At 50.7% G+C, this 66857-nt stretch overlaps 6 protein-coding genes across 12 annotated transcripts; 5 read left to right on the forward strand and 1 right to left on the reverse strand.

Moving 5' to 3' along the window:
* Positions 1 to 362: 362 nt before the first annotated feature.
* Positions 363 to 12437, forward strand: ATOSB (atos homolog B). Of its 3 annotated transcripts, none has more exons than XM_082656833.1 (10): positions 363 to 466; positions 892 to 917; positions 8248 to 8391; positions 8643 to 9612; positions 9772 to 9830; positions 10022 to 10127; positions 10253 to 10411; positions 10738 to 10806; positions 10890 to 11065; positions 11183 to 12437. In XM_082656833.1, exons 4-10 carry the CDS (start codon positions 8719 to 8721, stop codon positions 11334 to 11336), a joined length of 1617 nt encoding a protein of 538 aa, XP_082512959.1. In that variant the 5' UTR covers positions 363 to 466; positions 892 to 917; positions 8248 to 8391; positions 8643 to 8718; the 3' UTR covers positions 11337 to 12437. The 3 variants fall into 3 exon arrangements, 2 of the variants coding, with proteins under 2 accessions (XP_082512959.1, XP_082512958.1); XR_014296887.1 differs by lacking the exons at positions 363 to 466; positions 892 to 917 and adding an exon at positions 4983 to 5276 and having other exon boundaries at positions 11183 to 11414; positions 11769 to 12437; XM_082656832.1 differs by lacking the exons at positions 363 to 466; positions 892 to 917 and adding an exon at positions 4983 to 5276.
* A 956-nt stretch (positions 12438 to 13393) lies between these two features.
* STOML2 (stomatin like 2) lies at positions 13394 to 16659 on the forward strand. 2 transcript variants are annotated; one of them, XM_082657190.1, is made up of 10 exons: positions 13394 to 13505; positions 13745 to 13882; positions 14352 to 14451; positions 14569 to 14627; positions 14719 to 14820; positions 14966 to 15100; positions 15260 to 15404; positions 15525 to 15604; positions 15844 to 15972; positions 16394 to 16659. In XM_082657190.1, exons 1-10 carry the CDS (start codon positions 13461 to 13463, stop codon positions 16529 to 16531), a joined length of 1071 nt encoding a protein of 356 aa, XP_082513316.1. In that variant the 5' UTR covers positions 13394 to 13460; the 3' UTR covers positions 16532 to 16659. The 2 variants fall into 2 exon arrangements, with proteins under 2 accessions (XP_082513316.1, XP_082513317.1); XM_082657191.1 differs by lacking the exons at positions 13394 to 13505; positions 14352 to 14451 and having other exon boundaries at positions 13844 to 13882.
* Positions 16660 to 20610: 3951 nt separating this feature from the next.
* On the forward strand, positions 20611 to 28601 carry PIGO (phosphatidylinositol glycan anchor biosynthesis class O; the record flags this gene model as incomplete). 3 transcript variants are annotated; one of them, XM_082656144.1, is made up of 11 exons in its annotated part: positions 20611 to 20660; positions 21436 to 21947; positions 22553 to 22696; positions 22882 to 23005; positions 23666 to 23825; positions 24038 to 24217; positions 24444 to 25968; positions 26533 to 26736; positions 26954 to 27168; positions 27777 to 27847; positions 28001 to 28601. In XM_082656144.1, the coding sequence occupies 11 exons, from the start codon at positions 20611 to 20613 to the stop codon at positions 28260 to 28262; spliced, it is 3447 nt and encodes a 1148-aa protein (XP_082512270.1). In that variant the 3' UTR covers positions 28263 to 28601. The 3 variants fall into 3 exon arrangements, with proteins under 3 accessions (XP_082512270.1, XP_082512271.1, XP_082512272.1); XM_082656145.1 differs by having other exon boundaries at positions 20622 to 20660; positions 21407 to 21947; XM_082656146.1 differs by lacking the exon at positions 26954 to 27168 and having other exon boundaries at positions 20622 to 20660; positions 21407 to 21947; positions 28001 to 28158.
* A 1351-nt stretch (positions 28602 to 29952) lies between these two features.
* FANCG (FA complementation group G) lies at positions 29953 to 35541 on the forward strand. 2 transcript variants are annotated; one of them, XM_082656148.1, is made up of 14 exons: positions 29953 to 30232; positions 30418 to 30508; positions 30905 to 31036; positions 31268 to 31470; positions 31977 to 32112; positions 32290 to 32420; positions 32521 to 32667; positions 32802 to 32953; positions 33326 to 33392; positions 33652 to 33941; positions 34094 to 34140; positions 34315 to 34470; positions 34930 to 35053; positions 35183 to 35541. In XM_082656148.1, the coding sequence occupies exons 1-14, from the start codon at positions 30137 to 30139 to the stop codon at positions 35289 to 35291; spliced, it is 1881 nt and encodes a 626-aa protein (XP_082512274.1). In that variant the 5' UTR covers positions 29953 to 30136; the 3' UTR covers positions 35292 to 35541. The 2 variants fall into 2 exon arrangements, with proteins under 2 accessions (XP_082512274.1, XP_082512273.1); XM_082656147.1 differs by lacking the exons at positions 29953 to 30232; positions 30418 to 30508; positions 30905 to 31036; ... (2 more) ...; positions 32290 to 32420; positions 32521 to 32667 and having other exon boundaries at positions 32810 to 33184.
* Positions 35542 to 36780: 1239 nt separating this feature from the next.
* Positions 36781 to 50736, forward strand: VCP (valosin containing protein). Its single transcript, XM_082656646.1, has 17 exons — positions 36781 to 37068; positions 40263 to 40374; positions 40560 to 40732; positions 41831 to 41973; positions 42543 to 42673; positions 43387 to 43518; positions 44465 to 44567; positions 45220 to 45353; positions 45432 to 45567; positions 45926 to 46038; positions 46447 to 46611; positions 46701 to 46823; positions 47084 to 47296; positions 47495 to 47803; positions 48084 to 48239; positions 49769 to 49923; positions 50074 to 50736. The coding sequence occupies exons 1-17, from the start codon at positions 37052 to 37054 to the stop codon at positions 50177 to 50179; spliced, it is 2421 nt and encodes an 806-aa protein (XP_082512772.1). The 5' UTR covers positions 36781 to 37051; the 3' UTR covers positions 50180 to 50736.
* A 4959-nt stretch (positions 50737 to 55695) lies between these two features.
* Positions 55696 to 59611, reverse strand: SPATA31G1 (SPATA31 subfamily G member 1; the record flags this gene model as incomplete). Its single annotated transcript, XM_082656855.1, has 2 exons — positions 55696 to 58974; positions 59381 to 59611. The coding sequence occupies 2 exons, from the start codon at positions 59609 to 59611 to the stop codon at positions 55696 to 55698; spliced, it is 3510 nt and encodes a 1169-aa protein (XP_082512981.1).
* Positions 59612 to 66857: the final 7246 nt, after the last annotated feature.

Genomic DNA, 66857 nt, shown 5'->3' on the forward strand with positions numbered 1-66857 from the left:
CTGCGGAAACTGCTCATCCTCACAGTCTTGAGACCCCGCCAATCAGATTCCCGCATTTTCACAGAATCCTGAGACTCATGGCACTACTTTGCAAACCCCACAGACCTCCCCCATTAGGGCAAATAAGCGCGCTAACGCAGACGGCTTCACTAAGAGGTTCAAGTTTCGCAGGCAGCTCACACCAGCTCGAAAGCCTAGGAGGGCCCCACTCAGGCTTGGCGCCCGCAGGCTGACGCTTTGGCGCTGGTTCTGGCTCCCCACCTCTGGCTGGATCCGGTCAGCCTAGGCCGCCGACTGCGGGCCGAGGTCCCGCCCCTCTAGACCTGTCATCACAGCAGCCGCACGTGGCCGGGGTGGGACCTCAGGCGACCTGCAACCATCATTTTGTCTCCTCCGCCATCCATTGGGGCCGCCGCAGCCAATCAGAGCCAGCGGTTCCGGGCTGGAGCGCCAGCTCCAGCGTGAGGCAAGCGGGAGAAGGGGAGAGGGGGAGGAGAGGCTCCGAGATGGGAGGGGGCTAGCAGGGGAAGGGAGCCTGGCATGGGTTCTGCCAGCCTGGAATCCGAGGGGGCGGGTCCTAGTGAAAGGCGGAGAGACCAAAAGGGGGCGGGGATCAGGGGTGGGAAGAGGGACAAGCAGAAATTCAATGGGGAGACGCCGAAAGGAGAAGGGGCGGAGCCAGGGAGGGGCGGGACCTGGATTACAGGGGAGGAGCCCCAGGATTAAAGAAACTGGGAGAGGGGAGGAGCCAGGGGAAGGTGGGAGGTGGGACAAGGGGGAGGGTGGGTCCCGTCGTTGCGGGGGCGGGGCTCGGACCAAAGGGGTGAGGTTTGCAGGCCGAGGCTGCAGCTAGGGCTGCTGTGTAACTGCCCCAATCCATTACCTCCCCAGGTGCAACGGGACTCGCGGAACTACAGGTGTGTGGCGGGGTGTATGTGGAAGAAGGGACAGGGACGGGGGTGCGCTTGGGCAGACATGAGGAGGTGGGGATCACGTTAGAGAAGGAGAGGATCTAGAGAAATGCTGGGTGGGGGTGGAGTGAAACAGTTGGGGGAGGAGTTGGGGGCTCAGTGTAGGGGCTAGGAGGTGCATTCTCCAGTAGCCCTTGCGGGGGCGGGGCGGGAGTGCTTTGTGAGGTGGGAAGTACAATGTGAGGGGGTCAGGTCGCTATCAGAAGAGGAGGGTTCAGACGACACTTGAGGGGGAGGGGATCTGAAGCGCTTTAAGGGAAAGGGGAGGTGTCGTGTGATGGAGACGGGCTGGTGGTCCGGAGTGTGGGAGGGGCTGTGTGGAGGAAGAAGGGATGGGGCTGTGGGCACTGTGTGAGGGGAAGGGGTTGCAGGTCCCATCTGGGGAGGGAAGAACCCGTAGTGCTTTGAGAAAGTCTGGGGGCATTGTAGAGACTCCGAGAAGATGTTTGTGTACTGTGTTTCAGGAATGAGGGTGTTGGAATTAGGGGGGTGAAGAAGCCAGTCTGTGGTGTTCCTGGCTCGTCAGCTCCTAACTCCACCTTCAGGCCTGAGCACTCTCAGAGAGGATCCAGGCCCTACTTGCCACTAGGGCTTGTGTGACTCTCTCAGTCGGCTTTGGATCTGTCTGGCTGAGACAGGTTTTTTCCCCTTAGCTGGTGTCCCTGGGGACACTTCCCCTGCTTCGGTTCCTGTTATCCCCCCACTCTAGTTCCTGTTCCTCCTAGAAGCTTGCCTTGGTCCCTGTCTTCCCCCTCCTCCCCCACTTTGCCCTGCCCTTATGCTCTGGGTGTGCTCATTTCCCACTTCCTTCCTCACCCTGGGGCCTGGCCTGGTCCTTGCCTGTCTAGGAGCTGTGCCCTGCCCCAGACTTCGTACTCCGTGGCCAGAGACCTAAGTAACCAGCAGCAAGGCCCAGACCTCGCCCTCACTACTGCAGAGGTCTCTCCCAACAGCCCCTCAAGTGAATGGTAGACACCTTTTTACCACTTGCCACAAACTGATTTCCCCACACTTTTCCTTCTCCTGGGTAGGGAACCCTAGGCCCCTCGAAAATTCTGGGCTTCTGTGGGAAGGGGAAATGGTGAGAAGTGCTGAAGTTCTATGAGGCATGTTTTGAGAGGTGGGCCACTATTGTCGGCTGAACTTGGGAAGGGATGTGAGGTTCCAGTCTCTGCTGGGGGAGGGAGAGGGAATGGCTCCCCACCCTCCTGGCTTGGAAGCTATCAGAACTGAGACTAGGGCCTAGTCCTTGTGGCGGCTCCTCTGGTTCCCTGAGGGGACTTGATGTAGTGCCAGAGCTCTTTTTGCCCCTGGGCAGGCTGGGAGAGGGTGAGAAAGCCCTGTTTTCCACACAGTGGCTGAATGAGTATGACAGTGTTGCTGAAAGGGGCCCCAAGCCAGTCTCCTCTGGCTGAGAGACGGGCTGGGGAGGGAGGGGGTGCTGAAGCCAGACAAAGCCGTGGGGTAGGGTGGGGTAAAGGAGGGCAGGCTGAAACCTTTGAGGAGGAGCTGATTGCTATGGCAACACAGCTTCCCAGACTGTCTCTCTGAGAGGCGGGCTTAGGGCGGACTCACTCCAGCTTCCTCAAGACTGAGGCATTTGTGTGAGTGGGTGGAGCGTGAAGAGAAAGGGCATCAGTTTGCTGTGCAGAGACTGGAGTATATAGACTTTCTGCTTTGGTACAGGCAGCAGTGCATTCAGATGCTTGGATCCATCCTCTGAAAATGGATATGAGTGAACAGCAGCCATTAGAATTATAGCAGTATAAGGTCCGAATTGTAGAGGCCCTCAATGTCTATACAAACGCTCATTTTTACAGATTTGGAAATTAACAAAGAGACTGAGATTTTCTCCAGGTCTCACAGTGAAAGAGCAGGTGTTAGGATCCAGGTCTCCTGATTGCTCTTTACTCAGCCCAGGGCTCATTGTTTCTTTCAGCCAGTGTTTATTGAGCACCTATTATGTGCCAGGCACTGATGCTGATTCTGGGAATACCAGCATGAACAAAATGGACAAAGTTGCTGTTCTCATGGAGCTTCCATTCTAATAGGGGGAGAAATAAATGTGTGTGTGGCTGGGAAGGGAGAGAAAGGGGGGAGAGGAAGGGAGAAGGGGAAAGAGGGAGAAGTGTCAGCTGGTGATAACTGTTATGAAAAAAATAAAGCAGGGTAAGAATTTAAGGCAGCTAGGTAAAGCCTCTTGATTGTACCATGCTGCTTGCTTTCCCAGTACACACTGAGGCCTAGAACATCTTTGATCCTTCCCCCTGAACTTCTGCCCCCTGACTTTTGCAAATAACTAAGGCCTGGGCCTATGGTAGTGGCAGTTAGATAGAACAAGGTGGGGTCACCAAGGAATTACTCCTTTCCTACAGTGTTCTTTGTCTACCTGTCTTCCCAGTAAGCTTTTGCTAAGGCAAGTGGGCTTTTACGTTGGTACTCTGCAATTTTGTTCAGGGTGTTGAAAATTTCCTAAATCCCGTTCCTTAGCATTAGGGAACCAGCAAGGAAGTCAGTCCACGGCAACTGGGTTCTTTTTCAGCGTTTTTCCCCTGGTCTGAGGTAAGGAGAAAGGAGGCTAGAGGAACTGTTACTTGGTTGTCCTTCCTAAGTCTAGGGCACAGGGAGGAAGTAGGGGAGGAGAGCCTCATTTTACTGTCCAGTGACAACCTCAGGGCCCTTAGGGCCCACCACTACAAGCAAGGTAGAAACAAGGACCTTGGGGCTTCTGTGGCTTCTGAACTATAAAAGAATGCACTCCCGCTCTTCTGGAGGCACAGCCAGGGAGCCTGCCCTGGCTGATGCTAATTCTCTAGGGTCTCAGTTTGAGTCTTTCCTCTTTTGGCTCTGGTGTTTGCCTCTTGTTTTGTGGAAGACCTGAGTCTTAGAAACCTCTTAAGCTCCAAACTGTCTGAGGGAAAGGTAGGCAGGACTGTTTATTTTCTTAGCTTGCCCGTAGATCAGCCCCTCTAAAAAGTGTCTTTTAATGTCTAATCCTTGCAAAGGTTTCCATCCTGGTCATTTAAAGGATACGAGAATAAGAATTAGGAATGCTGGTTCTGCTGCCACTTAATTTGGTTGGGTCTGGGCTGGGCTTGGGGCCCAGTGACTCAGGGGGAGGGTGGGGAGTTTCGAGGGAGCTGTGAGTCATGGGAGTGAGCTCTGTCAGAAGAGTTGGGCATATTTCCCCCTACTCTGGGCAGGAGCCTTCCTATCCCACTTCTTCCCCTGGGTGCTCTGCCTCCTTGAACAGGGGCTGATGAATAGAAAGAGTGCAGAAGGGCTGAAGCAGCCTGATCTCAGAATGGAAGTTTAGAGGCACAAAGGATGATGTCTAGTTCCTGAATTAAAAGGTATCCCTATCTCGGGAGCCCTTGGGGCCCCTCTAATGAAGGCAAAAGAACATCAATATAGAGTAAGAGAGGAACAATACTATTTCTCAGTGGAAAGAGATGAGATCCCACTTCAAGACCTTTTCATCTACCCTGGCACGAAGGAAGCTTCCTGGGATTCAACAGCCCTCTGGTCTCTGGACCTCTGGTTTGCAAGGCACGGAGAGATGAACGGGAGTGGGGATATTTGGGATCTGGTGTTGAAAGAGCAAGCTGACTTTGGGGATTGTCGAACTTTGTCTGTGAACGCCCTAGGTCGTCCGACTGACCCGCCTCTGAAGAGGAAGGGAGGGGTGAAAAGTGGGAGGCCTACGTCTTTCAAAGTGTTAAAAGGCGAGGCTGAGAGCTGCTTTGGACTCCTGCAGCTGAGGGGTTAAGGAGATGGGCGGGGCGACCCTATGTAGGCCGGCCCCCCTTGTGGACCAATGGGCTCGCGTCTCTTGGAGGGGGCGTGCCTCACGCTTGAGGTCGTGGGGAGGCTGGCCTCCTTTAGGCCAATTAGCATGGTCGCTGCCCATGGGGGCGGAGTTTGAGGGGGGCGTGGCGGCCGCGGCTGCAGCGGTGGGGGAGTGGGGGCGCTGGGCGGGGCGGGCTGCCCCATCAGCTGGTAGGAAATGGCCTGTGAGTCAGAGGGGCAGCGGAGTCGGCAGTGCGGAGCCCGGGCGCCCGCGGGGAGGGACAGTCGCAGGGAGGGGCGAGGCAGCGGCTTGGGGGCTGCGGGCGCCAGGGCCCGCTAGTGTTGCACACGAAGCTGAACAGAGAAGATCCTAGCAGAGCAGGGCTCAGGCTGAGCCACCCTTTGTCTGGGTTGGGGGCCCGTGGTGGGGAGGATCGGGCATTCGAGGGGAGGGACCGGGACGGGACGGAAGGACCTGGAGCAGCGGCGCCGCGGCGGAGCCAGTCTGGGAACGGGGTGAGTTTGTGCTAGGGGGAAATAGCAAATCTCCGCAGCTCCAGTAGGGAATGGGGCCTGTCCCAGGCTGTGGGGAGGAGGGGGGAGAGAAAGGACCTGGGAGGCTAAGGAGGGGGTGGGGGGGATCGGTCAGAACAAGGAGTCCTGGAGCCGGGGTGCTGGGGTGAGTCTACTGGGCTCATTTTGGAGGAGGTGCTAAGATTTGCTTCCTCTCCACGGAGGGTGGAGGGCTCTAGGCCAGAGCGAGGCAAGGGGTTGGTGAGAGGGCAGAGGTTAACCTTTCTACCCACAGTAGTGGTCCATGGGAACAGCCCCCGTAGCTAGTGTAGACGTGTGCAGGTACAAAATGTAGAGCAGCTGGCAGCAGTTCCTTCTGAATGGCGTGAAGGTGAAAAGCACATGGAGAGGAATTCTCCTTCCGGCCACCTTCCTTGATCAGAGTAGAAATGGATATCTTTAATACTGAAGGGGAGAGTGAGCCTGGCAGCTCAACATCCACCTACCCCACCTCCCAGGCCTAGCAGGTGTCTGAGGGTACAGACCCCGTGGTATTCTGGGACTTGTTGTTTTTGCTGGCCTTGCTCCCTTGGTATGTTGGGAGCTGTAGTCCTTGCCAGCCACAGCCTGGCACAGCTGTTTGACGCCAACTGCTGCCCACCCCCTGCACAGAGTGAGATTTGGCCTACCCTGCCCCTCCCCTGCCAAGTCCTGCCCCATGAGTCAGCTTGAAGCCATGGTCTAGAGCCAGACTGGCTGGGTGGCAGGAAAGTGAGTCTTAGAGATTTTCATTGACAGGGCAGGAACTGAGAGGGCTCTGGGGTAATGAGCAGGTGCCAGCCATGCTGGGGTCAAGTAGGGCATCATGTCATCACCTGGCTTCCCCAGGGCAAGGGCTCAAGAGGTCAACTGGGATGATGGGATGACTTAGGGGTGGGAGTGCTAAGGAAAAGGCCCTTCCTGAATCTGTATAGCATGGGTAGAGGAAAGGAGGAAAGAGATTAGTACAGGTCGTACCCTCTGACAATGCTGCCATTGGCGTTCTGCCCTTTCCAGACACCCCACCCACCACAGGGAACCAGAATTTTCTTAGGGCTTCCAGTTCTAATGAGAACGTGGTGAAATAGGATAGTGTAGGATAGTGCAGTGATGGGAACTTGGTGTAGGAGAGTTTTCCAGTCCCTGGATGCAAAGCTCCCCTTTCTCCCTGTGTCCCACCCCCATCTTTAATTTATTTTATTTATTTATTTTTGGCGGCGCTGGGTCTTCGTTGCTGCACGTGGGCTTTCTCTAGTTGCGTCGAGCGGAGGCTCGGGCTTCTCATTGCAGTGGCTTCTCTTGTTGCGGAGCACAGGCTCTAGGCACGTGGGCTTTGGTAGTTGTGGCACACGGGCTCAGTAGTTGTGGCTCGCGGGCTCTAGAGCGCAGGCTCAGTAGTTGTGGCGCACGGGCTTAGTTGCTCCGCGGCATGTGGGATCTTCCCGGACCAGGGCATGAACCTGTGTCCCTCGCATTGGTGGGCAGATTCTTAACCACTGTGCCACCAGGGAAGCCCCCCACCCCCATCTTTGTTGTTGCTGATTTTCCCTATACAGTTAATCTCCCTGCTTCTCTCATATTCTGGGAGTTTTTCTCTGCACTGTCAGGACTGCTGCCCAGATCTCTGGGACTTGCATTTTACTTTTTTGAGCCCTGCTATGTGCTTACCCCTGTGCTTGGAGTTGGGCAGAGGAGTGAAGTACAAACCTATCCTCAAGAACCCTATGGTCAGTCTACGAGATGTCTTACCCACAGGAGCAAACAAAGCTGTCACTGGGCTACAGGAGATAGTGGTACTGCTATAGGTGAGGTCTCAGAAGAGACAGACATTTATGGTCCAGGGTGGCCGTAGTAGGCTTTATGGAGAGGATGGCATTTGGCCTAGCCAAGGAAGGTTAAGACTCCAGTAGGCATAAGGGGACATTCCTTGAATGAGAAAGGGTTTTGTGGATAGCAGGCAGCACAGGCTACTGACCAAAGGATAAGCTTGATCCTGGGGGAAATGTTTTCTCCCATGAAGGAAGATGGCCTTCAACTGGACATCCCCTCACCCAATATGGACTCCTGAGGGTGGACTAGTCAGTGAAGACCATCTTGTACCCTGACAGAAAAGCAGTGGTTTTGGTTTTTGGGTGTTGGATGTGTTGGGGAGGAGTGGCGAGGTACTCCTGCTCTCTGACTGTCACTGTCTTATCACTAGTTTGCAGGGCCTAGGTAGGGGGAGGGGGAGGCCCTGGAAAGTGCCTTCTAGCAGTGCTTCCTCCCCCACCCCGCCCCCTCTAGACTTGTTTTTGGTTAGATTTGTTGCTTCCTGTTAAAGGGACAGACTGCTGGGGCCAATTGGGAGTTTAATGCTGAAGGGCCCACTTTGAGCTGACCTGAAGTTTGTACTTCTAAGGAGCGCTGTTGGGGATGTAAGTTTGAGCTGACCTGAAGTTTGTACTTCTAAGGAGCGCTGTTGGGGATGTAAGTTTCTGTAAGGCTTCTGCCCTTAGGGTTATGGGATGGCACTTGTCCCTTTAGAGATAGGTATGTGGGAAGGAGTTGTGCAACTCAGTGGTCTTGACTAGGAGAGTTGAATTCTTGCTTTGGCCACCTCTCAGTTGGCATGGTCTCTTGGATCTTGGGGTATCTCATCCCCCCTCTCATTCAGGGCAGGAGTCCCCTAGCTGGTGGCCCTGATAAGTAGTTATCCTGCCTCAACTTACTTGTCACATCCTTATTACAATGAGCTAAGACCTGCCTCTCTGTGACTCCTTGTGTAGCCCAGTTCTGCCCTCTGGGCCCTGGATCCCAAGACTGCCCCTTCTGTTTCTGAAGGGCTCCTCATACTGGAGGAGGATGTCCTGGCGTATACTCTGTTAGCTGACAGTTGGAGAGCAGCCTTACTGCTGGCTCCAGAGATCCTGGCTTATGTCTGTTTTTCTCTCCTCAGGGTCTAGCTGAGCCTAGGAGCTGCACGGAATGGTGGCAGTCACCTCACCAGTGCAGCAGGCATGGACCAGACTGCAAGCTAGGAGAGCAAGGCATCAGTCAGGAAGAGGGAACACACAGCTAGGCTTAAGGCCTCTTTATCGGGGTGAGTGCCAAGGAGAGGGAGGGGGAGCAGGTACAGTTAGAAACCTGAGCTAAATGTGTCACCTTCTCAGAAGTTCTGCGAGTGGCCTTTATATTCCATTAGTCCATCTGAAGGTATTAGATTGGGACACCTTCGCCCCCAGGAACCTCACAAGCTCACCTCTTCAGTCCAGGGGAGGATCTGAAATTCACCTGGGAGGGAGATGATTCACTGATTGCCCTGACCATCTTTTCTTCTCTTCTCTTGCACAGATGTCCCCAGGCCCCCCAGCCCAGGCCCAGCATAAAGGCTCTGGGGGGGGTCCCCCCTGACCCAAGGGGGGGCTTCATGCGCCACGTGCAGGCGGAGCCGTCTCCATCCTCAGAGCCAGAGGCTGGCCCTTCACAGCCTGCAGTCAGGCAGGGGGCCCTCCAGGGTGGCCTGCTCATGGGCTACAGCCCGGCGGGGGGGGCAACATCCCCCGGGGTCTACCAGGTATCCATCTTTTCCCCTCCAGCTGGTGCCTCCGAGCCTCATAGGGCCCTGAAACGGCCAGCCCCACCCACTGAGGGTCCCCGGGAGCTGAAGAGAGGCCCTGGGCTGGGGGCCAGAGAGGGACTACCCCCTGAAGAACCACCTACTCTGGGGCTGTTGGGCCCAGAGGGACTGGGGCTGGGACTAGGCGTGGCCAGCCAACATTTCTGCCATCATGGCCTCTGTGTTGTGGAACAGGGAGGTAGTTCCACCTCACCTTGGACTTCAGGGGCCCCGAGTCCCCCCTGGCCCCCATCAAATGCTTCCTGCAGTACTTTGCACACCAGAGACTGGGTTTCCCCACATCCTGGGGGACAGGGGTCCCTGGGGGAGTCCCCAGGGCCAGCCCCTCCGGGCCAGCTGCACACACTTGACACTGATTTGCACAGTCTTGCACAAATAGGGGGTAAGAGCCTAGTGGCTGGGGTGGGCAATGGGGGCAGCCCCTGGCCTAGGGAGTCCCCTGGCACTGCCAATGGGCACAGCCCCGAGCACACACCCCCTGGCCCTGGACCTCCAGGCCCCTGTCCCACCAAGCGAAGGCTGCTTCCAGCTGGAGAAGCCCCGGATGTCAGCTCTGAGGATGAGGGGCCAGCCCCTCGGAGGCGCCGGGGAACCCTGGGCCACCCTCCTGCTGCCAACAGTTCTGATGCCAAAGCCACACCCTTCTGGAGCCACCTGCTGCCTGGGCCCAAGGAGCCTGTGCTGGTAAGCCAGGAGAGGAAGTGGTCTGCTCTTAAGTGGACATCTGTGTGAGGAAAGGTGATGGGCTTGGGAGGATGTTCCTATGAGAGCTTGTGATGAGCCCCTGCTCCAAACATACCTGGCCTCCACCCAATCTCTGTCCCTAATCTTTCCTCTCCATAGGACCCAACAGACTGCAGTCCCATGGGGCGGAGGCTGAAAGGTGCCTGTCGCCTGAAGCTGTAAGTGACCAGCTTCTCCCTCTACCCCTCCCTGAAAATGGGGCAGGTGTCTGTAATTCTTTTTCCAACCCCAGGGTGGGGGACCTCAGGGAAGGAGCCCTAGGTAGTAGCAAATTGTGGGGCCCAAGGACAGTAGCAAGCGTAGCAGAATACCTCAAGCCAACCCACTTGTGTGTCCCCTCCCCTACCAGGAGCTCCCTTCGAAGCCTCCGGAAGAGGCCAGGCCTGCTGAGCACCCCCAGTGCCTCCCCTGTTCCTACCCCCGCCATCAGCCGTACCCTGTTGGGCAACTTTGAGGTAGTTCCCCTTGGGTTCCTTGATTGGTGGATCTTGCGGGAAGGGATGGTGGTGTGTGTGGCTTGGATGGGTAAGGAAAACAGCTAGCATCTGTCTCACAATATGTTTTCCCACCCCATCCCCAGGAATCATTGCTGCGAGGACGCTTTGCACCATCTGGCCACATTGAGGGCTTCACAGCAGAGATTGGAGCTAGTGGATCCTACTGCCCTCAGCATGTCACGCTGCCTGTCACTGTCACCTTCTTTGATGTTTCTGAGCAAAATGCCCCGGCTCCCTTCCTGGTATGACCTGACCTAAACCCAAAGTTAGCTCATGAGGGGCATGAGGGGTTGGGGGCAGGGGGTATTCTTTTTTTTTTTGTTTAACTGACAAAGCAAAAGACTTTATTGGGAAGGGCACCCTGGGCAGAGAGCAGCAGAGTTAGGGAACCCAGGAGAACGGCTCTGGAAGTATTCTTTAGATGTTCTCGCCTAAGAGTCAGAGCCAGGTGGGGAGAACTCTAGTGTAGGGCAGGGGCCAGGTCCCAGAATGAGAGATTGTGGAGATGGATGAGTGTTCAGGAATCTCCCAGACCCTACTTTGTCTGATGGCTCCATGGCCTTCCCAGGGCGTCGTGGACCTGAACCCCCTGGGGAGGAAGGGTTACAGCGTGCCCAAGGTGGGCACCATCCAAGTGGTGAGTTTTCCCTGAGGGGGAGTGGGAGTGGGGACAGGAAAACATCCCCTAGACCCTACCAACCTTGCCCTTCCTGTCCCCAGACCTTATTTAACCCCAACCAGACTGTGGTGAAGATGTTCCTCGTGACCTTTGACTTCTCGGACATGCCTGCTGCCCATATGACCTTCCTGCGTCATCGCCTCTTTTTGGTGCCTGTGGGTGAGGAGGGGAATGCTAGCCCCACCCGCTGCCTCCTCTGCTACTTGTTGCACCTCAGGTGAGGACAGGGCCCTGGATATCCTTTCCACAACCCAGGCATGTCCTCCCTGAATAGCATCTCTCCTTGCTTGTCTACAGTCTGGGGTCTTACTTTGATCACCCTGTCCTCCCCCAGGTTCCGGAGCTCCCGCTCAGGCCGCTTAAGCCTGCATGGAGACATCCGCCTGCTTTTTTCCCGCCGGAGCCTGGAACTGGACACAGGGCTCCCCTACGAACTGCAGGCTGTGACTGAGGCCCCTCACAATCCACGTTATTCACCTTTGCCCTGATTGTCAGTGCCCTGAACCCATGTGGGCCAAGGACCTGCCCATCCTGCTCCATCCTGGACAGAGCAAACACGTGGAGAGGTGCGAGAGACCCTTCAGGCTTGAATTAAAGCCCTCACCACGCTCATGCCCAAACTGATTATTTGGGTGTTTAAAGCTTCTGATCTTACCACACTCTGCCCTACTCTGGGTACTCCACGTGCCTGCCCCCTCCCTTGGATTTCCCAGGCCAGCTGCGGTAGTGGGGAGGAACTGGAGCTACCCTGAGGTTGTCCTAAGTTCCCAGGCAAGTCATGCCAGCGTTGCCTCCCTGTCCTGGGCAGGGGCCACTTATTATTTTATTTATTTTAATTTATAATTTATTCAAATTGGATTGCCTTGGTAACGTCCCAAACCTGATAATTGGCATTGCCCCTCCTCCTTTCCCACTCTCAGATATTGCTCCAACCTCAGGAGTTGAAGAGGCTGATATGGGGGCTGTAGGAGAACTGCTCTCCCTCAGCTGAGAGCAGAGAAGTATTCCGGAAGGACTGAGTCACCAGCCAAAGACTCAGCTTCCCCTGTCCTTCCTTATTCCTTTCACTTCCCCGACCCTCTCACCTCTCTCTGAAGGCCAACTTGTGTGTGTGTGTGTGTGTGTGTGTGTGTGTGTGTGTGTGTGTACGTGTATGTGTGTGAGAGAGAGAGCATGCGTGCAGGCACACACACACAGGTGTCAACCACACCTCATCTAGGACTTCAGACTCTGGTTGTCCCTCTCCTTCTGCCTGTGTCTCCTTGCTTTGGGGTCCTGACTGAGGAAGGTGTTCAGGGGACAGAGTCAGGGCCAAGGACTGGGGCGCCTCCTCTCACCTGGCCAGACTCTGACCCACCTACCTCAGTTGGGGTGAGGGGCACCCCTCAAACTCAGTCATGTAGTTATCAACTACCCCATTCCCCACTCTAGACTCTGACCTAGCCTTAGCCCTGATACCCGGGGCTGGGCTGAGGGGAACAAGCATTTGCTAAAACTTGAAAAAAAAAAAACAGGAAAAAATTGTACCTGGTACTTTTTTTTAAAAAAAAAGAAAGAAAGAAAGAATAAATTCTTGTTTGAAACTTGAACTAAGCCTTACTTTTTCTGTTCGGGAGAGCATGGGGATGGGGATGGAGAGCCTAACTAGAGCCGGGACTCTGCCCTTTCCCCAGGAAAAAGGCCTGAGGCAGGGAAGTCTTAGGGGAAGCCCCATGATTCTTAGGGTCTGGTCTTGCCCCTTTCACATAATGGGGTGGTGTGGTGGGGAAGGTTCTGCTGTAAAAGCTGAACTCTGAAGGCGGATCTGGATTCTTACACTGGTTCTGTTGATGATTTTAGCTCCTCTGAGCTTCAGTGCTCTGATATGTAAAATGAGGGTGACTGTGCAAGTCTCCTAATGCATGTGACAGAGCATCGGAGATGTGTGCAGGGTGACATGCTCCAGAGAAGGCTGAATGTTGGGGCTGTGTGCCGGACTCTGTATGAGAGGGAACCTGGCCTGATAGACCCTGACGGGGTAGAGGAAGAAAAAGCTATGATGCCTTGGGAAAAGAGGGGAGGGGGAAACCTCAGTCCAATCACCGGGCAATGTTAGGCCCAGTCACCATGGTAACGGGAATGGGGTCGGTCCCCAGTGGGAGGTCTGGGTACAGCACAGCAGGACTACCAGAGAATGTCACTATGGCAACCACGGCAATGAGTCAGCTCCAATCGCTCGTCGCTATGGTGAAAGATGGCGATTATACGCTCAGAAGGGTAAACTGAGTCTCCAGTGGGGATAAAGAATTCTGTGGGAAGCTTTTCTGGGACACCTGCACGCGAAAAGTAGCCTCCATTTGGTCACCGTGTTCGGGATCTTGGGCTTGAACAGCGAGAACAAGAAAAAGCTCCAGCCTTGAGCCCTCTCTAGAAAGTCTGCGTCTCCCAGCAAGCAACTTGATGCACGCTTCTGCCGAGTAACGCTGATTGGCTGAATGTGGAAGAGGGAAGGGAAGGCCGGAAGTACATCCGGGGGAGTGGAAATACGGAAGGAAAGGCTCAGGTCCGGGCATCTAGAGCGACTGCTCTGCTCCGCGTCTCGTTGGTTCCGGAGGTCGCTGTGGCAGTGGGAAATGCTGGCGCGCTCGGTGCGGGCGTCTGGGGCCCTTTTGCTGAGGGTGAGTGCAAGGCATCCTTTTCTAAGGGTCGGGCCAGAGATCACTTGGGTTTTCAACTGGGAAGGGGCCAGATTCTAAGTGTGGGGAGAGAACTGGGATCGGAGGTTATGGTACTCGCCTGAGTTCCTTTCCGAGAACCCTTTAGGGTCGCGGTTTAGGGACATGCCTCCGGGACAGGCACCGAGAGGGGCGGGGTGCCCGACCGACTGGGTCTCTGCTGATCCTCGTCTTCCCTTTAGGGCTCCGTGCAGGCTTCTGGCCGCGCTGCGCGCCGCGCCTCCTCTGGATTGCCCCGAAACACCGTGGTGCTGTTTGTGCCGCAGCAGGAGGCTTGGGTGGTGGAGCGAATGGGCCGATTCCACCGCATCTTGGAGCCTGTGAGAACCTCTTCTGCCCACCCCGGGCCAGCCTGAATCCCAGTTCCCTCACGACATGGGGGAATGGAGTGAGACCTCGTTGGGGCCTGCCTTCACCTTTGGCTTCTGACACCCTAGGCCAGACCTGGCAGGGCCCAGACTGCTGACGGTCATACCCATCTTACCACCTTTTCCCATTGCGCTAGCATCCCACAGGCCCCACATTAGGAATCTCTTCTATTAATCCTCTCAGCTCCACCTGTCTGCATGGAAAAGTCTACTCTGCTGGCTCCTATCTCCTTGACTGTCCCTTCCATTCAGAGATCCAGCCTGACATCCCTATCCTTACATTCTTACGTACCGGTGACACCCCAAGCCTTCTGTTTTTCTGGGCAGAATCTATGTTGATTCCCTACCCACTCCAGGCCTAGCTTCGATCTCAACCCTACAGCCCCCCATCCTTCTGAAGACCTGTAACTCCTCTTCCCAGGGCTTGAATATCCTCATCCCTGTGTTAGACCGGATCCGATATGTGCAGAGTCTCAAGGAAATTGTCATCAACGTGCCTGAGCAGTCTGCTGTGACTCTTGGTGAGGGGTGCGGGGTGACATGGGTGCTCTGAGGCCATTAGGATGTGGTTGCAGGAGAAAGAGCTGATTGGGACCTGGAGGCCTGACCTCCTTTCTCTCCTGCTCCTGCACCTACAGACAATGTAACTCTGCAAATCGATGGAGTCCTTTACCTGCGCATCATGGACCCTTACAAGGTATCTGTCCTCTGCTTTATTCAGCTCCTGAGTTGCTCTCCTCACTAAAATCCTGCATGCAAGCTACTGACACTATCCATGCCCCTTTCAGGCAAGCTATGGTGTGGAGGACCCTGAGTATGCTGTCACCCAGCTAGCTCAGACAACCATGAGATCAGAGCTCGGCAAACTCTCTCTGGACAAAGTCTTCCGGGTAAGGGGATCTGAGCCAGAGTTAGGGTTTGAAGACACATACCTGGCACTCTCAGTCCTTTCTGGGGATCAGTTCCGGGACCTTCTCGGTTTCGCCCCCTGAAGGTTGGGTTGAGGCCATAGAGCTTACACCTCTCTTCCTCCAGGAGCGGGAGTCCCTGAATGCTAACATCGTGGATGCTATCAACCAGGCTGCTGACTGCTGGGGCATCCGCTGCCTCCGTTATGAGATCAAGGATATCCATGTGCCACCCCGGGTGAAAGAGTCCATGCAGATGCAGGTGGGGGCCAGAGAGGGATGAGGTGGAGTACTTCAGGATGCTCCAGTTTCATAGGGACCTGGACTCCCTTCCCTGTTGTGATGGGTACAATTGCAGGTCTGTGTAAGAGTTTACTTTTACTCTGGTTTCTTGTTGATGGGGCTTGCTGGGGGCTTCTAGGTGGAGGCAGAGCGGCGGAAACGGGCCACAGTTCTAGAGTCTGAGGGGACTCGAGAGTCGGCCATCAACGTGGCAGAGGGGAAGAAGCAGGCACAGATCCTGGCCTCTGAGGCAGAAAAGGCTGAACAAATAAATCAGGCAGCAGGTCAGCAGAGGGTAGAGGCTGAGTGATGAACAGGGTATGGGTCTTTGAGGCTTGCTACTGGGACAGGAGCTTTTGGGGTACCCTGACCTCATAGGTTAAGCTCTGTCTCTTTTCTTCCAGGAGAGGCCAGTGCAGTTCTGGCCAAGGCCAAGGCTAAAGCTGAAGCTATTCGCATCCTGGCTGCAGCTCTGACACAACATGTGAGAGACCCCCTAGGTGGGATTGGGGATCAGGAATTGGCAGTAGAAGAGGTTCTCTTATCTACCCTTGGGAGAAATTCCTGCCTTTTTGGTTCCACTGAGTCACATTACATGATCTCTTGTATTGTGATCTGCATATCCTCTTTCTAGGAACCTGATTTCTCTCCACTTCCTTTCCTCCCCCCCCACCCCCCATGCAAGTCTGTGATCTCTGATTTTTATCTTCCCTGTGGCCACAGAATGGAGATGCAGCAGCCTCCCTGACTGTGGCTGAGCAGTATGTCAGCGCATTCTCTAAACTGGCCAAGGACTCCAACACTATCCTGCTGCCCTCCAACCCCGGCGACGTCACCAGTATGGTGGCTCAGGTTAGAGCGCCCTGAAGACCCAGCATAGAGCACCAATGCCAGAGACTGAGACGCTACCACCACCACCATCACTTTCCCCATCGAGTCCTCTAGAGTGCCCTGAGACCTACACCTCTCTTCATCCCCTGAACGAGACACCCCCAGTCATCCCTAGCAATAGGGAACCTCTTGAGACATCTTTCTTTTTTTTTTTCTTTTTTTTTGCAGATGCCTGTATTAGTATTTTGAGGGTGACCCTGCTCTGGTAGTTTGTAACATTCCTAGAACCAACTCCAAAGCTTTTAAGACTGAGGCTTGAGAGAGAGAAAGGAAAAACAAGCTTACTGACCCCGGCTCTACCTTCTTCCTTTGAGCCGTTGGTGGGTTGGGCTATACCTTCTGCCATGTGTCATCATGGCTCTCTCTCTGTCCCTCTCCTCAGGCCATGGGTGTGTATGGGGCCCTCACCAAAGCCCCGGTGCCAGGAGCCCAGGACTCAGTCTCCAGCAGGAGCAGCAGAGATGTCCAGAGCACAGATGCAAGTCTTGATGAGGAACTTGATCGAGTCAAGCTGAGTTAATGGAGCTGGGCTTGGTCAGGGAGGCTGGGGACAGGGAAGCAGCGCTCCCAGATTCTGGCTCTAGCCTCCCTGCCAAGATTTTGGTTATTATTTTTTTATTTGAACTTTAATCATGTAATAAACTCACCAGTGGCAAACCAAAACTGTCCTCTTTGATTGGGGAATGAAGTTGGGAGAGTCACCGGTGTTCTCCTTGGATGACCACTGCCACCTCCAGTCCTGTCAGGTCTTGGGAACTGATTCCTCCATGAGCAAGATTAAATGTCATGTAAAGTGAAATCATCCTGCATGTCTTCAGGAGAAGCTGTGGGATACAGTGGAAGGATTAAACCACATGTCTACTGAACTGCCAGCTGGGGAGTGTAGTCCCCCCTCTTGCTAAGTGTAGGGCTGTGAATTTGAGCAGGTGTTGGTGTTTTTTTTAATGGGAAAGAGGGCCGTCCTGGTAGAGTAGTGCTCAAAGGGTCCTCAGGGACTGAGGACACTCATTCGTTCATTCAAAAACATTCAGTGCTCAGCCATAAGAAGGAATGAAATTGGGTCATTTGTAGAGACGTGGATGGGCCTAGAGACTGTCATACAGAGTGAAGTAAGTCAGAAAGAGAAAAACAAATACAGTATATTAACGCATATATGCGGAACTTAGAAAAATGGTACAGATGAACCAGTTTGCAGGGCAGAAATAGAGACAGACGTAGAGAACAAACATATGGACACCAAGGGGGGAAAGTGGCAGGGGGCAGGTGGTGGTGTGATGAACTGGAAGATTGGGATTGACATGTATACACTAATATGTAAAAAATGGATAACTAATAAGAACCTGCTGTGTAAAAAAAAAATTTAAAAAAACCCAAAACATTCAATGATGTCTACCATGTGCCAAGCTCAGTGCTACAGAAGAACCCAAATCCTATGGTCCCTGTTTTCACAGGAAACAGAGCTACAAAGTGATAAGTGCTGAGGTGGAGGAAAGTTCTGGCTGAGTGATCCTTGGGGGAGGATCATGTCACTTTGTGGGCAGCAAGGTTACTAACTCGGACATTGGGCTCAGGCTGGAAAAATCAATGCTTTCATCAGGCTACAGTTGGGGACTGGAATATGCAAAGGCCCACAGTTCCAGAGAAGTTGGAGTATTCACAGTTGTTCTTTGTGGCTGATGGGTGGGGTGTTAGGGGGTGTGACAATGCGGCAGGGGCCAAATCTCAGGGAGATAGGGTCTTGAAAGAGTTTGGCCTTTATCTGGGGAGCAGGGAGCATGAAGGGTTTTTTCCCTTCCCATGAAGAATTTTAAGAAGATTAAGGTAATCACATCAGAGTTTCAGATGGAGCTGTCCTGCTGCGATGTGGTCAGGGGATTTGAAGGAGAGATGGGAGGCTGGAAGGACAGTAAGAAGGCTACTTCAGTGGTCCTGGAGAGGGTGGTGAGGCCTGAACATAGGTAAGGGGCTTTGGGGATGAAGGTGGAGGGATATTTCAACATATTTCTGAATTAGAATTTATTCATTTATCCATTTAATGATTTTATTGAATCCCAACTATATGCCAAGCACCGAGGATATAGTAATAAAGAAAACAAAATTCCCTACTCTCAATGAGCTTACATTCTATTTGGAAGGGACAAATCATTAATAAGATGTATAGTATTTCAGATGCTGATGAGTTGTACTAGAGAGGGAAGTAAAGAAAGGAAGGGAGGGCTTCCCTGGTGGCGCAGTGGTTGAGAGTCCGCCTGCCGGTGCAGGGGACACGGGTTCGTGCCCCGGTCTGGGAAGATCCCACATGCCGCTGAGCGGCTAGGCCCGTGAGCCATGGCCGCTGAGCCTGCGCATCCGGAGCCTGTGCTCCGCAACGGGAGAGGCCACAACAGTGAGAGGCCCGCGTACTGCAAAAAAAAAAAAAAAAAGGAAGGGAGATGGGGAACTTGAGAGGACGGGCTGTAACATTAAGTAAAGGGTTACAGGAAGCCTCACTGATAGTACATTTAAGCTTAGATATGGAGATGAGGAGGGGACGGCCCATTTGGGCATCTGGGAGTAAAGCTGACAGGAGTTGGAAATGCAAAGGTCCTGAGGCAGAGGGTGGCTTCCTTGTAATGTGAAGAGCAAAGCAACTACAGTGGATAGAACTGAGTTAAGGAAACAAGTGGCAGCTAGATGAATCAAAGAAGGAAGTGGGGAGTCAGTGTGTAAATTTGTAGGGCCATGTAGAACCACTACAAGAATTTAGGCTTTACTCTGAGATGAGGAAACCATTGGAGACGTTTTTTTGTTTTAAATGGTAGCTTTTCTGAGATATAATTCACATACAATGTGATTCACCTGCTTAAAGTGTAAATTCAATAATTTCTAGTATATTCACAGAATTGGGCAACCATCACAATTTAGAACATTTTCATCACTGCTCCCCAACCCCACCCTGCCACAAAACCCCTGTACCCATTAGTAGTCACTCCTCTCTCCCCTCAACCCTAGACAACCACTAATTTACTTTCTGTATCTTTAGATTTACATATTCATGTAAATGGAATAATACGTGCTATTTTGTGATTGGCTTCTTTCCCTTAGCATGTTTTTTTTAAAATATTTATTTATTTGGCTGTACCAGGTCTCAGTTGTGGCACCCGGGCTCCTTGTTGCCGCGTGCGGGATCTTCATTGCAGCATGCAGGATCTTTAGTTGCGGCATGTGGGATCTAGTTCTCTGACCAGGGATCGAACCTGGGCCCCACGCATCAGGAGCGTGGAATCTCAGCCACTGAACCACTACGGAAGTCCCCTAGTGAGCATGTTTTTAGGTTTCATTCATGTAGTTGCATGTAACCACTTGTAGTACGTCATCCCTTTTTTTATTGGCCAAACAATATTCTGTTGTACAGATATACCATATTTTGTTTATCCATTTATCAGTGAAGGCCATTTGGGTTGTTTCCACCTTTTGGCTATTATGATAATGCTACTATGAACCTTCATGTGCAAGTTTTTGCGTGGCCACAGGTTTTTCTCTTGGGTATATACCTACAAGTGGAGTTGCTGGTCATATGGTAGCTCTACGTTTAACCTTTGGAAGAATTGCCAGACTTCTTTTCAAAAGCTGCTGCACCATTTTTCAATTCCAACAGCAGTTTATGAGGGTTCACATTTCTTCACACCCACATCAATGCTTGTTATTTATCTTTTTTATTATAGCCATCCTCCTGTGTTTAAAGTGGTATCTCTAGCATTTCCCTGATGGCTAATAATGTTGAGCATCTTCTCATGTGTTAATAGTTCATATATTTTCTTCGGGATTTCCCTGGTGGCACAGTGGTTAAGAATCCGCCTACCAATGCAAGGGACACGGGTTCGAGCTCTGGTCCAGGAAGATCCCACATGCTGCAGAGCAACTAAGCCCTTGTGCCACAACTACTGAGCCCCCATGCTGCAACTATTGAAGCCTGCATGCCTAGAGCCCGTGCTCCGCAACAAGAGAAGCCACTGCAAAGAGAAGCCTCCACACCGCAACGAAGAGTGGCCCCCGCTCGCCGCAACTAGAGAAAGCCCGCACACAGCAACAAAGACCAACGCAGCCAAAACTTAAAAAAAGCCTTCTTTGGAGAAATGTCTATTCAGATCCTTTGCCCATTAAAAAAATTTTTTTTAATTGAAATATAGTTGATTTACAATGTTGTGCCTCTTTGCCCATTTTTGAATTGGATTGTCTTATTACTGAGTTGTAAGATTCATCCTTGGAAAGGATGAATAATAAAATCTATCAGTTGGAGTCAGCTTGGCAAAAAGGGGGAAATAAATATTATCCCTATTTTACAGATGAGGTAATGCCCAATAATGACAGTGAGTGGCAGGGCTAGGATTCAAGCTAAGTTTGGTTCCAGAGGCTTAGATCTTAGTCTTAACCAAGAATGGACAGTGGCTCCCTGAACTCTTCTAGTTTAGGGCCTTGCCCCCAATTCTAAATTACTATACTCTCCCATCAAACTCCCGTCTCTGGCCAGCCTTGCGTTCCTTGCCGAACTTCCTCGGAGGCGCCAGCAGATGGCGATAGGGACTCCCGAGGGTCGCTCTAGCCGGCGCACGCACCTCTATGGTGCCAGGCCGCAGGCGCCGACGCTGCACTTCCGGGCGCCATTCAAGGTGAGCCAGGGTCTCCCCAAATCTCTTTGCGCTCGCTTTTGCCTGAAGTTAGGGGCCCTTCCACCCCACTAAGAGCTCGCAGTCTAGCGGGCCCCGTACCCAGGTCAGGGTGCCCAGCCGGAGGCCGGGTAGCCGCCTGAGGCGGCAGAGCCATCCGGACGTCTGGGTCCCAGCGAGGCCCAACTGCCTCAAGACCTCGCACCTCTGCCCTGCTGCGCCGGGGAGGTCGCGCTTCTGGTCTCCTGGCGATCCTGGCTGTCCGGAAGCGGAGTAGGACTCCTTCCCTTCGTCCCCTGGGTCCCCACCAGGCGGCGCCATCAGCCTGGCCGGGATTCCCCTGCGGCTGCGAGCCCTGGCCACTCCAGGGGTGTTGAAATTGGCGAGGAGAGAGGAGAAACGGGCTGTCAGAAAGCAGTCTACCACTTGGAATAAGTTTACCTCGTGGGCTGTGTTTTCCATCATTAGGATCTCCTGGCGTACAAATTCCTATGCTCCACCCCCGAAGATCCTGATTCAGGGTATTTGGGGTGGCGCCTGGAAATCACCATTTTAAAACAGCTGCTTCAGGTTGATACCCATAGCCTGCGCACCTCGCCTTCAGAAACTCTGGTATAACTGGTGGAGAGGAACATTGCATTGGGTTGGCTATGGGACTGTTTATCTTCAGGAAGGCTTCCAAGAGGAAGTGATTCTAGCTGGGCTTTGTATTGAGAGACTAGACTATCTGCTGGTTCTTTGCCTCACAGTTATGAATTCCCTCCCCCGCCACCACCAGGATGCGGAAGATCTCAGTGCTGCTCTTCCTGGCCTGGGTGGGCTTCCTCTTCTACGCCGGCATTGCTCTCTTCACCAGTGGCTTCCTGCTCACCCGTTTGGAGCTCACCAACCATAGCAGCTGCCAAGAGCCCCCAGGCCCTGGGTCCCTGCCATGGGGGAGCCGAGGGGAGCCCGGGGCCTGCTGGATGGCTTCCCGATTCTCCCGACTTGTGTTGGTGCTCATAGATGCTCTGCGATTTGACTTTGCCCAGCCCCAGCTCTCACATGTTTCTGGGGAGCCTCCCACCTCCCTGCCCTTCCTGGGCAAACTGGGCTTCTTGCAGAGGATCCTGGAAATTCAGCCCCACCATGCCAGGCTCTACCAGTCCAAGGTTGACCCCCCGACCACCACCATGCAGCGCCTCAAGGCCCTCACCACCGGCTCACTGCCTACCTTTATTGACGCTGGCAGTAATTTTGCCAGCTACGCCATAGCGGAAGACAATCTCGTTAAGCAGCTTACCAGTACAGGTTAGTCAGGCCTCTTTGGTGGCCAGGAGTACCTTGGCAAATTTCTTTAGACGTCAGAGAGCCAGAACTTTGGGTGCCCAGCTGCGTGCTTGACTAGGAGGACAGGAAGGAGAAAGAGACCCTGACTCTGTATGCAGGGAGCTCAGGTCCGGGCTCTGTCCTTCTGGCGTTTGTAATCTGCATGGGGTATTGGTTTTACTTTGGGCGAGCTCTCAGTAAAGGGGCAGGGGAGAGACGAAAAGAAGATGTGGGTCTGGTATTTTCAAAAGCGTGGAGAAGAGAGCAGAGGGTCCAGGCCCCGTCCACTCACTGACTGGGAAAAAGCAATATGTACCCAGGAAAAATAGAGCAGCAGAGGTAGCCAGGGGCTGAGAACTAGCAGAGCTTTTTATAGGAATAAGTAGTAAAAGGTCTGGGTGGAGTATGGTTACCAGGGAAAGCTTCCTGGCAGAAAATTTTAGGCCTTGAAGGATAAAGAGTTGTTTGGATGGAACTGCTGTGCCTTATAGTGCATGGTTGGGATTTCTGATAGATCTTTAAAAGGCCTTTCCTCTTCCCCGTCTCCTGACTCCTGCTCAGGCTGTGACCCACTCATGTCCCTGCAGGGAGGCGTGTGGTCTTCATGGGAGATGAAACCTGGAACGATCTTTTTCCTGGAGCTTTCTCCCAAGCTTTCTTTTTCCCGTCCTTCGATGTTAGAGACCTACACACAGTGGACAATGGTATCCTGGAACACCTCTACCCAATCAGTGAGCACGGGGCCAGAGGCAGGCCTAAGACTGGGAGCTGGGGAGGGCTATGTCAGTCCACAAATTCTGAACCTCCCATGGATGCAGTGGCCTGGGCTTGTGCCCCTGGACATAGGAGCATCAGAGCCTGGCTGGGGTTGAGGAGTGGGCCTTAGTCCCCTGTGCTCAGGTTCTCTCCTTCACAGTGGACAGTGGTGAATGGGATGTGCTGATTACTCACTTCCTGGGTGTGGATCACTGTGGCCACAAGCATGGCCCTCATCATCCTGAAATGGCCAAGAAACTTAGCCAAATGGACCAGGTGATCCAGTGAGTGTGGGATATTGGCTGGGGGAGTGGGTTTGTGTCTGAGAATCTCATAATATATGGTCCCAAGAGAAAAAAAATCTTTATTTGGAACTCTTACTTGGCTAAATTCTGTCTTCTCTAGGCCTTTTTCTGAAGCTAGGGGCCTCATCCGTTTTGAGTAACTTAGCATGTGATTTTGGGCAGTAGGGTTATGACCGAGGAAGTGTTTTTCTGCCAGAGGTCTAGGCCCTACTAGTGGAAGTTAATTGGCTGGGGGTGAATGGGCCCCTGAGAAAAATCTTTTTTAAATTTATTTATTTATTTATTTATTTTTGGCTGCGTTGAGTCTTCGTTGCTGCGCACGGGCTTTCTCTAATTGCGGCGAGCAGGGGCTACTCTTCATTGCGGTGCGCGGGATTCTCCTTGCGGTGGCTTCTCTTGTTGCAGAGCACAGGTTCTAGGCACGTGGGCTTCAGTAGTGTGGCTTGCGGGCCCTAGAGCGCAGGCTCAGCAGTTGTGGCGCACGGGCTTAGTTGCTCTGCGGCATGTGGGATCTTCCCGGACCAGGGCTCGAACCCGTGTCCCCTGCATGGGCAGGTGGATTCTTAACCACTGCGTCACCAGGGAAGTCCCTGAGAACAATCATTATCCCTACCTTCTGACACATTTCTTGGCCCCCAGGGGACTCGTGGAGCGTCTGGAGAATGACACGCTGCTGGTAGTGACTGGGGACCATGGGATGACCACGAGTGGGAACCATGGAGGGGACAGTGAGCTGGAGACCTCAGCTGCACTTTTTCTGTATAGTCCCACAGCCCTCTTCCCCAGCGCCCCACCAGAGGTGAGGCCTGAGCTGTGCTTTGTGTGGTTTCCCGCTATTCAGTCCGCATCATAATCGTAGCATCCTCGTGGATCCCTCCATTTTAAGCCCCCAAATTCATAACCCTGGGCATCCCCCATTCTTATTTCCTACCTAGGCCCCTATGTCTTCCATCCTAAACAACTGACCTCAGCTTTTTGTTGAACCCGTTGACCCCTGTCCTTGTTCTCTAGGAGCCAGAGGTAATTCCTCAAATCAGCCTTGTGCCTACGCTGGCCCTGCTGTTGGGCCTGCCCATCCCATTTGGGAACATCGGGGAGGTGATAGCTGAGGTCTTCTCGGAGGTCGAAGACTCCCAGCCTCACTCTTCTACTCTGGCCCAAGCCTCAGCTCTCCATCTCAATGCCCAGCAGGTAGGTAATGGGCTGGGCTTCAGGTGACAGAGTTAGGTTGAGCATGGGAGAAGCATAATGACCCACTCTGTTGTCCTTTGTTCAGTCTTAATATCACATTCCATAGCCAAGTACGCCCTCTCTCCCTGTCCTGGACGGAGTTTGGGTCCCTGATTTCTAGGTACCCCACATGGTAATACTTGTCCTTGTCTGTGTCCCAGTTCACGTCTCTGATCTTTTCTGCCAGGTGTCCCGATTTCTTCACACCTACTCAACTGCTGCTCAGGACCTCCAAGTTAAGGAGCTTCATCGACTGCAGAACCTCTTCTCCAAAGCTTCTGCTGACTACCAGCGGCTTCTGCAGAGCCCCCCGGGGGCTGAGGCAGCACTACAGACTGTGATTACTGAGCTGCAGCAGTTCCTGCGGGGAGTTCGGGCCATGTGCATTGAGTCTTGGGCTCGTTTTTCTCTGGTCCGCATGGCAGGGGGTGCTGCTCTCTTGGCTGCTACCTGCTTTCTTTGCCTACTGGTATCCCAGTGGGCAGCATCCCCAGGCTTCTATTTCCGCCCTCTCCTAATACCCATGGCCTGGGGTTTGACTGGAGCCTTAGTGTGTGCTGGACTCCTGGCAACTACTGGGCTGAAGCTGGATTCAGTGGTTCTAGGGGCCATGGCTGCAGTGGGCTCACTTCTGCCTTTTCTGTGGAAAGCCTGGGCTAGCTGGGGAGCTAAGAGGCCCCTGGCAGCCCTGCTTCCCATGCCTGGGCCTGTCCTGTTACTCCTGCTCATTCGCTTTGCTGGTTTCTTCTCTGATAGCTTTGTTATAGCCGAGGCCAGGGCCGCCCCCTTCCTTTTGATCTCACTTATCTTGCTCCTGGTTGCCCAGCTTCACTGGGAGGGCAAGCTGCTGCCACCTAAGCTACTCACAATACCTCGCCTTGGCTTTCTGACCCCAGCAGGCCCCCCACGTCACAATGGCACGCATGCCCTGGGGCTTGGAGTTGGGTTGCTTTTATGTATAAGGCTAGCTGGGCTTTTTCATCGCTGCCCTGAAGAGACGCCTGCTTGCAGCTCCTCTCCCTGGCTGAGTCCCCTGGCATCCATGGTGGGTGGTCGAGCCAAGAATGTGTGGTATGGAGCTTGTGTGGGGGCGCTGGCGGCCCTGTTAGCTGCCGTGCGCCTGTGGCTTCGCCGCTATGGTAATCTCAAGAGTCCTGAGCCCCCTGTGCTCTTTGTGCGCTGGGGGCTGCCGCTGATGGGACTAGGCACTGCCGCCTACTGGGCCTTGGCATCAGGGGCGGATGAAGCACCCCCACGTCTCCGGGCCCTGGTCGCTGGGGCATCAGTTATGTTACCTAGGGCTGTGGCCGGGTTGGCTGCTTCAGGGCTCATGCTGCTGCTCTGGAGGCCTGTGACGGTGCTGGTGAAAGCTGCAGCGGGTGCTCCACGGACCAGGACTGTCCTCACTCCCTTCTCAGGCCCCCCCACTTCTCAGGCTGACCTGGATTATGTGGTTCCTCAAATCTACCGACACATGCAGGAGGAGTTCCGGGGCCGGCTAGAGAGGACCAAATCTCAGGGCCCCCTGACGGTGGCCGCCTATCAGTTGGGGAGTGTCTACTCGGCTGCTATGGTCACGGCCCTCACCCTCTTGGCCTTTCCACTTCTGCTATTGCATGCAGAGCGCATTAGCCTTGTGTTCCTGCTTCTGTTTCTGCAGAGCTTCCTTCTCCTGCATCTGCTTGCTGCTGGGATACCCATCACCACCCCTGGTAAATACATATCTCAGCCCTGATTCATCCAAGGACAGTAGTGATGTGAATTCAGCCCCTCTTATTTTCAGGGAGGTGTTGCTCCTCAGGTTCTTCACCTTGATACAGGGTCTCACGCCGCAACAGTTGAGAGGGTCTTCCTGATGTCCTGTCTCTTATCTGCTGTAGCCAAGCTGATTGATCCCTCCCATTGGCTTTCAGGGCCAGCAGGGTTCATGGAGGAGGGAGACAAACAGTACTCCAAGACTCAATTCTTAATGGAAATGTTACATCCTCGTGAGCGCATTTCCTGATTCTCCAGTGATGAGAGTGGTGAATTGAGCATATTCACCACTCATAGTGAGCTGTGTGTATATGAGAGAAAGAGGCTGACCACAGATTAGAGCAGTGGGGCTTTGTGCCACGGAGGGAATAACAGAGTGTTGACTGTTAGAAGCTTGGGGTGATGGGCATGCTCGTGTGTAAGAGACAGCACTGAGGTCGTAGGTGTATATGATCTTGGGGCAGTGGGCTGTGGGTTAGGGAGTGGGATGTGACTGTAAAGAGGCATATCTCTTCCTCCAGGTCCTTTTACTGTGCCTTGGCAGGCAGTTTCTGCTTGGGCCTTCATGGCAACACAGACCTTCTATTCCACGGGTCACCAGCCCGTCTTTCCAGCTATCCATTGGCATGCTGCCTTCGTGGGAGTCCCAGAGGGCCATGACTTTACCTGGCTGTCTGCTTTGCTGGTGGGAACCAACACCTTTGCCTCCCATATCCTCTTTGCAGGTAACTCCTCATTCCTCCCTTGCTTCCATTGTTTACTCTGGCTTTGTGGAAGGAAAGGAAACCCCAGGATTTGAGTGGGGAAATGTGATTTTGTTAGATCTTTGGCACCCCTTGGCCTTTGCTAATTGGAGGCTGAGCCAACTAGGGTAGTTGGGGGCCACGGTGGCCTGGTCCCTGGGTCCTCCATTGATTCTAGCCCTGCCTTCCTCTGAGGCAGTAGGTTGCCCATTGCTCCTGCTCTGGCCCTTTCTCTGTGAGAGTCAAGGGCCCCGGAAGAGGCGGCAGCCCCCAGGGAATGAAGCTGAGGCCAGAGTCAGGCCTGAGGAGGAGGAGGAGCCACTGATGGAGATGCGGCTCCGGGACGCGCCTCACCACTTCAATGCAGCGCTGCTGCAGCTGGGCCTCAAGTACCTCTTTGTCCTTGGTATTCAGGTGGGTGCAGGGGAGAGATCATGGAGTTAGTGATCTTTTCTCATGCTGTACATCACATTCTTTCACACTTTGCCAAAACCCTAGGAGAGAGCCTTGACTGAGGTATAGATAAGTGAAGTGATTGCCCAAAGGCCAGTGGCCTCAAATGGCAGTATTAAGACTTGAACCTGGGTCTCCTTCATCCTAGTCTTGGATTGTTTCCTCTCTACAAGCTAGATCTGGACCTGATGGTTTCATCTGGGGATTACTCCATTAGTGGACAGACTGGAAAATCTGAGGTGATGGCCAGGATTCTTTCCCAATCTGTGATCATTGATCTTCCTTTCCTTCAGAGGCAGAAGGTGTGACTGACATTCCCTCCACCCTGGGAGGCAGAGCCTGAGTGTCAGCAGCACAGATGAATAGTGCTTGCCCAAGGTCACACTGCAAGTCGTGGCTGGGCCAGGAAAAGAATTAGGTCTCCTAATTCCTAACCCAGGGTTTTTTTCCACTGACACACACTACTTTCCTTCCCCTTCCATTCTTCACAGGGACCTGCAGCAATTCTCTATACGACCTGCTTCCTCCTCCCCTTCCTTAATAACTTGACCTCTCCTCTCTTCCCTTAGATTTTGGCCTGTGCCTTGGCAGCCTCCATCCTCCGCAGGCATCTCATGGTCTGGAAGGTGTTTGCCCCCAAGTGAGTGGATTTGCTTGAGAAGTATTGGTGTGGGGGAGGGTGAAGCTTGGAGCAAACAATGAACATTCAGAGTGGACAAGGTTTTGCCTCAGCAGGGAAAAGGCTCTAGACCTCCTGTCTGTGTCCTTTGAGATTCCCCACCTTTCTTTGCAGGTTCATTTTTGAGGCCGTGGGCTTCATTGTGAGCAGCGTGGGACTTTGCCTGGGCATAGCTTTGGTGATGCGAGTGGATGGTGCTGTGAGCTCCTGGTTCAGGCAGTTAGTTCTGGCCCAGCAGAAGGCTGGAGAACAATCAAGCCTGGTCTGTACGGGTGCTGGATCATCTGCAAGAGAGGCTCAGTCACACCTCTTACCACCATGCAGCCAGGATCTACTGGCATCTGGGACTTCATTATTTTATAATTCAAAATCATAGTGGAGCCTAATCCGTAACTCCTGCTTTGGATACATCTGAGAGACTGAGGGGCTGCCTCCGAAGTGGAATGAAATAATGATGTAAATATGTGTGTCTGAGGTGTAGGGGAGCCCCCACTGTCCTGTAGGGGATATGTGGAGGGTCAGTCTCCCCTCATCCAGGCACAGATGGGATCAGCCGTCTTATGGAGACCTGGCCACATCTGAGAACTCTGGGAGGTGGTTGGAGTTGTCTGAATTCACTTCTCCCAACTCCTCCCAAATCACTACTGTTATTCCACCTGCCATTTTCCTTTGCCATGGAACATATTTTATTAAATTCTTTTGCTTTGGCTGATAACAGAGATGGCTGAAAAGACAGGCCCAGGCATCATGGAGCACACAGACTTTCACTGTCTAAAGCCCCAATAGTGCTGTATCTCCTCCTCCTCAACTGTGTCCTTTCACTTCAGAACACCCTTTGCCCTTCACGTCTGTGGAGGCTTCCCTGGTTTCCCAACCTATGCTGCCTTTTATCAGACCTACTCATCCATCTAACACACCTTGTCCCATTGATTATTCCTGACTTGAAGCCTAAATTTTATGAATCTAATGCTCCTCACACATCTCCTGTGCCCTCCATCCACCTCACTACCCCTGTGTCATGTTGAAGTGCTGGCATGAAATCCTTATGGAAACATCCATCAAAGAAGTGGGGAAGAGGTTCTGAGAAGGGTCAGGACTGGGGTTTGAGGTTTGAGGGTGCCCAGGACAGGAAGAGATGATGTATATGATTTGCAAATAATTTCTCCCACTTTGTGACTTTTCTTTGAGTTTTCTTTTATTTCTTTTTTTTAATTGAGGTATAATTGACATCTTTGAATTTTCTTTTCTTCCCAGTTTATTGAGATATAATTGACATACATCACTGGATAAGTTTAAGGTGTCCAGCATAACAGTTTAACTTACATCTTCGAATTTTCTTGACGGTGTCTTTGTAGCACAAGAGTTTTTAATTTTAATGAAGTCCAATTTATCCATTTTGAGTTGACTTTATAGATGGCAAGTGTCGCAGCTTGTTTCTTCTTTGCATACGGATCTCCAATTCTACTCCATATGTTGAAAGGACTGGGCAGGTATATTTGAGCAGGGCAGGCTGCACAGGCACAGGGCTGCGCTGCCAGCTAGTCGGACTGCATGTGGTTGAGCAGACTGTGGTGAGCGTGTTGGTGCTCCATGGTGAGCAGAGATAGGATGGGCCGATTACCGAGGGCCTCGGTCTCAGGTCAGTTCTTTTTGAAGACACTTCTGGGGCTGGACCTTTTGAGGCGGCTCCCGGCGGTACTACAACTCCCAGCGTGCATCGCGCGGGCCAGCCCTCCGCGGCGGGGGAGATCCCCGGCCGACCTGGATGTGTGGCGGCAAGGGAAGAGCTGAGCCGCGGGTTCCGGGTTTTTGAGGTTGACTTAAGGCTTTGGCCTCCGCGAGGGCTGAGCAACGGAACTGCGAGCCGTGTGACCTACCCACTCAGACACGCCCCCGGCCTCTGGCCCGCCTCTGCCTTCCCCTCTGGTCTGGCCCCGACTCGTTTCTTCTTCCAGTTTCCCGCGGGGAGTAACCCTTGACGACGACCAACCGCAGCCGAGCATTTTGCCGGCCGGGCCAATCTGAGGCGCGGGTGGAAGAGGCGGAGGTAGAAGCCCCGCCAGGCAGCCAGCGGGGTGTCCGTTTCTCCCGGAAAGGGTAGGCCGCCCCGGCTGGAACCCCGAGGGGAGCAAAAGAACCTTGGCGGGGTGCGGAAGTGCATGGGCCTCTCCGCTCTCAGTGGGGCGTCGGAGGGGCCAGGCTTACCCTTCAGCGGCACTCTTCACGTGTCTGGGCCCAGTCTCGGCCGCCATGGCTCACAGGACCCCTCCGGGCTCTTCAGCCTCACACGCCAGCTGCCTGGACCTGTGGAGGGAAAAGAATGACCAACTAGTTCAACAGGCCAAGGTAACGCGGTTGCTGGGACCCTCGCTTTGCAACCTCAAAATACCAGGAAAGGGGTATGCAGTGGATTCACGCACCCTTTAGGAGCGTGACCTCCCCTAAAGAGCCAGAAATGGCTGGTGAATGACATCCCTTGCCACAGCTGCAAGGGGAGAGGGAAGGACTGTACCCCACCCCACATTTGTTAGGTTGCTCAGGACTCAGGTCTGTCTCCGAGGCGACAGCAGTTGGCTCAAGATGCACTGGAAGGGCTCCGGGGACTCCTCCATAGTCTGCAGGGTAAGTAGCGCCCCCTCTCCAGTTGCAGCGAGTGGGGGCCACTCTTCGTTGTGGTGCGCGGGCCCCTCATTGCGGTGGCTTCTCTTATTGTGGAGCATGGGCTCTAGGTGCGTGGGCTTCAGTGGTTGTGGCACGCAGGCTCAGTAGTTGTGGCTCGCAGGCTCTAGAGCGCAGGCTCAGCAGCTGTGGCATACAGGCCTAGTTGCTCCGCGGCATGTGGGATCCTCCCGGACCAGGGCTCGAGCCCGTGTCCCCTACATTGGCAGGTAGATTCTTAACCACTGCGCCACCAGGGAAGTCTCCAAAGGGTGGATTCTTTATTGAGGCCATTTTGGTTGTGGTGGGGTGATCTCTTTCACCTGAGAGTGGTTGTGAGACCAGCATTTGTTGCTCCAGGGCTCCCTGCGGCTGTTTCTGTTCTCCGCTTGGAACTGACTGTCATCTGCAATTTCATTACCCTGAGGGCAGGCCTGGCCCAGGGTTTCACTGAGGACCTGGTACAGAATATCCAGCAGGGCCTAGAGAGAGGTGAGGACCAGAGATTGCCTTCCATGCCCCTGCCAGCCTCAGGCTGGGCTTAAGTTCTTGCAAGGGGGATAGGAGGAGCAACATAATCTGTCACCTCCACGGAGATGCCCTTCCCTGATCCTCCATGTGCTCCTTGGACCAGGAGCACCTTTGTGACCTTTGGGCTCCTGCAGAGAAGAAACGCCAGAGATGAGGCCCCACCTCAGCTGTATGTGTATGTATACTCTACAGTGCTGGAGACCCAGGAGCAGCTGAAGGCCAGGCTGGAACATGGGCTCAGGGGGCTGTGGGACTCCGTCCTCCATGTTTCCTCCCTTCTGCCGGAGCTGCTCCCTGTCCTTCACCACCTTGCTGGCCTGCAGGCTGCCCTTTGGCTGAGCACTGACCGTCTTGGGGACCTGACCTTGCTGCTGCAGACCCTGAATGTTAGCCAGGTAATTCAGGTAGTGATCTGGATCTAAGGGTCTCTTTCCTCCTCACACCCTTCCTAGCTGCAGTATCATCATTATGTGTTGGAAAGGCTGCTGGGTTGGTGTTCAGAAGACCCAGGTTCTCTCAGGGACTCTTAGGTGACCTTGCTCTGGTTTGTTCCTCATTGGAGGGATTCTCTTGGGAGCTTGATTATCTTGGGTAGAATTAGAGCTCTCATGACCTTGCTGAAGTCACCTCCCAGTCTCAGTCTTTTCATCAGTAACCCAAACATGGTCGTTGCCCTGTGTCCTTGTGGGCTTATCCTGAGTGAGGAGACTCATTAAAATAGATCATTTCTGCCCCAGGTTTTTCTTCCTCCCTTTATCCTTGCCCCACAGCTATCGATCTCTTAGAATTGAGGGAGCAAGAATCAGGAGGATCCTTAAGTTCAAAGTCCAGCCAGGGTGGACTGAGATAGGTGAAGGGGTAGTTACAGGCTTGGAACCTCTGATCATCCTTCTTTCCCCAGAGCAGAGCCTCTGAGGATCTGCTGCTGCTCCTGAAAACTTGGAGGCCCCCAGCTGAGGAGTCAGATGCTCCGTTGACCCTGCAGGATGCCCAGAACTTGAGGGGTGTCCTTCTGACAGCATTTGCTTATCGCCAAGGCCAGCTAGCAATCTGACTTGTCCCTTCCTCCCCACTCCCTGTCTTAAGGGGTCCTCTGGGCTCATGTCTTCTCTATCCTCTACCCTTCAGCTCAGTAGAGCTTCTCTGTGCTCTTCTTCCCCATCATGCCCCCTGCCCTTTTGGCCTCTCTAAGCTCACACCCTGGTTGCCCACAGGCCTCCAGGAGCTGATCACAGGGAACCTGCCCAGGGCACTGAGCAGCCTGCATGAAGCGGCCTCAGGTCTGTGCCCACGGCCTGTGTTGGTCCAGGTGTACACAGCCCTGGGGACCTGTCTTCGTAAGATGGTAAAGACAGTCTTAGGGTGGGTTGGGGAACCCAGGGGTGTTAGGAGCAGCTTTCTGCTTTGTGAGGGTAGCTGAGGCTTGTGTCCTCTCACCACTCTAGGGCAGTCCACAGAGAGCTCTGCTGTACTTGGTTGCAGCCCTGAAAGGGGAATCAACCTGGGGTCCCCCGCTTCTGGAGGCCTCCAGGCTGTATCGGCAACTGGAGAACACGGCAGCAGAGATTGAGTGTCTGGAGCTGCTGGTTGAGGTAAGGAGCTGTGTCAGGCGAAGATACGGGGACTGCTGAGATGCTTGTGTTGGGGTAACTAGTCAAGGTATAAGTAGAAGGAAGTATGGTTCTCAGGGATTATAGATATACGTTCTTCTTTTTGTTCTCTCTAGGCCTTGAGTGTCGCTCATATCCCTGAAGCCCCACAGCTTCTCATTGAGGTAGAGTTACTACTCCCACGACCTGACCCAGCCTCACCCCTTCACTGTGGCACACAGAGCCAGGCCAAGTACCTGCTGGCAAGCCGATGCCTACAGACGGGAAGGTGAGGTTCACCTTGCTCACCTGAGCTCCTCTTCCCACTTCTGACGCCTCCCCTGTGCTGTGACTCTGCTTCTGTTCTTACGAGTTGGGGGGAATGGACAAGTCAGGGGCAGGACATGGTTCCCCACTCTCAGCTTCCTGCCTTGCTGCTGGACCTGAACTGAGGATTCTTTACCCAGACACTAACCTCGTGTATCTTGAAAATTCTAAAGTCTTCTCCCAAATCCAGTCTGTAAGTAGTAGAGATCCATATCGAGCCCCAGTGTTGGAGTCCCCAAACCTCGCCCTCCCCACACCCCAGTGCCCTTAGCTAAAAGCCCTTGGAGTGCCCTGCTGTGGCCTAAGGTGAGGCTCATGGGTTATGACTCTTCAGGGCAGAGAATGCTGCAGAACATTACCTGGACCTGCTGGCCCTGTTGCTGGATGGCTCGGAGCCAAAGGTGGGTATGTCGTGTTTCTCTGCAATGGGGTGGAAGGGTTGGAGTCTCCTTTGGAGTAGAGCAGGACTTCTTTTTTCTGACTTTTCCTCTGCTGTTCTTTCTGTCCAATCTGGGGCACCAGACTGGGAAGGTTCCCAGAGCAAGGGGGGATTTGGGCAGCAAGCAATGGGTGGTCTCTGCATGATACCAGAGCCTGGTGAAGAGGTTGGGGGTGGTGGCTCATGTCTCTTCAAGACATTGCATTCTCCTCCCACCCCAGTTCTCCCCACCCCCATGCCCCCGAGGGCCCTGTGTGCCTGAGGTGTTCTTGGAGGCAGCAGCAGCGCTGATTCAGGCAGGCCGAGCCCAGGATGCTTTGACCGTGTGTGAGGAGCTGCTTAGCCGCATGTCATCCCTGCGTCCCAAGAGGCCCCGGCTGTGGGAAGATGCCAGAAGAGGAACCAAAGAGTTACCACACTGCTCACCCTGGGTCTCTGCCACCTATTTGCTTCAGGGCCACGCTCGGGTGCAACTAGGGGCCCAAAAGGAGGCAATTAGTGAATTTAGCCGGTGAGCCCAGGAAGCCAACCAGGACCCTCCAGGAAATGTGGAGGGATAATTTTCTAATTGGGACCTGAGTTGGTGAGCTCCATTCTTATCTACTCACCCCTAGAGTTTCTGAGGTTGACTCTTCTTTACCCCTGCTCTGTGTCCCACTTCAGGTGCCTTGAGCTGCTCTTCCAGGCCACACCCACGGATAAAGAACAAGGTGATCTAGACTCTCAGTTTTCCTCTGTGGTGGTGGTGGCTTCCTTTCCATGTGTCCTAGCCCACCAGGAGATTTAAGAGAAAGGGACTCCAAACAAGAGATAGAGAGGGGACTTGAGGTGTTGGTGACAGTGTGGCTGGGAACACATGTCTTGACTTTGGGAGTGGTCTCCAGGGCCTGCTTCCAGCTGTGAGCAGGGGTGTGCATCAGATGTGGCACTACAACAGCTTCGCGCAGCCGCCCTGATTAGTCGTGGACTGGAATGGGTGGCCAGTGGCCAGGATACCAAAGCCCTACAGGACTTCCTTCTCAGTGTGCAGGTGTGCCCAGGTATGTACATGTGCAAGACATCAGCTATGCACAGGTGCATAAGGACAGAGAGGGCCGTGGGGGAGGTACTTGGGGATTAGTGTAAGAGTGATGTTCCTTGATAGGAGGGGTGAATGGGGTTGTGCCTGTATATATATAGGGATATATCCAGGTGTGTAGACATATGCAAGACATATACAAGTGTGTATGAAGGCCTCTCAGGAGTTCTCTAGGCTTCCCAGTGTCTTCAGACACAGAGACCATAACTGTGCTGAGAATGTGTTGGGCAGGAGCAGGGTCAGCTGGGCCCTTTGTCCTGGGCAGGCAGTGCCCAGGGCTAGGCATGGTTGGCAGTGATGTACCCCTGGTACCATGTAGGCAAGACACTTCCCTGTTCTAGGCCTTAGTTTTCCCTTTTATAAAATGGTGCTTAAGTCTGTGTCAAGTTCTAAGGCTCTCTACTCTGGGGTGGGGCTACAGGTAATCAAGACGCTTCCTTTCACCTGCTTCAGACTCTGAGGAGGCTGGATCGGAGGGATGAGGCCACTGCTCTCTGGCGGAGGCTGGAGGCCCAAACTGAGTTGCCGCAGGAGAATGCTGCATGGTGAGGTTAAGAGGCAGCTGGCGTCCTGGAGTCCTTGGGCCTGTTGGGAGTGGTGGTGAATGAAAGGGAGGGAATGGCTGTGCAGTCTTCTGCCTGTCCTCCCTTAGACATCACCCTTTTTGTTTTCAGGTCTCTCCCCCTGTACCTAGAAACCTGTTTGGGCTGGATCCATCCCCCTGACCATGAAACCCTTCTTGAGGAATTTCGGACGTCTCTGCTGGAGACTTGTGACCTGTAGCTGCCACGTTTCAAAGAACCTGAGCTGGGGCCTCAGTGGGCCATCTGTGGGGAGGGCTTTCTGCTATACCGTCCTTGGGGAACATGGCTGGAGCTGACCATTCCAATATAAGTCTGGCATTGGAGAGGCTGGTGGTAGTTCTCCAAAATTTGGTCTGGTTATTGCTGTTCTGGTTCCAGAAGAAGCCCCCATTCCACCAACAAGGCATTGACTTTGCTCATAGCACCTTTTTTCCTGTTTGCCTTTTCATGTGTTGAGTAAAATTTCATGCCTATCTCTTGTCTGCCTACTATATACACTTGAGTGGGAAGACAAAGCTGTCTGATTCAGTTGAGTGCTGGTTGTCTATGATACCTTCTCCCAACATCATCTACCTTATGAGCCTCAGGAGAAAGGGCTACAGGAATCCTTACTCAGGTGGCAGTGCTTTTAGTCCTTCTTGTTGCCTAAAAGTAAAACCCCAAAGCCCAGGATCCTTTGTGAGGTGACAGAATGAGTGGAGTTAGGTCTGGAAGGTGGTGTCCTCAGGAGAAGGGCAAGTATCTGATTCTTAGAGCAGAGAGACAAGCAGACCTGAGTCTCTCAGAATGACTCCCCACCCCCTCCCTCATTCCAGATTTGGATTTCCACTGTGTCAGTCAAATGTGACTGTGTGGATAGGGGGTGAAGGGTGAATTCAGTCAACAGGCCCCCAAAGCTGCCTATTGAATATAGTCAGGGCTAGCTGGCATTTTGGGCCCGAGGACTTCAAGTATCAGCCTACAATTTTCTTGCTGCTTTGGGTTCTGTTGAATCTGCTGTGTGTTCTGTAGTTGCCTAGTGACTCCTCTCTGGACTTGACTGTCCTCCCTCGTTTAGCCATAAATATTAATACCTGTTGGTAAGAGGAAGCATATATCTCTAAGCCCTGAGGAACTATAAAGCCTATGGGATTAGGATTACCAAAGGGTGCAATGACAATAAAGTAGAGTGGATTAAGAGCTGGGATGCTAGTCAGAGTCCAGAATACAGATGGCTGGAGCCAGCGTATTGAAGGAGCAAGGAGAGGGGTTAGGGTGGAGACTCAGGTTTTGGGAGAAGATGGGTGTGTAGGTTATCACTACAACAGGACTAGACTAATACAAGGGTTCAATCCATTGTGCCAGGTTTTAACAGCAGGATAAGCTCAGGAGCCAATGAACTGGAGCCAAGTGGGAGAGCCTGCCTCCCAGGGATAAAGCCTCTCCTTTCGCCAGTCGATCTGGCCCTCTTCCTTTCGTTGATTGGTCGAGAATCCCAATCCGTCGAGGAAGCGTAGCGTTGCGGCCAATTGCCGTGGCGTTACTAGGCGTGTTGCATCCCTGAGGCGGGAGCCGGGCAGCAAGCGAATTTCCTGATTGGCTCCGGTCCGCGGGTTGCTGGGGAGAGGCGCGGAGAGGCGGGAGGGAGTCCCCAGGGCAGGCGCTGATTGGCTGAGGTGAGAGCACCTCTCTTTCCGATGATTCGGCTCTTCTCGGCTCAGTCTTAGCGAAGCGTCTGCAGCCGTCGTTTGGGTGGTTGCTGCCGCTGCCCCCTCGCGGATCAGGCGTCAGCGTCTCCCGCCCGTCCGCCCACCGCCCCGGTGCCGCTGGGAGGAAGCGAGAGGGAGGCCGTCTGCGGGTTTGTCGCTCCACTCGTCCTCAGCCCGGGAGACCCAAGACCCGGCACAGTCGGTCGCCTGCCACCCCTTGTAGCCGTTACCCACGGGCCGCCACAGCCGCCGGCCGGGAGAGGCGCGCGCCATGGCCTCCGGAGCTGAGTGAGTGTGTGCGCGCGCCCGTCCGCCCACCGCGGGTGCGCGCACCGGCTGACCCGCTTCGCTGGGTAGGCCCGGCCGGGCCTGGCTGTGGGCGCGTCTAGGAGGTGGAGACAGGGAAGGAGGGAGAGGAGAGGAGAGGAAGGGGGCTAATGAGGAGCCGCGGACCCATTTGGGCCCGGCTGCGCCCCCGCGCGCCCCCTAGGCGGGGCTTGCGTTGGGCCTGGGTCGGGGCCTGGGCCAGATCGTGCTGTGTCATGCAGGCCCGGGCCGGCATGACTGGCTCCTCTGGGCGGCCGTCCCGGCCTAGTGAGGTCTGCGGGCCCACACTGCTGGCGCGGCGCCCCGGGACCTGGGGGCGCCCACCTGCGATCCGGCCTGCCACCCGCTCTAGGCCTTTGGTCCCCAGAGAGTGCAGGCCCTGCGGGCCCAACGCCCTAACTGCGCCCGGTGGGCGTGGACTTTGGGCCACGTGAAGGCCTTAGGAGCCCGGAGACCGAGGCGGAGGCCGGAGCAGGGGAAGGCCTGGCGAGCTCAGGGAAGCTCACGACGGCCACTTTTAGAGCCGGCTCGGCCTGGCTTGTGGTTGGCATCGTCTACGACCTGAGTGGTGAGAAGCTGTTGGGGAGAGGCGGGCCCAGCCTTTCGCATCTGGCCGCCTTCATACTTTAGGCCTGTTGTTATTCATACGAGAAGGCTTTAGTTAGTTTTCCTTGATGTTGTGAAATGAGGTTCAGTAGGTTCTTGCTAAAATTCAAACTTCAGTTCGTATTTTGTGAGCTTTCTAGATTTCAGCCTTTGAGGTGTGAGAGTTAGAGATGCCTTAACTAGTCAAAGACACGTTTCTTTCCCTAAGCAGTTATGTTGAGCAATCCTGGGCCCTCTACTAAGGAAAGCATCAGATAAAACCTGGCCACCTCTACCTATTTTAGAATTAAGAGCTTTAGATACTGGTGGGGGGGGGCGGGGGGAAGACACCCTCATCCTATGGAAACCCTTCTATGCAAATCACCTTCCTGACTTGAGAGTTTAGTTTTTTTTGAGATGTGTTCCTTTTTCTCAAGTTTCTGAATTGAGGTGAAGTATTACTCAGGTGCCTATTTAAAAGGACTGCTTAATAAAGAATTAAAGTAGTCTCTTAGTCTTTAGTTTCCAAGACTAAAAGTCCAAAATTCTTGGAACCTGGCATCATAGACAGTTTCTGATCTCTAGGTCATCTTGATGACTTACCTGAACTCTGTCCAAGTCCCCTGTGGCCCATTGGGGTTCTGGAAAGGGCCTGACTCATGCATAAGACCAGTGGGATGTCCCCAGAGAGCCTCCGGGACAGCTCTTGGCCCATGATCAAACTGAATTCCCTCATTTAGAGATTACTTCCTTTGATCTCAGTAGATAGATGTGGAATTAAAGGTCCTTACTTTAAGGGAAAAGCATCCCACTCATCTCCAGTGCTGGGGTCAGGAATGGTAGGCAGATTGGAGGTTTTCCTAGGATGCAGCTTTGGGGTTAAAATACAAACTGATGACTAGAGGCATCTGGCATTTTGTTTTTCTCTAGCCCTGGTCCTATACATCAAACGGGAAGATGGGCAGCCCTTGAAGGGTATTTTAATGCATAGGGGAGACGGAGAATGGATGGATTTAAATTGCCCTCAACTCTCATATTGACCATGCTTGCTTTCTAGGGTGTTGATAAGCATTGGAAGAGTATGCAGCATTGTGATCACCACCTTGGGGTTGGGGGAGGCAAGTTTAAACCTAAGGAAACTCCACTCTTGGAAACTAGTTTAAAGGGAATGAATAAACTAGTTTAAAGCCTATGTGAGAGGCTCAGCAGAAAACTTTCAACCTTTTTAGATGAATGGGATTTGTATTTCTTTTGAGTGTATCAGGACCAAAAGATGTAAAAAATCCCGTAACTCCCTAGCTCGTATTCTAGAGCATAGGCATCTTTTTTCTTGCAAGTTGTGAAGGTATTTCTAATAGGAATACTTTTTTGTCTTCTTTTGTTGACTGATAGATGCTTAGAACGATGCCTGACGTATTTTTTATGTATATGTATACACACACACACACGTGAATTTGTTGAGTGAAGAAATAACCCGTGGAAAAGCCTCCTTTTTATTTATTTCTTGGCTTCTTCCATTGTCTGGCCCTCTTATTTTGGTTAATGCTCATGTTTTCCTGAGCCTTACTAAGAGGAGGTAGCTCTTCAGAGGGAGAGCCCACTGTGTCTAGTTAGTGAAGGCTGGAGATGAGCTAAGTGAGAAATTGGTGTCAGATGAATGATCTTAGCTTCTAGGAAATGGTAGAAACTATTTAGATAGTTTAAACTCAGTTCAGACTCAGGCAACCTTGATTTGGGTGAGAGGGATTTGGCTTTGCCCCATGTCTCAGCATTTCTCGGTTTTAACTTTTTGAACCAACCCCATGGAGTTGTGTGTCTTTGCAGAGGTTTCTGAGATTCCTTTTGAGCTTGAGCTTCTTTCTGATGAAGGTTTCAGGTGTGTTAGTGTTTTGTGTGTGTTTTTTTTTCCAAATATGATTGTCTTTATAATTTGCATTCCTGTGGTACATAGAATGCTCTGGCGTTCAGCAGGTTTAGCCAGTAAGAAGGGTAATTCTAATGATTCTTCATTGTTCCAGGATTGCTCTGTGGGGCTTGGGGCCTCCCTGAGCCCTACGGGAGACTGTCTTGCTTGCTTCCTTCTGCAAGAAGGTTAGCAAGGAAAGAGCTTGTGCTATGTTCTGCAGTGCTAATCATTCTGGCCGTTGATACCATATGTCAGGCGTTGTGTTGAACTTGTATACATTATCTTGCTTAAGACAGTAATCCTCTGAGATGGGTGCTACTATAGTCCCCATTTTACAGAAGAGGACATCAACCTCCAGAGAGGTTAAATAACATGGCCAAGATCACAGTTAAGTGGCAGGGCTGGGATTCAGACCCAACAGGTCTGACTACAGAGCCCCTTCTCTTAATCGCTATTCTATACTGTCTGAGACTATTTTCATTTTGCTAAATACTGCTCAGTCTCCACTTTTATTTTGTTTTCTTAGTTTCCTGACCCTGGGGCAAGATCACCTGGGACCTTACAGCTAGGATACCAGTACTCAGAATACCAAGAGTTGCTGGTAGAGACTGGTGGGGCCCTTGCTGGAATATGTTTTGGAACTGACTTCATTTTCTCTTTCTAGTTCAAAAGGTGATGATTTATCAACAGCCATCCTTAAACAGAAGAACCGTCCCAATCGGTTAATTGTTGATGAAGCCATCAATGAGGACAACAGTGTGGTATCCTTGTCCCAGGTAAGTTGGGTCCACAGTCCAATCTTTGCTTATTGCACTTAACCTGAGGGCTTTTCCCGGGTTTCTTTTCTCATTTTTCTTGCAGTGACCACAGATAGAGTGGGGTTTACTGGGAATCCCAACCTCCAGGGCTGCTGCTTACCCCCTGGCCCAGTGACCCAAAGGCCTTAACCTTCTTTCCTCAGCCCAAGATGGATGAGCTGCAGTTGTTCCGAGGTGACACAGTGTTGCTGAAAGGAAAGAAGAGGCGGGAAGCTGTGTGCATTGTGCTTTCTGATGACACATGTTCTGATGAGAAGATTCGAATGAATAGAGTTGTTCGGAATAACCTTCGCGTACACCTGGGGGATGTCATCAGGTGTGTGTGGGGTTCTTGGCCCCTCAGGGATGGGAGGCCAGAGACAGCCTGCATTACAGGCAGTACCCCCACCAAGGCCTTGGCAGCTGCAGATATTGGGAGCTTGCAGGCCATGGGAAGACTTATGTTTCTAGGTTGTCTTTAGGTTTTGGTTCTGCCTCTGGGACTTTAAAGCCTGCCTTTGCATGACCCTTGGGACAAGTTGGCATTTCTATGACTTTCTTGGTACCTTTATATTTTTCTACCAGAGGTATAACTTATCACACCTTAGACCCTGGTTTAGGATGCCATTTGAGTGTTTGTATCTGCCAAGTAACCTTACAGCTGGGTTGCATTAATGGCTTTTGTTGGGGCTGGAATGAGATGGGAGTATGGGCTACGAGGTGGACTCGTAGCAGGTTTGTATAAAGATCCAAGTTAATCTAGGAGAGAGGCATAGTTTGAGCCACACCTAGGATAGCACCAGTCTGAGTGATTTTAGACTTAACTTTAGGCAAGAGGCTTCCCCATCTTGGAGTCATCTCTAGCCACTGTTACCCAACCATCTGTCACTTGGCCAGGAGCATCTCAGACTTCTGATTCTTTTCCATGGATTCTAGGTTTCATGTAGCCTTCTTCCTGGAGGTGCTTAGTCACTTTCTCAAGGTGCTCTGACCACCTGACTGAGATTATTTTTTCACTTCTATTTCTCTGACCCTGACACTTGTCAGACTAAGGTCTCCCTTTGTAACATTGGGTTACCAATACTGACCAGAATGGGTCATCGTTGGATATCTCTCACTGAAGACCTTCCCTCTTGTGTCTTTGTGAGGGTTCCAGATGTGTGGGTCTTCCTTTTGGCTCACTGATTGGGAGTGGGCCACCCCAGCATCTTCTTCTAGAGGCTCCCCCTACTACCCCACCCTGCGTGTGACCTGTTCTGCTTGGCTGTTTCTTTGCCCTCACTCCCACCCTACCCTCCTGCCTCTCTTCACCTAAAGCCATTCCCTGCCTTTTCTCTTTTGCTTGCCATCGGCTGTCTATGCCAGGCCCTTTTGGACACCCAGTGCTTGGGGCTGCAGTTTGGTTGGTAACGTGGAGTCTGCTTGTAATCCTCAGCATCCAGCCATGCCCTGATGTGAAGTACGGCAAACGTATCCATGTACTACCCATCGATGACACGGTGGAAGGCATCACTGGCAATCTCTTTGAGGTTTACCTTAAGCCGTACTTCCTGGAAGCTTATCGACCCATCCGGAAAGGTGAGAAATAATTCTAGGGACTGAACTTAAGGGTGATTGTTTGTAGGGATACCCAAGAGTAAACCTTGGGATATCTTTGTCTCATTCTCATATGTGTGTCTATACACACACATTCTGTACATATGCTCATGTGTACTCTCTCCTTCCCCACTTCCTTCCACTCCCCCATTTCCCCATTCCCACTCCTTGCTCCAGTAGAGTAAGCTGTCTTCTCTTTTATCTCTGAAGGAAGAGGTGGGCCATTTTGGCTGTCCAAAGTGTACTTAATATTTAGCACAGTTCTACCATTGGTGGTTGTCGTGAAAGCCTGGGTTATCTATACCCCAGAAGTCAAAAACCTTATGGGCTTCTTTCTGACACGTCAGGTTTTGTTCACTATCTTGAGTGGCAGAGGGACTCTTCACAGTTTACTTTCTATTTTTGCCTAATGCTTAATGAGATGTGGATGGGAAGGAGAAAGGGCAATATCTAGTGAACTTGGCATTCTAGATTCTAGGTTTTGATGAGGAATTCTCACTTGGTCTGGTAATAGATACCTCTAACTGCTCTTGTGCTGATTGCTCTCACAGGAGACATTTTCCTTGTCCGGGGTGGAATGCGTGCCGTAGAGTTCAAAGTAGTGGAGACAGATCCCAGTCCTTACTGTATTGTTGCTCCAGACACAGTGATTCACTGTGAAGGGGAGCCTATCAAACGAGAGGTGAGTTCTCTCCCTGATCCCGGTACCCTACTTCGTGATTACTTAGTGGGACAGTTGTGTGGTAGTTCCAAAGAATATCCAGACTTGATAGCTAAGCTTCTTCCCAGAGGTGGAAAACCTAGGTATTCATTTCTGGGCCTAGGTGTTTCTTGGAAGTATCTGATACCAATAATTTTTAAAAACCTAGATTGAACCTAAAAGGTCTAAGTGGTTGGAATAATTTTTGAGGAAGTGGTGCTGATGCTGGCATCTAGACCCCTGTGCATTTCCCACAGTTTCTAGCTTCAGGTCTTAGGGAAGCCCATCCCAGTAAGACTAAGGACAGTGTGATAGGGAAAGGCTATGCTAGAAATCTTTGCCTTGGCATAAATAAATAATTAAGTAAGTAAATAAAACAAAAGCAAAAATTGGGAATTCCCTGGCGGTCCAGTGGTTAGGACTCTGCACTCTCACTGCTGAGGGTGCAGGTTCGATCCCTGGTCAGGGAACTTAAGATCCCACAAGCTGCACAGCACGGCCAAATAAATAAAAATAAAAACAAAACAAAAGAAATCTTTTCTTTGGGATTTTTAGAGTTTTCCTTTGAGGCATGATCCCCTTAGAGGAGAATCTTCTCATACAGCAGATTTCTCTACATCAGATTTGGAGAAACTCACCTTTTGCTGATAGTAGTATTCCTGCCTTCTCCTTTTCTTTGTCTCTTCCATATTCAGGATGAGGAAGAGTCTTTGAATGAAGTGGGCTATGATGACATTGGTGGCTGCCGGAAGCAGCTAGCTCAGATAAAGGAGATGGTGGAGCTGCCCCTGAGACATCCTGCTCTCTTTAAGGCAATTGGTGTGAAGGTGAGCATCCTGGGCTCTGTAGGATATAGTCTAGGGTGGTGATTAACAGCTACTTGCTGTCTAATTCTAGGACGTCTTCATACATGTGTTTCATCATTGCCTTGGATTAGAGAGGAAGTACTGTATTTGAGTTTATAGAGGGCTCTAAATTCATTCATGCTACTAATGATCTACAACAGAGTGGGCCAGTTAAGTTCTCTGTTGTTTTTTTTTTTCTTAATTACAACCCTTTGAGAGGTAAAAACCATTTTCAACTAATGGACCCTGTAAATAAAATCTCACCAGTTTGCCAGCCTGTGTAGAACAGTGCTGCCCAGTAGAAGTAGAAGTTAAGGAAATTTGCAGAGTGTGAAGGATCCTGAGTCCAAAATATTTGCGAACTGCTGGTCTGAAATGTAACATCCCAATCATTCCCATATCATGGGACACCCTGAAGATGAAAGACAACTTCAAAGAGGAATACTTGTGGTAGTTGGTAAGGGAAGGCATTCCAACATGATAATAAATCCTGGAAGGTTGGGATAACTGGAGTGAGTGAGCCTCTGGCCGACACTCTTAAATGTCTAAGCTAGTCCTTGGTTCTTGTCTGTCTAAATTCAGGCCCTTGGCCTAATGGCCTCTTGCTTTTCCTAGTCCCTTCAGACTTCAGACTCAGTCACACTAAGAGTCTCTTGGTGTGGTTTCTCTGCTCTTTGTCTCCTATGCCTTCATAAGTATTGTCAGCTTTCTAGCAGTATTTTCTCTGCTGCTAAGAGGAGTGAGTATGGTCTGAAGTAAACTGTCTTCCTAGCAGCTGCTGCTTGAGGGCTCACTCTTACTGGTGTCAGAGTTGAGCTCTGATTCTCACCCTCTCTAGATGGAGCCCTTGTCAAGCCATTTTAGGGTGGCTGGGGTTGGGAGAAGGCGGGAGTCTGAACCTAATCACACCTTCTGTACTGGTCCTCAGCCTCCTCGGGGAATCCTGCTCTATGGACCTCCAGGGACTGGAAAGACCCTGATTGCTCGAGCTGTGGCGAATGAGACTGGCGCCTTCTTCTTTTTGATCAATGGTAGGAGCCTTGGTTCACTTTGTGTTTGGCTGGACTCAACTCTGAGCTGAGCGTGACCCAGTCTCATGAGCTGGAGAACTCATGGACATGTTCATTTGTATACCTATGCTTGTGTATACTTCAGTAACTTTATTCTAAAGTACATTGCAGACAGATAAGCAACAAGGGGATGGTATTCTACTCTGGTGCCGCCTGATCTGTCCCCACCTTGAGAAAGATTGTGGACAGACTGAAGACATTTAAGAGGAGTAAGTTAGAATGAGAACTCAAAATGTCCATGCTTACTTATTTGAGAGGGTTTGGGGGAAGACTGGCTGAGATCAGCTATCTCTTTGAGAATGAAATTTAGCTGGTAGAGGTCCAACTGGTGTGCTGCTTCTGCTCTGGCCAGAGGTCTCATAGCATCTGCTGTGATCATTTCATACTTCCAGCTCAACTGTTCAATAAGTGTATTGAGCTCCTTGACTTTTTATCCTGGCTTGGTGGCTACCCTGGGATAATGGTTGGTAGGGGCTGTGAGAAAGTAAGTAGAGGTTATTACCATATTCTCACCTAGGACCTGTCTCTGGACTGGGTGAACAAGATAGCTGATTTCTTTTGAGATTGAGAAAGGATATAGTTTTGTCATTGTATCCATTCTATATGCTTTCAGGTCCTGAGATCATGAGCAAGTTGGCTGGTGAGTCTGAGAGCAACCTTCGTAAAGCCTTTGAAGAGGCTGAGAAGAATGCTCCTGCTATTATTTTCATTGATGAGTTGGATGCCATTGCTCCCAAAAGAGAAAAAGTAGGAACTTACCCGAGGGGATAGTGGGGTGTTGAAAGGTCCTGACTTCACTTCTGACCAGACATTCTGTCCCGACAGACCCATGGGGAGGTGGAGCGGCGTATCGTATCACAGTTGTTGACCCTCATGGATGGCCTAAAGCAGAGAGCCCATGTCATTGTTATGGCAGCAACCAATAGACCCAACAGCATTGACCCAGCCCTACGACGATTTGGTAAGGACCCCAAATTTCTTTTTTTGCTGTCCTTGCTCTTGGGGAGATTGTGGCTCTACTGGCCTTAATCCCATTGATCCCACATCTGTCCTTCATCTAAGTCACCTATTCCTGAGGATTTCTTGAAGCTCTTTGCAGTGTTAGGGCCCAGGGTTCCTTTCCCTTTTTCCATGTCATGTCTAGGGTGACCACCCATCCTGGTTTGCCTGAGACCAAGGGATTTCCCAGAATATGGGGCCTTCAGTGCTAACTTCAGGACATTCCTGGGCAAACTGGGATGGGTGGTCACCTTAGGCCTGCCCTTTCTTCCCTCTGCACCAGAAATGATTCCTGTCTATGTTTACGCACTGTCTCACAGGTCGCTTTGACAGGGAGGTGGATATTGGAATCCCTGATGCTACAGGACGCTTGGAAATTCTTCAGATCCACACCAAGAACATGAAGCTGGCAGATGATGTGGACCTTGAGCAGGTGGAGTGATGATGAGGGCTGGCCAGAAGTTAGGATATCTGTTTCCAGGCAGTTGAAGGGAACTGACTAGGGACATAAGCTTCAGATGTGAGGCAATTGATTTTGATTCTTGTGCAGGGGAAGGGAAGTGATCTCAGATTGAATCCAGGAAACTAGGGTTGGCATGTTTCTCGGTTGACACTGAATTAGAGTGAACCAGAATTTGGGGGGCAGCTTTATTTCCAGGCCCCGAGTCCAGGCTTGAATACTTAAAACCCAGCCGATGAAAGGGCCACTAGTATGTGTTCAGGGAAATGGAAGGACCCAGAGACAGAAGTCAGGGGAAGGGACCAGGATTCTGTTGTCTCTGAGCTTCCTAAGGCAGCTAGGTCTCAGAGACAGCATAGTAAGAAGATCTTCTCTCTGCAGGTAGCCAATGAAACTCATGGGCATGTGGGCGCTGACTTAGCAGCCCTGTGCTCGGAGGCTGCTCTGCAAGCCATCCGCAAGAAGATGGACCTCATTGACCTAGAGGACGAGACCATCGATGCTGAGGTCATGAACTCCCTGGCAGTTACTATGGATGACTTCCGAGTAAGGGCCTCTCCCATATCTCAGGTACACACACATGCACTTTGATCTCCCCTGGCAAGTCTCATCCCCAGTTTTTCTTCCCTTTTTAGTGGGCCCTGAGCCAGAGCAACCCGTCAGCACTGCGGGAAACTGTGGTAGAGGTACCACAGGTGACCTGGGAGGACATTGGGGGCCTGGAGGATGTCAAACGTGAGCTTCAGGAGCTGGTCCAGGTAGGGTGCTTGGTCCAGGGTGAGTCACTGCGTCAGTACGTTGTAATTGAGCTGGGTGATATTGGGGTGTTGTCACATTCATTGCAGAAATTGTGAGCATAATTCGGGAACCTGCTATTCTCTGGTTGGAGGCACTAAGGAGCCTGCTTTTAGGGAACCTGGGTCTTCACCATGGGATGGTGTGGGAGGATGCTTCTGTTTGGTTAGGTTTCTTTCAAACTATGGAGGTATCCCTGAACCCTCTTTGCTTTTCCTCCTAGTATCCTGTGGAGCACCCAGACAAATTCCTCAAGTTTGGTATGACACCTTCCAAGGGAGTACTGTTCTATGGACCTCCTGGTTGTGGGAAAACCTTGCTGGCCAAAGCCATTGCTAATGAGTGCCAGGCCAACTTCATCTCCATCAAGGGTCCTGAGCTGCTCACCATGTGGTTTGGGGAGTCTGAGGCCAACGTCAGAGAAATCTTTGACAAGGTGAGCTATAGGTGGCTGGGCTATCAATTCACTTGCTTGGGGACAAGTTAAGGGTGGAGGCTATTCTTTGGGAGAGTAAACACCATCTCATTCTGGCAGCTCAGCTAGGGCAGTGAAGGTCACTTTATCTTCCGTTCCTTCTCCGATCTGAGAGATCCGATTGTGCTAATGCTTGAGTCCATCTGTCCCCTCACACAGGCCCGCCAAGCTGCCCCCTGTGTACTGTTCTTTGATGAGCTGGATTCGATTGCCAAGGCCCGTGGTGGCAACATTGGAGATGGTGGTGGGGCTGCTGACCGAGTCATCAACCAGATCCTGACAGAAATGGATGGCATGTCCACAAAAAAAAATGTGTTTATCATTGGCGCTACCAACCGGCCTGACATCATTGATCCTGCCATTCTGCGACCTGGCCGCCTTGATCAGCTCATCTACATCCCACTTCCTGATGAGAAGTCCCGTGTTGCCATTCTCAAGGCCAACCTGCGCAAGTCCCCAGTTGCCAAGGCAGGTGCAAGGTCTTGGGGTCGTGGTGACTTCTGTGAATCTGCAGGCTGTGTGGAGTGGTGTTTGGTTCCTGGACAGGATTCCGTTGGGGATTCCTGGGGTTATGGTTGAAAAGGGAATATGGAAGATTTGGGGGTATTAGGGTAATCTAGAATAAGGAATAAAACGGGGTGGCAGAAGATGGGACAAACTGGAATTGGGAGTGTTTGGATGGTCAAAGATCCATGTATCACAGGGGAGGAGAGACTGAATGCTAAGATAGATATGTTGCTTCTTTTAGGATGTGGATTTGGAGTTCCTGGCTAAGATGACTAATGGCTTCTCTGGAGCTGACTTGACAGAGATTTGCCAACGTGCTTGCAAGCTGGCCATCCGTGAATCGATCGAGAGTGAGATCAGGCGAGAACGGGAGAGGCAGACCAACCCATCAGCCATGGTGGGTCTGCATCCTTTCCCCAGATGTGCCAGTTGTGGGAAGCCAGGGGACAGTCTCCACAATGCCCTAGAGTTAAGAGTATAAGATTTTGGAAAGATCACCTGACTGAGATGTTTAGCAGAGCATCAAAGAGAAAATGCTGAGCATATAACCTCTTCAATCAGGAATTATAAAGGCTGAGAAGAGATCAGCAGAGAAACACATAGAGCAGGGCTAAGAACCTAGTGTCTGTGGACCTATCCTTGGTGTTCCATGGACCCCTTGAATTAAATGCACAGTTTGGTGGAGTGTGTGTGTAAGCTCAATAAAGATAGGGACTCTATATCATCTTGCTTGTTTCCCATTGTATCATGGCACAGTGTTAGAGACTGACTTCGCGAATAAAGAAATAAATGGCTTTCTTTACTTTTTAGAGGGGGCCTGTGACATCTCTCCTTCCTCTCATCAAAGCTTATAAACTAGGGCTTCCCTGATGGCGCAGTGGTTGAGAGTCCGCCTGCCGATGCAGGGGACACGGGTTCGTGCCGCGGTCCGGGAAGATCCCACGTGCCGCAGAGCGGCTAGGCCCGTGAGCCATGGCCGCTGAGCCTGTGCGTCCGGAGCCTGTATTCCGCAACGGGAGAGGCCACAACAGTGAGAGGCCCGCGTACCACAAAAAAAAAAAAAAAAAAAAAGCTTATAAACTACTGATACACTGATCCGAGGGCAGTCTCATAAATCATAGCAATTGAGTGGCTTCTCAGTAGAAGAGATAGGGTGTGAGCCTGGGCTGTGAAGAGAGAGAATTTGGGTAAAGGAAATAAGGCGCCCAAATAACCCACTTGAGAAGTAGGATTACGGGAACTGGGAAAACCTGGGTAGAATTGAAGACATCATATGTTGCTGGAAGTGAGGCCAGTAGGTAAGGTGTAATCTAGATGTGATAAGCACTTTGACATTTTCTTTTTAAAAGTTTATGTTTTTGAGGTATAATTTACATATTGTAAAATTCGCCCTTTTTAGGTGTACTATTTCTGTGCTTTTTGACAAAATATATAAGTTCTATAACTACAGTTGAGATAGACAAATTTCCATCATCCCCAAAAGTTCCCTCGTGCCACTTTTTAAATTTTTTTTTATTTTTTGGCCGTGCCTTGCAGCACACGGAGTCTTAGTTCTCCAACCAGGGGTCAAACCCCTGCAGTGGAAGCGCGGAGTCTCAACCACTGGACCGCCAGGGGAGTCCCTCTCATACCACTTTAATCAGCTTCTTTTTCCCACCCTAAGCCCTTGGTAACCACTGATAAGAATTCTGTCCCTACAGTTTTACCTTTTCCAGAATGCATTGACAGGTTTTTAAGCAGGGCAGTGACTCGGTTTTAGGAAGATTGGCCTGGCAACCTGTTCAGGAGAGGCCCAACTTACTGGAGAGGCCCAATCCTCTAAGCCTCTGCCATAAGCTACTGCAGTAATGGGGTCAGGAAGGCCAGGGAAGGAATGCAGGCTGAGCCTTAACTAGCCCCGGTGGTCTGTGTTTACCTTTCCTGCAGGAGGTAGAAGAGGATGATCCAGTGCCTGAGATCCGCCGAGATCACTTTGAGGAAGCCATGCGCTTTGCCCGCCGTTCTGTCAGTGATAATGACATCAGGAAGTATGAGATGTTTGCTCAGACCCTTCAACAGAGTCGGGGCTTTGGCAGCTTCAGGTAACTAGGTTTCAGTGGGCAGTGCTTAATTTGTCTTGGATAACTCTACAGCCAAGGTAGTTGGAGCCCTAAGGAGGCTAGAATGGGTAGTTGTGAAAATCCTAAACAAGCCCTGCCCTAACCCTCTTTTTTGCCTCTGCTCTCGTGCAGATTCCCTTCAGGAAACCAAGGTGGAGCTGGCCCCAGTCAGGGCAGTGGTGCTGGCACAGGTGGCAGTGTGTACACGGAAGATAACGACGATGACCTGTATGGCTAAGTGGTGGTGGCCAGCGCGCAGTGAGCTGGCCTGGCTGGACCTTGTTCCCTGAGGGTGGGGGCGCTTGCCCAGGAGGGACCAGGGTGCGCCCACGGCCTGCTCCGCTCCTCGGTCTGAACAGTTCAGCCGCAGCCAGATTCTGGACCGGGGCTTGCTGTTGCAAAAAAATACAAAACAAAAGCGATAAAATAAAAGTGATTTTCCATTTGGGAGGCGGAGAATGAATTACCATCAAGAAATTGGGCCTTGGGCCCATGCTCTTTCTGTTGTAGTTTGGGGCAGTGCAGGGGACCTCTATGGGTGTGAACAAAGGCATTATCGCCATTCCCCACGGTAAAGCATCTGCACTTCACTCAATGCTGCCCAAGCCCTCCCTTCTTCCCCCTACCCAACCTGGGTAGGAGGGTGAAGGGCTACAGTTGCTGAGTGTTTATATAGAGAGTAGGTTGGTTCTTATTTTACATGCTTTTGAGTTAATGTTGGAAAACTAATCACAAGCAGTTTCTAAACCAAAATGACATGTTGTAAAAGGACAATAAACATTGGGTCAAAATGGAGCCTGAGTCCTGACCCCTGTGCCTGCTTCTTTTCCTGGGAAGGGCCTTGGGCTACTCCAAGAGTGCCAAGGCACTCTTCCAAATGTGAAATTCTAGAATTAAGATTGCACCCTCTTCCCCTACTGATAAACATTGGTATACTGCTGCCTCGCCCAGTGTCTGCAGTATCACTGGATAGGACTGCAGTGGAGGGAGAGCAGCCTGATGGAGCTCCAGATGTGGTGAATGTGGGATCCTCTACCTGTATTTGATGTGGATGGTGAGATTAGGCCTGCAGAGTCCCCTTTTCCTGACCAAGGCTGAATTGGGGTGTCCTCCAAAAATCTAAAAGTTGTAGAAAGATACAGTTTCTGTCTGGAGATGGATGTTCTCTTGATGCATCTAAAAATTTCAAATATTCATGTTCTGGTTGAGGATCACTTACAGTTATGTCCACCTTTATGTGATTTGTATTATGAAAACATAGCTTTTTTTCTAATATAAAATTCTAGTATTGGATGTGTTTCTTTCTAAACGAAACATCCTCCCCTGCTCCTCGTTTTTCAGATGATTGCTTGCATAGTTTTGTCCAGGTATAGAGTATCCTCTTCGTTCAGGAAGAGGATACTTCGTGCTTCTGGGATCAGTACCTCGATGCCTTATCGAAGAAGGAGTATGGTGCAGAGAAAATAATCCACTGAGTCAAATTAGTCATTCTAGTACTTATACCAGCCTCTGGTTTGATCTACATAGGTAGGTAAACTACAAGGACTCAAGATAGTCTGATTAAACTAGGGGTGATTAAACTGGGGCATCTTGAACTCATGTGCTGTGAAATAGATATTCTTGCACTTTTGTGATTTGCATTGACTGTCCCTTGTGACACTTCCTCCACTGGATCCTGTCTTTGGTCCTCCTTTGGTTTTCCTACCATTTTAGGTATCCTGACGGCTTAGCTTTCAGTCTTCCTACTCTGGACATTGTCACTCTATCTCATCCCTGTGGCAACCTAACCTCAGTAAGACCAAAGACAAGGTCTTTTGTGGTAAAGACATTTGGTACCTCTGCATCAAGGTATGGGAACAGAACAGAAGGCAAGATCCCACAAAATAGGTAGAGGTACTGGTTGATATGTGATAGAAATTTGTGTTGGAATGATTGCTTTGCACTCACTTATAACACGAAGTGTGTCTATAGGGAAGGTGGTTGGAGCTTTATAGATTCTTTAGGAAAAAAATAAGACTAGACTTGTGAGAGGCCTGGTTTTGCTTCTCACACTTGTGCATATAGCAGTGTAGCGTCACACAAGGCACGGAGCTCTTCTGGGGCCTCGAGATTTCTTAGTCTGATAAAATGATTGACAGTGCTTCGTAAACTGTAGAAAGCAGTGTGAGGGACTGTTTATTGTCAAAATGCACCTGCAGAAGCCTGCATACTTAAACCAAGAGGCAAATTGTATAGGCAGTTCATCTTTCTCCCCACAGGGTTCCCAGAAAGAAATTGGAATGTGATCTTACTATAGCCATCTTCCCACAGGATAAGTGCTGTGATTAGAAGATGGGTTTCTAACCAAAAATATGGCATCAAATTAGATCATGGAAGACCAACAGTTCACCACAGAGGCGAAAGCAAAGATGGAACTATAAATCTAAAATCTTGAAATATATTGGGGTCCAAGACACTGATCCTGCAAGTAGCCCTGAGAGTAGTGGTTACATGGTGCCCAGGATGCCAGTCATTAGTTTGACCGAACTGAACAAATGTTAAATCGTTTGTTAATCTTGCCCGGCCCTACAACCTACTGAGGGCTTAAAAAGACTTAAGAATATAGGACTTGGATGTTTCATAAAGCTATTCAGAGTTGCATAGACTCATTAAATGGCCCTATGTCAAGTGGAAATTCAGAATTGCATTGTCTTTGAGACTATGAGACTATTTTTCTGGGGGTGGATAGGTGGGGAGAAGGAAAGTACCTTCAGTTCCACTCCTGGCCAGCAGGTGGTAAGTTGGGCTCAGACCCTATAGACAAGTTAGGGCTAAATAAAACTTTGGAACAGAATAGTAACATTAGTGAGAGGAGGCAGAGGGAAGCATGTACCTTCTGACTGTTTTTCTCAACCAACTATACAGAGTAGAGCGAATGTTATGATTGGGAAGAGCACTGGTTGGGAGTGTGAACTTGACCTCACAGAACCTCACTGTCTTTGAAGGACTTGATAGCCATAATACCAGGAAAGCAGTGCTATCAACAAGACATAAATTGTTATGGGGCTGCAAAGAAGGGGAAACCGTACTAAGATAGGAGAATCTGAGAAGGCTGTGGAGGCAGTCTGAGCTGGGGGTTAAAGGAAGATGGGAGGCTTGACATGGGGTCAGAGCATGCTTAAGAAGCATCAGGTTGACTAGCAAGGGAGTGAATTCTGAGAGGCCAAACCACATTGTGAAGAACCTCAAATGCCAGGTGTGAACTTTATTTTAATGATCTTGTGGGTCCTCTGGGGGTTTAGGCAGGAAAGTAACCGTCAGATTTCAGGGCTAGAGAACTTTTTTTTTCTTCTTTTTTTGTTGTGGCAAAATAACATAAAATTCATGCAAAAATTTCCAAGTGTACAGTACAGTATTGTCAACTACATGTGCATTGTTGTGTATAGACGATTCACTTTTTTTTCATTGACAGTTCACTTTTTTTTTTTTTTTTGCCTCACAGTGCGGCTTGTGGGATCTTAGTTCTCCGACCAGGGATTGAACCCAGGTCCCCGCAGTGAAAGCACTGAATCCTATCTGCTGGACTGCCAGGGAGTTTCCAACAATTCACGTTTTTTTTTTTTGTTTTTCTTCAGTACACGGGCCTCTCACTGTTGTGGCCTCTCCCATTGCGGAGCACAGGCTCCGGACGCACAGGCTCAGTGGCCATGGCTCACGGGCCCAGCCGCTCCACGGCATGTGGGATCTTCCCGGACCGGGGCACGAACCCGTGTCCCCTGCATCAGCAGGCGGACTCTCAACCACTGTGCCACCAGGGAAGCCCAACAATTCACTTTTTAAAAAACTTTTATTTTTGGGAATTTCCTGGTGGCCCAGTGGTTAGGACTTGGTGCTTTCACTGCCATGGGCTCGGGTTCAATCCCTGATTGGGGAACTAAGATCTGTAATGCAGCCAAAAATTATATAGTATTCCCAATAACCAGAGATAATCTTTTTTTTTTTTCTTTTTTAGATTGGGGCGTGAGGTTAAAGGAGGAGTCAGGAGCAGGCTTCTGGCTTCAGTACTGGGGTGGATGTTGTACACCCCTTCAATAGGAATTCGCACATTGGAGGACAGGGTTAAAGGGAAAATGAGTAAGTTTTAGACAGGTTGTATATGAGACAATACTAGTAGGTGGTAAGATAGGTGGATCCTGAAGCCTAGAGATGGTTAAAAAATGACCCATGTTTTGAAATATCGCACTTAATGGAATGGGTTCAAGACACTATGTTTTTAATGGTATTGGTAAAATTGGATATCTTTTTTGGGGGTTGGGGGAGTTAGATTCTCTCCTCATACTGTACTCAAAAATTAGATTAACAATCTAAACATAACATCTATGGGAATTCCCTGGTGGTCCAGTGGTTAGTGCTCTGCCCTTCCACTGCAGGGGACACGGGTTCAGTCCCTGGTTGGGGAACTAAAATCCCACATGCTGCACGGCATGGCCAAAAATAAATAAACAAATGTCCATGAGGGTGCTAGAAGAAAGTGTCTTAGAATCCATAAGGGAACATGTTGGTAGATTTAAACTTTGGCATGGTAAAATCGCTTTAAAATTAGAAAATAAGCTACAGATTGGGAGAAACTATTTGCAGCATATTAACAGGTTGAGTTAATATCTGTGACAGACAGGATAATGCCATTCCCAAACCCCCTGACCAATGCCCACGTCCTAATCCTTGGCACCTGTGAATATATTGTGCTACATGGCAAAAGGGAATTAAAGTTGCAGATGGAAGTAAGGTTGCTAGCTAACTTACTTTAAGATAGGAAGAGTATCTTGGATTATTGAGGTGGGTCCAATGTAATTAAAAGTGTCCTGAAAAGTGGGAGAGGGAGGAAAAAGTGATGTGAGAAGAACTTGACTTGCCTTTGCTAGCTTTGAAGATGGAGGAGGAGGGCTAATAGCCAAGGAATGTGGGCAGCTTCTAGAAGCTGGGAAAGACCAGGAACGAATCCTACCCAGTGCCTACAGAAAGGAATGCGGCCCTGCCAACCTCTTGATTTTAGCCCTGTGAGACTTCTAATAAAATTAATTTATGTTGTTTTGTGATAATTTGTTATGGCAGCAGTAGAAAAGTAATAAAATACCCAGCAAACAATGCAGTAGAAAAATGGGTATACGATATGAACAGGCAATTATAGAAGAAATTCAGCGATCGCTAAACATATGAAAAGGGACTTGTTTTTGTGGCCTTGGAGGTGCATGAGCTAAACTAGAGAGAGAAAAGAGCAGAGGGCTGACAAGAATTGGCTAGAAATATATGTGGGGAACTTGTGTATCAAGTATGTGAAGAAGGGGACCATACCCAGGACCAAGAGCAGCTGCCTAGACCCAGACCAATTGTGCTTGTGTGAATGGATATATTTTTCTTCTGTTGACTTGCTGTGAAGTTTTTCTCAAGGGCAGCATTGGTCTGTGCTCCCCTGGCCTTAACAGCTTCACCCTGTAGAGTGAGGACTCCAGGTTGTAGACTCCAGGTTGATCATCTGTGAACAGCTTGAAGAGAAAGTTAAGCCTATAGAATCCTGAGCTCTCTACTTCTGGGACCTGATCCTGAGGAGATACAGCTGCAGCAGAATAGGGAACCATCATTTCCAGTACCCCAGACTCCAAAAAAGACATGAGTGGGGTTTGTCTAGTTCAGCTAGTTTATTAGGATTTCCTTTGTGTCTCCACCCCCCAACTGGTTTGGCTTCAGGTCTTGGGGTACTTATATTGGGTGCCAGTACTACCAGCCTTTTCTCTGCTGACTGGATTTGGTGGGCAGGGGTCCATGGGTACCCAGAAATTTGGCTAACATCCTTTGGAGACCCCTGGTAAGGGGAGCCTGAGGTGTGGGGGAGGAAAGATGCTTCTGGGCCCAAGGGCAGTGCTTACAGTGCCGAGGGGCTAGGATGTCACCAGCTCCCAGCCTTGCCCCTCTCTGACCTTGGGAACCTGAAGCCTTGGAGTGAGGCTGCAGGGAGGGAGCAGTGTGTCGAGAGCTCTGGTCCCTGTGCTGAGATCTTTGCAAAAGTCTGCTTACAGGGACCTCTGCTAGTCTGGCCTGGGCTAGGTGGCTTTTCCCTGTAACTGTGGTTGAGCCCAATTTTGCATCCCCTTCTCTGTGGTCTCCTTTGGGTTTCCTGGGGCGCTCTCTCTTTTTGGCTGAAGATAGGGCTGAAGCCTTGTCCTGTCTCTTGCCTGAGGCTGGAACCTCAGGGTATGAGGGCTCTTCCAGGCCTGGGCAGTGAACACATGACCCCTGGGATGACATCTTCACATTCATTCTTTGCTCTTTCTGAGGCTCTTGTTCTGCCCTGCCAGACTTCCATAGCTGAGGTTGGATAGAGGAGTGGGAGTGATAACAGTGGGGGACCTGGATAGGCTGAGTTACTGTGCTCTGAGGTTTAGGGGGATGACAGCTTGAAGAGTTGGGGCACAGACTGAGGGGATGAATCTGCTGTGGTGGGCAAGAAGAGAGTCTCCGGGTGGCTTGAGTTGTGGAGCTCAGGGCAGGGGAGCTGCCAAATGATTGACTTGGGCCAAGAGATCTGGAAGCAGGGCTCTGCTCTAGTTTCTTCAGCCTGAGTTCCAACTCTTTACTCCAGTGCCAGGCCTGGACCCCAGAATGGGTGGGCATCTTTGGGACAGCCTCACCCTGGGAGGATGGAGTCTCTGCCTTAGCCCCTGGGAACAGCTCTCCCTTGGGTAGGCCAGGCTGGTTGGACTCAATCTTCAGAGCTTCAGCTTGGGTGGGAGGCCAGGGTATTGGCTGTAGGGGATCCACTGCTGGAAGGCTGGGGTCCTGGGGGATCCCTCTTTGTTGCACATTCCTCCACACAAACTCAAGGTCAATGTGTGGATCTGGTAGAGGAGCAGAGAGTGACCTGGGGGTTGGGGCTGGGAGTTCAGTGGTGCAGCAGTTCCCTCTCTGCTCTACTGTTTCCCCCTCAGGTTTACAGTTGCATTGGTCTCCAATAGGCTCACTTGTGTGAGACTTTGACATAGAGTTTGGGCATGGGCTGGGACCCCACAATGGGGACACAGGAACACAACAGGTTTCTTTCTGCTCCATGTCCCCCGCAGTAGGCTCAGAGTCAGATTGGACTCCCAAGGGGTTGGCTCCACGTGGGTCTTGGGGTAAGCTGCAAGCCAGGAGCTCAGAGGCCCAGGAGTTCTTTCTCCTTTCTATGTCCCCACATGTAGCTTCAGAATCAAACAGGACCCCCGTAGGGCTAACTCTGAGGGAATCCAGTACAAGAACTGCGGGTGGGCTGAAGGCCAGAGATAGCGATTCAAAAGCCCAGGAATTCCGGGAATGATCAGTGTCCTTCCATGCAGTTTCTGACCCAGTAAGCCCTCCCACAGGATTGATTCTGTGGGGTTCTAGAATAGGAGCTAGAGATGGGCTGTGGCCAGGGCCTGGAGATTCTGAGGTCCAGAGGTTGTCTGTCTGCCTCATGGCCTCCCACAAAGCTTTGGACTCAGACAAGACTGCCTGGGTACCCGTTCCTAGGGACTCCAGCAGAGAGGCTGAGGGAAGGCTGGGAGATGAAACTGGGTCTGCAGAGACCCAAAGATTTTCTCTACTCTGCATGCCCTTCCACGGAGTCTCAGATCCTGATGGGACACATGCAGGCATGGTTCCATGGAGTCCTGGGTCGACGTCCAAGGCTGAGGGCTCAAAGGCCCAAAGGTTTGTTGAATTTTCTCTGCATCTCCACTGGGGCTCATATCCAGATGGATCTCCCAGGGGACTGCCTCCCTGGAGTTCTGGCAGGGGATGTGGGGGAGGGCAGGGGGCTGGCGTTGGGGGCTGAAAGGCTTGAGTACTCTCTTTATGTCCTGTGGTTCCCCACTGAGTCTCATATACAGGTGGAACTTCCAGGGTGCTGGTTCCTTGGGGCTCTGTCATGGGGGCTACAGATTGGCAAGGGACTGAGGTCGGAGGCTCAGAGATCTGAGGATTCTCTCTTCGCCTTGTGGTTTCCCAGAGGGCTTCACGTCCAGAGAGGCCTCCTATAGGGCTGGCTCCTTGGCATTCTGGCAGAGAAGTTGGGGTTAGGCTGGGAGTTGGCACTGCTGGCTCAGGGGTTTTGGGGTCCTCATTTTGCCCCGTGGTCCTCCATGGGGCCTCAGACCTAGTTAGGGCTCCCAGAAGGCTAGCAGGATTTTCTGCTAGGGAGGCACAGAGTGAGTCTGGAATGTGTTGTTGGAGGCCAGGATCCCATGGCACCTTCCACCAGACCTCAGATGAATGGAAGAGTTTGGAGGGCCTGGTTCTTTGGAGGTTAGGCTGTGGGTGCAGGGCTTGATCCTCAGAGACCCAAGGGACCTCTCTCTGCTGTGTAAGCCACTGTGTGTTTGCCTCAGTGCCAGATAGGACTCTCTTATGGTCCATGGGAAAGAATTTAAGTTGGAGGGGAAGTGATGGGACAGGAGGGGAAGATGGGGAGGGAAGTTGCTGAGGGTCAGAGGCCGTTCCTTCCAGATCTTCTGTAGTATGGACTTCATGTGTAGGAAGTGGGGTTGGGGAACAATACTGGGGAAGCAGCAATACTGGGGTTCTAGGCAGGAAGGCAAACTTGTTAAAGAAGACAGAAGGACTGACAGACAACTTCAGGGGAGAGAGGCCACCTGAGCTCAGGAAGATGGCCTCCAAGGACTCACTGTGCAGAGAGGGGAGACCCCAGAAGAGCTGGCTTTCTCTCTGCTGTAGGTGGCTCCCTGATGCTGTCTTGTGCCTCACAGGCAGGTTGGTCAAGATCTGAAAGGTGGGGAAGGATCTGGAAGGGTTTGGGGTCTGTGTGAGTACTTGCTCTAGTGTCCCTATGGACTTGTGGAGGCCCTCAGAATCACAGGATGGCTGGGATGGGGCTGTGGTGGCCTGTTCTCCAATAGGAGCTTCTTTGGGAAGAGAACATGGCTTCAGTGGATCCAGAGATACCTCCTCTTCTTCTTCCTCCCCTGACTTCTGCTTCCACAGGCGATCAAGGAAAGCCACGCGGTACAGAAGTGGTAGGCCCTGGGGAGTGGAGAAAGATACAATCTTTCTGGGGAGTGGAGAAAGATACAATCAGGCATGAAGCCTTTTTCAGAGACACAAGATGTACTGTTAAGCCCTCAGTCTTTGTTCTACAGTGAGTGAACAGTTACTCACTGGGGCCCACATCTGTGGACAATAGTCACTTACCCATCTGGTGTTAATGGCCATTACCCAACTACATTTGGAGATCGGCATTCCCTTACATAACCCCACATCTAGGGTCAATGATCATTCAGCTGGCTTGAAATCTAGTGTTAATGGTCACTCACCCAGCCTCACATTTAAGGCTTATAGTCACTCTTTTGAGCCCACATTGATGTCAATGATTCCTTACCTGAACTCATGTGGTGAGTCATTTACCCAGCTGCACACCTATGTCACCCACCTTGCCTTGCATCTTGTCCCCAGAGTACCAGGGCTGAAGCTGTCGCCATCTCCCAAGCTGCCACCACCTCTGGATCTGCCAAACCACAAACAAGAATAGTGTTACCAGGTTCCCTGGACTCAGAAGGCAGCTGCTGCCACAGTGTCTGCAGGCCAGGGCATGGGTCAACTGGCCCCAGAGAAGCCCCATGTCCCCCTCAGCCCCAAGCAGGCCCTCTGGCAGCCATTCCATTTTTCCTCAGCCTAGTGGCAGTTTACCCTGAGGTCATCACTGCATCACAGAACAAAGAACTCCCATCCCCCACATACCTAACAGCAGTCTCTGTGAATTTAGAGCCCCAAAATTGCGCCCACCAGACAACTCATACTTTATTCAGTGAAAGCTTAGTGATCCCCTTTTGTCTTGATTAACAAGGTCAGAATTATCTTCAGGCATTGTGGTTGAGGACATGGATTCTAGCATCAAACTACCTTATTCAAATCCTAGCTCTGCCACTTCCTACCTGTGAAATCTCAAACTACTTTATCTTTCAGTGCCTCAGTTATACACATAGGGTTGTTTTGAGGGTTAAATGAAAACATTTATATGCTTAGAGTAGTACATAGTATATGCTATGTTAAAACATTATTTCTTTTTTTGCCATAAATGATCAATAACCAATCTATAACAAGAATAGAATAGAGGAGAGTTTTATTTGAGCCAAGCTGAAGACTGTAGCCCAGGAGACAGCCTCTCAGATAGCTCTGAGGAACTGCTCCCAAGAAGCTTGTTTTCCAGCACAGCTTTATATCTTGTCAGAACAAAGGACATCAAACATGACAGGGGTACATTCCTTCAACGTTTCAAAAAAGACAGATTAGCTCGTACACAGCAAGTCAGTATGACCTTGGTGCCTGGGAAGGGAGCCTTATCGTCAAAGGAGTACTAGCATTGACATCCCAGGAAGGAAGGCATTTATCTCTAATTTCATAACAGATATTCTTTACTTCTGGACAATGCACACTTTTTTTTTTTTGCACGCTTTTCTTTAATGGTTAAAGCAGATGTGCAATGTATGTTTGATAGACCACAAGACAGGCTTGTAGTTAGTATAAAGTTCAAGTCAAATCATATGTAAGCCAGAATGACTTCCCTATACCTCAGTATATGAAAATTTCTTCCATCACTTTTAAGGTTCCTGATTATACACCTCATTCCATCTTTAATAGATGGAGTCTGTTTCCTCTTTTACATCTCATGTCTTTAGGTTGCCCGAGACCTTTTTCACAAATATTCATGTTAAGGATGACAAATCAAACATGCTTGACCCTTTTTTTTTTTTTTCTTTTGCCCCTCTTTTCCCTAAAACCACCACTCTGTTTCATGTCAACTCCTCTTTTTAGGGTCAAACTTCAACATCTGCCTTTGCAGTCCAATTCAATGCTTCTCTTCTCACCCCATCCCCCATCAACTGCCAGCTTAGTCTGGTAGGAAGAGCGCTGAGCTGAAGTTGAGGAGACTTGGATTTTCTAGCTCTGCCACTGTTTGGCCATGTAATCTTGGGCAAGAAAGTTTTCTCCGTGGGTACCATGATTGGGACTAGATTTATTCATTCACTCATTCAGAGAATATTTATTAAGTGCTCACTATGGATCAGGTATTGTGCTCAGGCTTGAGGAGGCAGAAGTAAGACAGGGTCTCTGTGCTAAAGTAGGTCCCATTTCAGTGAGGGAAACAGTCAAATAATAGACAATTAAAATAGAGATATGTACAGGGTATTAAGGGGTGTGGAGGACATCTAACCACCTTGGGATAGGGGGTTGCTTGTCAGGGGGTGCTTCCCAGAAGAGATGACCAGTGCTTGGTTTGAGGAATCAAGAAAATGAGAGTGTAGGGAAGAGGGGACAATCCAAGCAGTAGAAACAGCCTGTGTAAAGGTGGTGGGTCAGAGAAACCATGTCCCATTAGGGAAATTGAAGGTGTTGCAGTGCAGCTGTAGTATTAGTTGAGGGTTGGGGAAGCAGGAGGATAGACAAGATCACAAAGGGCCCTGAATACCGGACTAAGACGTTGGAAATTTATCCTGAAGGTGATGGGAAATAATTGAAAATTTTTGAGCAGGGAAGAGACAAGATCAAGTTTGTGTCTTGGAAAGAGCACTCTGGCTGTATTGAGGGCAAAGAGATTGAAGGCAAGAGATTGGTTAGGGAAACTTTGCTTTAGTTTAGGCAAAATGAAAGATGAGGCCTGAACCAAGGCAGTGATGGTGGGAATGGAGAATAACAGGTTCAAGTAGAATTCTAAAGTTATAGTTGATTAGACTTAGTTACCAGTGGGATAGGGTGGAGTAGGGAGGGAGTTGAGAATGACTCTAGGGATTCTGACTTGGGGAACGGGGTGTGTATGTTAGTGACATTTTACTGAGGTAAGTAACACAAACCTGGTAACCAATTTAGGGTGAGGGGACAATGTGTTCCATTTTAGACATTTGCATTTGAGGTTCCTGTGACAAGGAAATGTCAGGCAGGAGGCAGATAGATACATGTATCTGAAGCTTGGGAAAGTAGTCTGTGGGGGAGATATAAATTTGACAGCCAACAGTATATATGTAGCAGCTGAAACCGTAAAACGGCTTAAAGGTACATACTGAGGGGCTTCCCTGGTGGCGCGGTGGTTGGGGGTCCGCCTGCCGATGCAGGGGGCGCGGGTTCGTGCCCCGGTCCGGGAGGATCCCACGTGCCGCAGAGCGGCTGGGCCCGTGGGCCATGGCCGCTGGGCCTGCGCGTCTGGAGCCTGTGCTTCGCAGCGGGAGAGGCCACAGCAGTGAGAGGCCTGCGTACAGAAAAAAAAAAAAAAAAGGTACATACTGATATTTAACATTTGGCCCAGACAATGTGGCCAGCAGTTTTTTGTGTTTTTTTTAAACTTGAATGGTCAACATTATAAGATTAGTAGATTGTACGTAATAATATTTTTGGCTTAAAATCTGGCAACATAGGGCTCTCATTCCCACAAAGTAATAACCATTAATTAATTAATTAATTTTATTTATTTATTTTTGGCCATGTTGGGTCTTCGTTGCTATGCGTGGGCTTTCCCTAGTTGCAGCGAGCGGGGGCCACTCTTCGTTGCGGTGCGCGGGCTTCTCACTGTGGTGGCTTCTCTTGTTGCAGAGCATGGGCTCTAGGCACAGGCTCAGTAGTTGTGGCGCACGGGCTTAGTTGCTCCGCAGCATGTGGGATCTTCCCAGACCAGGGATCGAAGCTGTGTCCTCTGCATTGGCAGGCGGATTCTTAAACACTATGCTACCAGGGAAGCCCAGTAAAGACCATTGAGAGCTAAGTAGCAGGTGCTCCCTTCGTGGCCATGTGCTTTCCAGTTCACCATGTTCTCTTTGTTAAAGCCGAGGCTGAGGGCTAGTTGCTGTTTATCATTGTGCCTATGGTTTTGTTGTTTTCTTACACTTGCCTATTTTTAGTCATTTGCATTACCTGCCTGGTATCTGAGTTTCCTACCTCTGGATGAATAAAGTAAGTTGAGTTCTGATAGGAAATAGAGAAGGCAATGCTGAATTCTATGCTAGCTAATTTACATTTATGGCAGGATTATCTACTAAGTTGCTGTCTGCTACTCATTGCCGAGAGAGACATTCAGTAGGATAAAAAGGTAACTTTGCTCTCCTCTCTTCCAGGAATTCTAGGTTTCTTGTCTCATGGAATAGTTAATGGATTTTGAGTTTATTAGTCCCAAACTAAAGTTGCAATACACCTGTTCTACAACCTTATCCAGGCTCTTGTGTGGGAGGAGAATTTAATTTAGCTGGGTGCTCTTCAGAAGGAGAAGATGGAGGAGATGCCAGGTGGAAAGAAGAGAAGTTGCCCAAGGATAGCAGTGGGTTCAGGGACTTGGGGGAAAAAGAGATATTGCAATAGGCTCCATGAGTGACAGAAGTCAATTAGGAGGCAGCAGGGCTTCTGATGGGGAGAGCTGATTTAATAGGGCACTAAACATCTAGTACATAGTCTCGGGAACTGCAGCAAAAGATGCTGATATATATACTTGGTAGAGATGCTGTGGAGCCATTTGCCTTTGAATGGACTGTATGAGTTTAGATAATGCACATCCCAGTGGCAACCATGACAGGATCAAGACCCAAGTTTCTTTCCTAAGTGTTTTTTTTTTGGTCAATGTATATCACATTAAAGAGGGGAAAAGCCCCCTTCCCTGACCCAAATCATGATTAATATTAGATGTCTTCCAACCCTGGTAAATGAGAGTTTCGAACCAGGTTTAATTTAATTTAGAAAAATTAAGTAATGTGATGTTTCTTGTGTTTCAGTGTTGTGGAACAAATTTATACTCTAACATTTATCTCATTTAATCTTTACAACTCTTTGAAGTAGGTATTGTTATATTCTTTCACATAGGGGAAACTGAGACACAAAGAAATTAACATATGTTAACTATTATCATTATTATTATATCTATATATCCATAGATATGTAGATATCCCAGAAGGCAGAGTTAGGGATTGAGAACCCCCTTGTATTGTGAGGAATCATTTGTATGTGACAGAAATTAAAACCCAGGGACTTCCCTGGTGGTCAGGTTGGTAAGACACCGTGCTCCCAATGCAGGGGGCCCAGATTCGATCCCTTGTTGGGGAACTAGATCTTGCATGCATGCTGCAACTAAGAGTTCGCATGCTGCAACTAAGAAGCCTGCATGCCGCAACTAAAGATCCTGCGTGCCGCAACTAAGACCTAGTGCAGCCTAAATAAATAAATAATTTTAAAAAAGAAATTAAAATCCAATTTAATCCAAATAAAAATCTGGTGTAAACAAATGGGAATGTATTGACTCATATCTGAACAATCCAGGGGTAGGGTTGGCTTCAGGCAATTGGATTGATGCAGAGATTCATTTCAATGTCATCGGGATTCAGTTTTCATTTCTTTTTCTTTCTTTTTTTTTTAAGATTTATTTTCTTAATTTATTAATTTATTTATCTGTTTACTTAGGCTGTGGCAGGTCTTAGTTGCGGCACATGGGATCTCCGTTGCAGCATGTGGAATCTTTATTTGCGGCATGCGAACTCTTAGTTGGGGCATGCATGTGGGATCTAGTTCCCTGACCAGGGATCGAATCTGGGCCCCCTGCCTTGGGAGCGCAGAGTCTTTTTTTTTTAAAGTAATATCTTTTTAAAAAAAATTAATTAATTAATTAATTTTTGGCTGTGTTGGGTCTTAGTTGCTGCGTGTGGGCTTTCTCTGGTTGTGGCAAGCAGGGGCTACTCTTGTTGCGGTGCACGGGCTTCTCATTGTGGTGGCTTCTCTTGTTGCGGAGCACGGGCTCTAGGCATGTGGGATTCAGTAGTTGTGGCATGTGGGCTCAGTAGTTGTGGCTCGCGGGCTCTAGAGCGCAGGCTCAGTAGTTGTGGCGCGTGGGCTTAGTTGCTCCGCGGCATGTGGGATCTTCCCGGACCAGGGCTCGAACCTGTGTCCCCTGCATTGGCAGGCAGATTATTAACCACTGCACCACCAGGGAAGTCCCTGGGAGCACAGAGTCTTAGCCACTGGACCACCAGGGAAGTCCCTGACTCTCTGTCTTCTGTGCTGACTTTATTTTTAGGTATTGTGTGGTAGCAAGTTCAAGTGAAGTTGAAAATGTGGTGTTGCTATGACAATATTGTGCTTATGGGTTCCAGCTGGTCATGCATACATCATTGAACTACTCACTGAACTGTACACAGGGGAACAGGATGCTTCCTCTGGCAGGTCTGAGTCACATATACATCCTTGGAGTAAGAGTATGGAGGGAAGAACACTATCTGCACGTGGCCTGAGACCGAAGAAGTGGGGGTCTGGTCGTTCCTCCAGAAAACATAGACATCCTGTTTCCAGAAAGGTGTATGCATGCTGGTATCAAAACAAAATAATAGAGATGTCCATTATAGCTCTAACTAGCCCATTCTGTTTCCTGGCCCAGAGCCATGCCAGATCTTTTGGGATCTGAGGCTTAAGTTAAAATGTGAATGCAGATCCTATGAAGGTTGGTGAAGGGGCTGGATGGGGCCTAGGGCAGAGATCTTGAAGGAGGGAAATCTATGGGAAACCCAACATCTGTGTGGATAACCTATTAAATGACCTAGACTCTCAATTCCTAGACCTTTTCATCTCAGAGTCCTTTACCTCTGCTCCAATCCAGCTATGGCCATATCTGAAGCATCATCATCAGGAACCACTCTGCCTTCTGTCTTGCATCACCCTCTGATTTCAACCTCCAGACTTGTCCTAAAATGCCAACTCTTCAACCTTGTCAGGAGTCTAGCCCATTGCTCTTTCCATTTTTTTCCCTGTCCATAAGAAACCTCTTGCCTTTATTTCCTCCCTCGCCAAGATAGACTTCATGGTTCATCACCTAATCAACATCTATCAATTCATTCTCCTTTCATCATTTCTACCTGGCAAAATCCCTACTCTGCCTCTGCCAGAACTGCCCTCTAGGAAGGCAGAGGTCAGCATTATTGGATAAAATCACACTTATAGGTAAGTTGGTGGCCACCATAAACTTACGGTCTACAACTAATGGGCAACTCCATCATCACTTGAAATACATTTATTTATGCATTCCATTTATTAAGTGCCTGCTATGCGCTAGGCACTGTTCTAAGCGTTTGGGATACATGGGTGATCAAAACAGGCAAAGCTTCCTGGGAATTCCCTGGTGGTCCAATGGTTAGCTACATCATTTACTCCTTAGTAAACTCTCCCATCCTACTCAAAATAAATTCAAACCTTTACTTTCCTCAACTTCTCTTTCTCCTGGCCTCTAGCAGATATGGTAGACCTCTACTTTTCAGAGGAACCAGGAGCCATCCAATGCGAACTTTTCATCATCAAAAATCATTGCCTCCGATTTCCTTTCTTCCTGTTAGAGTGAAAGGTGTGTTCCTTTGTGAGACCTTCCTTGACCCTCCCAAGCTAGGACGGGTGCCCTTATCCTCCCCTCCCCCACCAGCACTTTCCGCACTAGATTGTTTAACTTGCGTCTTAATTATCTGGTCTACCACGTTCACCGCTTTAACCCAAACATCTGACGCTTAGTATCTGGTTGGAGCTCAGTACCCATGGGAGAGGGCCTGCTGCGGGGCGGGGCCTGCGCCGGGGAGGGCGCAGGGAGCGGGGCGGGGGCAGCCTCAGGGCTGTCCCCTCAGGCTTCTTGGAGGCCGCCTCCAGGCGACACCTCAGGACGCTGAAGTAAGCATCCTAGAGACCAGAGTTCACAGCCAAGATTCGGGTGAGGCTTTTCGGACTCCCCAGCGCCGGTTCCGCGGCAGGACTCCCTCATCCGTGGGGCCTCTGGATGGGGCGTCTGCGCCCAGGTGCCGCCGCGGAACCCGCCAGCGTCCACGCGCGGCCGTGGCTTCGGCTTCCTAAGCTACCCCACTGGTTTTTCTCCCTTTCCCTCCGCCTCACCTCTCCCCTTCCCTGACCAC

This window comes from Grampus griseus, assembly GCF_964374135.1.
Source record: "Grampus griseus genome assembly, chromosome: 6".
Taxonomy (NCBI): Eukaryota; Metazoa; Chordata; class Mammalia; order Artiodactyla; family Delphinidae; genus Grampus; species Grampus griseus.

Bases quoted from the DNA above. Each gene is read 5' to 3' on its own strand.
- ATOSB (XM_082656833.1), top strand. From the start codon at position 8,719: ATGCGCCACGTGCAGGCGGAGCCGTCTCCATCCTCAGAGCCAGAGGCT. The intron at 10,128-10,252 runs GTAGTTCCCCTT...CCCCATCCCCAG, and splicing joins CCCTGTTGGGCAACTTTGAG to GAATCATTGCTGCGAGGACG. The intron at 10,412-10,737 runs GTATGACCTGAC...TGGCCTTCCCAG, and splicing joins ATGCCCCGGCTCCCTTCCTG to GGCGTCGTGGACCTGAACCC.
- STOML2 (XM_082657190.1), top strand. From the start codon at position 13,461: ATGCTGGCGCGCTCGGTGCGGGCGTCTGGGGCCCTTTTGCTGAGG. The intron at 13,883-14,351 runs GTGAGAACCTCT...TCCTCTTCCCAG, and splicing joins TCCACCGCATCTTGGAGCCT to GGCTTGAATATCCTCATCCC. The intron at 14,821-14,965 runs GTAAGGGGATCT...CTCTTCCTCCAG, and splicing joins CTCTGGACAAAGTCTTCCGG to GAGCGGGAGTCCCTGAATGC.
- FANCG (XM_082656148.1), top strand. From the start codon at position 30,137: ATGGCTCACAGGACCCCTCCGGGCTCTTCAGCCTCACACGCCAGCTGC. The intron at 30,233-30,417 runs GTAACGCGGTTG...CACATTTGTTAG, and splicing joins AACTAGTTCAACAGGCCAAG to GTTGCTCAGGACTCAGGTCT. The intron at 34,471-34,929 runs GTATGTACATGT...GTGGGGCTACAG, and splicing joins CAGTGTGCAGGTGTGCCCAG to GTAATCAAGACGCTTCCTTT.
- VCP (XM_082656646.1), top strand. The intron at 40,733-41,830 runs GTGTGTGTGGGG...TGTAATCCTCAG, and splicing joins CACCTGGGGGATGTCATCAG to CATCCAGCCATGCCCTGATG. The intron at 41,974-42,542 runs GTGAGAAATAAT...TTGCTCTCACAG, and splicing joins TTATCGACCCATCCGGAAAG to GAGACATTTTCCTTGTCCGG.